The 69,337-nt window shown below is 55.0% G+C and overlaps 2 protein-coding genes across 10 annotated transcripts; one reads left to right on the top strand and one right to left on the bottom strand.

The window, feature by feature from the left end:
- Positions 1–39,092: 39,092 nt before the first annotated feature.
- Positions 39,093–57,757, top strand: Samd11 (sterile alpha motif domain containing 11). Of its 9 annotated transcripts, none has more exons than XM_076861486.2 (14): positions 39,093–39,163; positions 41,206–41,297; positions 44,865–45,046; positions 45,605–45,655; positions 49,116–49,240; positions 52,201–52,299; positions 52,535–52,669; positions 54,391–54,553; positions 55,462–55,577; positions 55,749–55,827; positions 55,902–56,410; positions 56,603–56,727; positions 56,960–57,070; positions 57,160–57,757. In XM_076861486.2, exons 2-14 carry the CDS (start codon positions 41,226–41,228, stop codon positions 57,403–57,405), a joined length of 2,013 nt encoding a protein of 670 aa, XP_076717601.1. In that variant the 5' UTR covers positions 39,093–39,163; positions 41,206–41,225; the 3' UTR covers positions 57,406–57,757. The 9 variants fall into 9 exon arrangements, with proteins under 9 accessions (XP_076717601.1, XP_076717598.1, XP_076717596.1 ...); XM_076861483.2 differs by lacking the exon at positions 39,093–39,163 and adding an exon at positions 39,228–39,936; XM_076861481.2 differs by lacking the exon at positions 39,093–39,163 and adding an exon at positions 39,228–40,119 and having other exon boundaries at positions 54,478–54,553.
- On the bottom strand, positions 57,540–68,120 carry Noc2l (NOC2 like nucleolar associated transcriptional repressor). Its single transcript, XM_077109798.1, has 16 exons — positions 68,011–68,120; positions 67,086–67,203; positions 66,918–67,008; positions 65,491–65,569; positions 65,247–65,357; positions 64,622–64,735; positions 63,753–63,941; positions 63,441–63,580; positions 62,712–62,823; positions 61,062–61,175; positions 60,638–60,739; positions 59,448–59,591; positions 59,215–59,328; positions 58,533–58,668; positions 58,178–58,270; positions 57,540–57,922 (listed from the first exon to the last, which is right to left on the bottom strand). Exons 1-16 carry the CDS (start codon positions 68,038–68,040, stop codon positions 57,816–57,818), a joined length of 1,794 nt encoding a protein of 597 aa, XP_076965913.1. The 5' UTR covers positions 68,041–68,120; the 3' UTR covers positions 57,540–57,815.
- Between the last annotated feature and the right edge of the window lie 1,217 nt (positions 68,121–69,337).

Genomic DNA, 69,337 nt, shown 5'->3' with positions numbered 1-69,337 from the left:
TCTTATGCTCTGTTTTTTAGTTACAGATATTTGAGATAAATGTATTTTACTATAAATTTTCTTTTAAGAGATAATACAACCATCAAGTAATCTCTAACTCTCAAATTATTGTACACACTTTATAAGATGATAAACAAATATAATTCTTTCTACAGAAATATCCAAGGGCTTTAACTATATTTTCATTGAGACATTTCTTTTATCAAGGTACAATAATTTGTTTAGATTCTATAGTTTTTCAGAAATTGTCCCAAAGTATAACCAGGAAGAATTCTAAAAGGAAAAGAAGATACTTCCACAGAGAGGAAACATACATTGGAGGTCCTAAGAAGAAGAAAGAAATTATCTTTGGGTGAAACAAGGTTTTTATAGTCTAGATTTTTAAAATATTTTTTTTAGCTGTTGATAGACCTTTATTTTATTTATTTGTATGTGGTGCTGAGAATTGAACCCAGTGCCTCACACATGCCAGGCAACTACGCTACCACTGAGCCACTGCCCCAGCCCCTATATTCTAGATTTTAATGATAAAAGTATTTTCCTAAATAGGAAAATCTTTACATCATTATCTAGACAGATGATATAGAAGGCTAAAACAATTGAAAATGAGATTTATATATACTAGGCTGACTACAAAAACTTTAACTGATTAATTTTAGAATATTTCAGGCTATTTCTCTGATTTTACTATGCTGATATGAGCTAAGATTTTGTCCATATTTTGACATGATAAAGACCTATTAAATGTTAAGTTTATTTCCTTTAAGGAAGGTCTTTACCTAATGATTCTTACTGTTTAAGACAAGGATTAATTTTAGTGAATAAATTCACGTCCTTGATGAAACACTAAATGTATTAAATTGCTGACTTAGATCCCAATTTTGACAATTCTACTTGGAGACTAAATTTGATTGATTCAAAGACATTGCTGATTCTTGCATATTACTTTTGTTTGTTGGATCGTTATAAGATTTGGGAGGACAAATTAAGTCTCCAAATTAAGTCATGTGTTAGTTTTAAACAATGAAAGTTGCAAACCTTGTTGGAAATTCATTGGTATTATATAAGTTCTCTGACTGGACCTATTATCCATAAAAAATATTGTAAGGTTTATATATCACTCCCTACACTGGGAAGTAACCTTAATCATATTTTCTAAAAGACAATATGGGATTATGGCTCAGGGGTAGGGTGTTTCCTTAGCATGGGCGGGACCTGGTTTTGATTCTCAGCACCACATTAAAAAATAAATAAATAAATAAAGGCATTGTGTTGTGTCCCTCTACAAAAACAAAGATCCTCTCTCTCTCTCTCTCTCTCTCTCTCTCTCAGAGACACCTATTCAAAAGATAATATTCTAAAATATAAAAATATTTTGAGACTTTCAGAAAGAGATTGAGGGTTCTTTTTAAATTATTAGAATGGATCAACTAGTCTATATACTAAGAAAATACAATAATCAATAAAAGATATATAATTTTCATATCTAGCCTCAATTACTACCAACAGAGAAGATCTTAGAAAACTGTTTGCTAGAAACTAAGATCAAAAGGAACCTCTCAACCTAAATATAGACCAAACAAATTCAAGGAGATTTTTGAGAGATCCAAATTCATATATTAATATTTCAAAATTTATGCCAAATGTTTAACCTTACCTAGAAAAAATATTATGCAATTATTTAGCTAAACTTTAAAATAGATGACTTTTATCAAAGTCTGTAACCAACTAAAGATAATAAATATTTTCTTATTATTTAAATACTTGTGCTATTATCTATAATGTAAACCAATTATACTATGGCTTACACCAAGCCTTTCTCAATTTTATTAAATAAAGAAAAGGGGGAAACAGAACCCCCATAGGCACACACTAGATCTTATAAATATTGCAAAAAGTTTTTTTAATTTTAATATTGACAGTTTTACTATTACTGAACATGATTCAGTAAAGTAACCGGATTTCAAAAGACAGAGTTTACTTGTCATTGTAATAATGACTGAGAAACCTGGGACAGGAAGGTAAATTTCCAGCTGCAGAGTTTACCACCATGCAGCTTCACAAGCTTGTCAGGTAAGTAAAAATTATAAAGAGACTTCGATGGACCCATTTCTCATGTTCATTTTTAATGTACATTGCAGTGTGGATTGGAAAGTCCACTCTTATAATTAGATTAATTGTACTGACTGTAATGGTCAGTTATACCAATATGTTGATCCTATGGTAAACAGGCTGTCTGGGAGTATCTTTTGAGAAAAAGACAGCATATAAAAAATTTAAACCAGCCAATCATGCTGGTCCTTAAAGATTAAGACTATATTTACTTACATAGACAATTGTCAAAATAGAAAGATTGTTGAAATAAAGTTTTCCTATGCAGATAAATTATTTACATAAAATATCCACCAATGTATTATTGCCCTAATCATTCTACAATAGAAGTTGGCACCTTTCCTAAGTGAATAGATTGTGCATGTCTTGCCAGTGCAACACCAAGATATCCAGAAATAGTGAATATATTTTAGGCTAGTCTCCTAGAATGGACAAAAACAATTGCATGAAGTTGCCATGACTCCTAGAAACCTTAACTCTCCGCAAGATGGCACTCAAAGGATGCTTTGATGTTTGACTTCTACCTTCAGAATATTTACATTACTGACAGACCTGATAGACTCTTTAAATGTGAGAGTTAAGAGAAAAGATGATAAACATCCTATAGCCGGTATGAATACAACTTATCTTATTGTATCACTATTATTGCCAGCTAATAATTCAGAGCTATAATATGCTGAAGTTAATATTCAGGCTTTTTTTAATATATTTTAGTTGTAGATGGACACATAATATCTTTATTTATTTTTATGTGGTGCTGAGGATCGAGTCCAGTGCTTCATCCATGCAAGGCAAGCGCACTACCACTGAGCCATAGCCCTAGCCCTAATGTTCAGGCTTTGAAACAGGTACATGTCAATTAACCAGACCTAGGCAAGCTCTTGATCTCATGACCCTTGAAGTGACTACTTTAAATATTATTCCTTGCTTTTACAATTAGAGCTTTTGTGGCTATGTTTTAAAACTTACAACATATGGATTTTCTTAATAGTTTGATGTAAATTACTTCCAAGATCCTTCATAATCAGATAAGTGCTGATGGAAGAATTAGAACTAAGTTAAAATGCTCTAGAAGCTACTGTATTGATGATGTGAATGAGCTCTCTGCCCAATAGTTTGTGGAAAGGCTTAAATGTCATGCCAATTAAATACATCTATATTACTATGGCCAAATGCACTGCTTCCCAATAAAATTGGGAAAAGATTAAGAATCTTCTGATGAGTGTTTGGCAGAATAAATAATAATAACCTGGATCTTCCAAGTTGATTGTGTTATTGAAATAATATGTTTTCTACTAATTCTTTTTGTTTTTCAATAGTAGATCATTATAACCTCAGACCAAGAATCCAGTGACTAGAAGATATAATTCCCCAATTGCCTTTAAATATTAAGAAAGGGGGAATATGTGGGGAACCACTCCAAATGCACACAACTTTAAGTCCTGATGCACCACAGGGATCAGAAAGATCACTGAAGTCTGGCGTGATAATGCCATGACTTGTGTGACTCTCTTTTCCCTCACTTGGATAATAAAGTATGGCCCTGGGAGTGGTCCTAGGAGTAGGCAGTACCCAGAGAGGTTGAGCTACACTCACCTGTTTCCTTGTAATCCTACTCCTTGCCTCAACTGAATGGCTTCTCCCCAATAAAAGGGTTCAGCACGTTCTCTCTCTCTCTCTCTCTCTCTCTCTCTCTCTCTCTCTCTCTCTCTCTCTCTTTCCATGGACCCCTAAGGTCAGACAAGCTGTTGCAGGACCAAAGAAAAAAAGTATTTCTCTGTCTCTGTGTGATTATTTTGTGCATCCCAGTTCATCTGAAGTGACCCTGAGTGTTTAGTCGCGGAACTCTACAAAATCCTAAAGTCACTGTTAAAAGGAAGAACACTGAGGCCGGGGCTGGGGCTCAGTGGTAGAGCAATTGCCTAGCAGGTGTGAGGCACTGGGTTCAATTCTCAGCACCACATAAAAATAAATTAAAGGTTTTTTTAATAACTATTTTTTAATATTTATTTTTTAGTTGGACACAATATCTTCATTCATTTATTTTTATGTGGTGTTGAGGATTGAACCCAGGGCCTCGCAATGTGCTAAGCGAGCGCTCTACCACTGAGCCACAATCCCAGCCCATAAAAGGTATTTTAAAAAAGAAGAAGAAGGCTGATTCACAGTCTAGGTGTACCAGAATGGGGCACAGGATCAGGCAGCATTTATAAACAGAAAACAGAGTGAGGTACAAAAACACCTCTAATGGTTACAAAATCAGCTTTATGGGTTGCAACTGGTCAGACCTCAATGCTGTGATTGGTTGGGGCATGGCTACTAGTTACAAGAGCATTCTCCTAGCTAGATTTTCAGTCTGTCTAAATAATAAACTAGATTGCAGCTTACAAATGGAGCCTTACATACAAATGGCATCTGGTTTGGAGCTCTGTGTTCATCCCCTGCCCTGGAACTGAGGCAGAAATGTTTGGAAACATGCTTCTGCCCTCCAGAACTCCCCTCCACCTGGGAAGGTAAACCCCACACATATAAACCAGTGCCCCTGTTTTCAATGTGACTTTGTTTTGGGAAACAAACCAGTCAAGAAATAGCAAGCAGCACTCAGAGAGGAGAACTCCAGACTTTATTTTATGCCATCAGGCCCAGAGGAAAATAAACTCCAAAATCTGAGCCCTGATCCAGTTTCTTACAACATCTATAAGTTATTTGGCATCATCTGAAACCCATCTTATCTTAGGGATTTTTCTTTTTTTCCTCTTTTAAAAAGAAAATTCTAGGGGCTGGGGATGTGGCTCAAGCGGTAGCGCGCTCGCCTGGCATGCGTGCGGCCCAGGTTCAATCCTCAGCACCACATACAAACAAAGATGTTGTGCCTGCCGAAAACCTAAAAAAATAAATATTAAAAAATTCTCTCTCTCTCTCTCTCTCTCTCTCTCTCTCTCTCTCTCTCTCTCTCTCTCTCTCTTAAAAAAAAAGAAAAAAGAAAATTCTAATCTACTGGCTGAAAGCCTTGTGCAGGGTCTCTAACATAAAGCATGCTCGCAGAAACAAATAAGATAAAAGGGCTCTTTTCATAGGCATCTGTTACATTTCAAGAGAGAGTAGTCAGAGTCCCAGGACAGTTATTCACAATCCAAAAGTAGGGACCCATGGTTTATTAGGCTTCCTGGAGAAAGGCTGAGAGAGGGGAGGGGAACTGACACCTTCCCCAGGCATTGGTGTCTCACCATGACATTTTTTGTAATTTTATTTCACAACCAGGGCTGGTTTTGCCATCACAGCTTGTGGGGCTGCACAGATCTCAGGCTGACAGTGCCCACTGTGCTGGGTCAGGCTGGATGAGCAGGAGTGTGGTATGAAAGAGGAGGTGAGTAAGTGAGGATGGAAGTCAAGGGGGCTCTGCAGATGCCACCCAAGGCAATCTCTGTGCCCAAGAGGGACTTCCAAGCTCTCTGTGCTGGGGCAGGATGTTCTGAAGTGAACCCTGTGCTGGGGGATCAGGGCTTGTGTCCTCTGGAAGACTAGTAAGACCCAGAGTGGCTGTGGAGGGCATGGGGAATGTCCATGAAGGACCAGCTGGGGCCATGTTGGTCTGACTTTCTCTGTCATAGCTTCCTTCCCACCTTCCAGGGCCAGGACCACCCACATGCTCTAAGAGGCTCACCTGGCATGGTGCAGCTGAGGCCAGGCTAGAGGCATATCTGGCCTATGTAGTCTGCAGGCAGTGCCATCCCTGCCTGTAAGGCCTATGGCTTGAGTATACCTAGCCACCAGGAGTGTTTTACACCAGACTTACCCCAGATGTGTGGTGGATCCAGGGAAGCTGGAAGAGGTCTGTACACCTCTCCTCTTCCCATTTGCACTTTGCCTTCCTGCTTGGTCTCTGCAGGCTCCACAGTAAGAGTGTGGCCAAGCCAGTGGTGGCTATCTTGACTTGAATATGGATTTTCACCCCCTTCTTGTTTATTCTGGTCACTGATGGCTATTTCCTTCACTGTCCTCTCCCTAGCCAGCAGGGACAGATGCAGGCCATCTGAATAAGACTGGTTCTGAAGATGACTACCTGCCCAGAAGCACAGCTCCCTCCACCCCGCTGGCCATGGAGGCAGCAGGTAGAGATGCCCAGCATGTCATAACCCCAGGAGTGCAGGGAGCCCTCACTTTGGCCCACGTAGCTGCCCACCTGCAGCCCTTCCTTCACACAAAGGCCTGGTCAGAGGAAGCAAGATCCAGCCGCCCACTTTTGACCAAAGCCTCAAGCCAGGCCAGAAAAGTAAGTCCACTCTATCCCTGTCTCATCTCTGGACAATATACAGGCTCTGTTTGCTTTATGAGGTATCAGATGAATCCAGGACTTTGGGGTAAGACATTGAATAAATCACTGAAGCTCATTCTTGTTTCTTATCTGTGAAATGGGGAAAGCGCCTGCCCCTAGGTTTGTGGAAGGACAGCCCCCCAAGGAAAGAACTGGTGCCCTGCAAAGGTTCACTGCAGTCAGATCTGGCCCCCGCATGGGCCAAGAGGAAGGGCTCCGAGGCCCAGATCTGCACTAGCTGGTTCTACAGGAAGAGGACCAGTGACAATGCTCCAGGGGAGGAACAGGAGCAAGAGCACCAGCAGAACGAGCCTTGGCTCTGGCCAACAGCAACTCAGTCCCAGTATGAGGAACTCCAGCCACCTGTGGAGCCACTTACCTCCACAGTGGGCTGCTCAGCCTGCCCAGGAGCAGTGGGGAGTGGCACCAGTGACCAGCTCCACATCAGATGCAGTCTCTTGATTTATTTTATAAAATCATAAGCCTGGGAAGAAAAACCTGTGATTGGACCATTTTGGACCCTGGACATGTGGTTGCCTTAGATAAAGTGGGAAAAACACACATTTGGGAACCTGAAGATCAATGTGAGGCTATGCCTCAGTTTCCCCATGTGAAGCTAGAGTGGCCATAAAGGCCTCCATGAACATACTGTGTGTCTGCCCTTGTGTGCTGTTGCTGTTAGTGGTCACTGAGTTTCCTGGTAGGCCATGGGACAGCACTGAGCTGGACAGAGAGTGCAGAGAAAGTTTTCTGGTGGGCCATGGGACAGCACTGAGCTGGGCAGAGAGTGCAGAGGAGGTCTCCTGGGGGCCATGGGACAGCACTGGGCTGGGCAGAGAGTGCAGAGAAGGTTTTCTGGTGGGCCATGGGACAGCACTGAGCTGGGCAGAGAGTGCAGAGGAGGTCTCCTGGGGGCCATGGGACAGCACTGGGCTGGGCAGAGAGTGCAGAGAAAGTTTTCTGGTGGGCCATGGGACAGCACTGGGCTGGGCAGAGAGTGCAGAGGAGGTCTCCTGGGGGCCATGGGACAGCACTGGGCTGGGCAGGGAGTGCACAGAAGGTCACCTGGGATCATGGGTCACCACTGGGCTGGTCAGGGAGTGCAGAGGAGGTCTCCTGGGGGCCATGGGACAGCACTGGGCTGGGCAGGGAGTACAGAGGAGGTCTCCTGGGGGCCATGGGACAGCACTGGGCTGGGCAGGGAGTGCACAGAAGGTCACCTGGGATCATGGGTCACCACTGGGCTGGTCAGGGAGTGCAGAGGAGGTCTCCTGGGGGCCATGGGACAGCACTGGGCTGGGCAGGGAGTACAGAGGAGGTCTCCTGGGGGCCATGGGACAGCACTGGGCTGGGCAGGGAGTGCAGAGGAGGTCTCCTGGGAGCCATGGGAAAGCACTGGGCTGGGCAGAGAGTACAGAGGAGGTCTCCTGAGGGCCATGGGACAGCACTGGGCTGGGCAGGGAGTGCACAGAAGGTCACCTGGGGTCATGGGTCATCACTGGGCTGGGTAGAGAGTGCAGAGAAGGTCTCCTGGGGGCCATGGGACAGCACTGGGCTGGGCAGGGAGTACAGAGGAGGTCTCCTGGGGGCCATGGGACAGCAATGTGCTGGGCAGGGAGTGCAGAGGAGGTCTCCTGGGGGCCATGGGACAGCACTGGGCTGGGCAGGGAGTGCACAGAAGGTCACCTGGGATCATGGGTCACCACTGGGCTGGTCAGGGAGTGCAGAGGAGGTCTCCTGGGGGCCATGGGACAGCACTGGACTGGGCAGGGAGTACAGAGGAGGTCTCCTGGGGGCCATGGGACAGCACTGGGCTGGGCAGGGAGTGCAGAGGAGGTCTCCTGGGAGCCATGGGAAAGCACTGGGCTGGGCAGAGAGTACAGAGGAGGTCTCCTGAGGGCCATGGGACAGCACTGGGCTGGGCAGGGAGTGCACAGAAGGTCACCTGGGGTCATGGGTCATCACTGGGCTGGGTAGAGAGTGCAGAGAAGGTCTCCTGGGGGCCATGGGACAGCACTGGGCTGGGCAGGGAGTACAGAGGAGGTCTCCTGGGGGCCATGGGACAGCACTGGGCTGGGCAGGGAGTGCAGAGGAGGTCTCCTGGGGGCCATGGGAAAGCACTGGGCTGGGCAGGGAGTGCACAGAAGGTCACCTGGGGTCATGGGTCACCACTGGGCTGGGCAGGGAGTGCAGAGGAGGTCTCCTGGGGGCCATGGGACAGCACTGGGCTGGTCAGGGAGTGCAGAGGAGGCCTCCTGGGGGCCATGGGACAGCACTGGGCTGGGCAGGGACTACAAGGAGGTCTCCTGGGGGCCATGGGACAGCACTGGGCTGGGCAGGGAGTACAAGGAGGTCTCCTGGGGGCCATGGGACAGCACTGGGCTGGGCAGGGACTACAAGGAGGTCTCCAAATGAGCCATGGGACAGCACTGGGCTGGGCAGAGAGTGCAGAGGAGGTCTCCTGGGGGCCATGGGACAGCACTGGGCTGGGCAGGGAGTGCAGAGGAGGTCTCCAAATGAGCCATGGGACAGCACTGGGCTGGGCAGAGAGTGCAGAGGAGGTCTCCTGGGGGCCATGGGACAGCACTGGGCTGGGCAGGGAGTACAGAAGAGGTCTCCTGGGGGCCATGGGACAGCACTGGGCTGGGCAGAGAGTGCAGAGAAGGTCTCCTGGGGGCCATGGGACAGCACTGGGCTGGGCAGGGAGTACAAGGAGGTCTCCTGGGGGCCATGGGACAGCACTGGGCTGGGCAGGGAGTACAGAGGAGATCTCCTGATGGGCCATGGGACAGCACTGGGCTGGGCAGGGAGTGCGGAGGAGGTCTCCTGAGGGCCATGGGACAGCACTGGGCTGGGCAGAGAGTGCAGAGGAGGTCTCCTGGGGGCCATGGGAAAGCACTGGGCTGGGCAGAGAGTGCACAGAAGGTCACCTGGGGTCATGGGTCACCACTGGGCTGGGCAGGGAGTGCAGAGGAGGTCTTCAGATGGTCCATGGGACAGCACTGGGCTGGGCAGGGAGTGCCGAGGAGGTCTCCTGGTGGGCCATGGGAAAACAGTGGCCTGGAAGTCAGTGCATCATTGGTCTCCTGATGGGCCATGGGATAGCACTGGGTATTGAGTGTAGCTGAGGTCTCCTGGTGGGCTGTGGGACAGGGTGAGGCCAAACAGCATATGCAGGGACACCTCCAGAGGGCTGGTAGCAGCTGAGCATGGTGCAGGGTGGAGCAGAGGGGAGGAGTGGCAGGCACAGCATGACACGTGTGGCACTGGGACCAGAGAGAGCCAGGCAGAGCTGTGGCCAGGGACTTGGGCTCTGCCCCAGAATAGGGACCAGTGCTTCTGAGTTCATCTCACTCTGCTGAGACCAGCATTCCAGGTGCTGCGCTGGACTTGGTCCACCTCCCTTGCTTGCACATTCATCTGAGTTCAGTCATCTTCCAAGGCTCTTCCTCCCAACCTTGAGGGAATCTTGAGTTTTCACACTGAATTTCTGAACAGCAGGCTGCAGAGGGGTCCAGATACTACTGCCCTCCATCCCCCACAGCCATCCCTGGCCCCAAGGTGCCATGAATATCCACCTGTTCTCAGCAGGTCAGGAAGAGAGGAAGCTGGTCTCAGATTCTGAACAAGCTCAAGTGGGTCATGTGTTTGTGGTGTCATGTGGCTTTGGCCAGGAGTGTGCAGGACAATAAAGACCATTGGAAATGCCACACAGAGAGGGCCACCCATCTTGTCTGAAGGGGCTGGGAGAGGAGTCCACACTCACTGGGCCCTGTTGTGGGCGAGGCTGAGTAGTGACAGTGCCACGTGGGGCTCACACTCTCACCTCAGAGTCCTCTCCCAGATGATCCCAGGAACAGGAAGGCAGTGTGCCAAGCTGCTCTGATGTCACTCTCTCTCTCTCTCTCTCTTTTCTTTTTTTTTTTTTTTTAGTTGTAGATGGACACAATATCTTTGTTTATTTATTTCTATGCAGTGCTGAGGATCGAACCCAGTGCCTCACATATGCAAGGCAGGTGCTGTACCACTGAGCCACAGCCCAGCCCCTGATGTCTGGGAGCAGGAATAAGTTCTCTACTTCAAAATCTGTTTCTGTGATCTGTTAATTGGAAATGCCCCAGTGTCTGCTGGCCCATCTCTCTCAGACACAGTAGAAGGCAGTCCTCCAACATCCCGAGGGACAGGGACATTGGGGCCAAAGCCCAGCTCCATCCACAGCAGGACAGGTAGCCCCTTGTGTCATGCTGGAATCCCCTTGTCCCTGCTTCCCACTGCTCTGCTATCCCAGAGGGGATGGCCAAGCTTGCTGGAGGGGCCTCTGTGGTCAGGGCTGCTCCAGGACCACTCGGAGTTCCTCTCCAGCTCAGAAATGGGGTGAGCAGGGGAGGAAGGAGGTGCAGGCTCCACAGCCACAGGGAGCAGCCCTCCCAGCCAGCCCCTGGCCTGTGCCATGTCCAGCCCAGTGGAGGTCACTGTCCACCCTCCGCCTCTCCAGCTTCTCACAGGGAAGGAAAGAAGGTGAGGTTGGCAGCAGGTGTTTGTAGGCAACTCAGGACTCTGAAAGTCTCCACCTGGCTCTCAGCTGTTGGCAGACTCCAGAAGCTTGGTGTGTGCCGGCCAGTTCCAGCCTTGCATCACTGAGGCCAGGTACCCAGTGTCCAGCATCACATCCACCCAGCTGCTTCAAGTTAACCAGGATATAGGCGGAAAGTCTGAGGGGCTGATTCCAGTTGTGGGTTCAGAGTTCACCTCTGCAGCTGAGGACCTGAATCTCCCTCTCTCTCCGTCCTGATTTTCAGGAAAGAGCTGTTGGGGCTGGGCCTGTCTCCACAGCCTTTCTCCACTCTGCTAATGGCGCAGCTCTGCCTGGGTCCGGGGTTCCCCACATGGCTTCCTGGAGGAAAGTCAAGGTTTCTCCTGAGGCCACCTGGTGCCCCCAGGTGGGAGTAGCTCTGGGGAAAGATCACTTTAGAAGTGATAGCATAGGCAATAAAAACAAAACCTGACAAATTGAATCAGATCAAATTAAACAGCTTCTGCCCAACCAAGGAAATAATCAACAGAGTAAAGAGACAACTTCCAGAAGGAGGGAAAATGTTTGCAAGCTATTCATCTAACAACTGAATAGCCAAAAAAAATCTAAAACATGGACCAAAGACCTAAGTAGACATTTCTTAAAAGAAGATACTTGAGTTGTACCACTGCAGGGACCCAGCAAGAGGCAGCCACAGCCACCCACCTCACCAAGGACACCTACCCATAGGACCTGGCCCAAGACCTGCACCCCGCCCAGGCCCCAGTCTCTGTGGCACACACAGGCTGGCAATATTCAAGGCTCAGAAGCTTCTGGGCCCTAAAAGAATAAAAGGAAGAAAACACAAAAGAAATTCTGGGAACAGAAACAGAAGGCTGGGAGCAAGGCCAGCTCCTTTGGGGAGAAGTCTCCAGTGACTCCTGGGTCCAAGAAGCCAACAGCGACCAAAGAGGAGGAGGCTTATGGTGGGATAGAGGGGCAGACTCTCTCTTTGCAAGGGAGATCCTGCAATAGTGCTACGGGAAAAGATCCAGCAGGCCAGGGACCAGGGTAGCCTTAAGAAGCTGCCCACTGCCGTTCTGGATAAAAGGCAACAGAGAAAGGAACAGAACCAAAAAGGGCCTGGTGGAACGGAGAAGGCAACAAAGACAGAGGAGGCAGCCAGGCTTCCCTGGAGATGGCCAGCAAGGGCCACGGGAGCTGGTGTTCATCTGCATTAAGGTGGAGCTGTGTGAGGAGGTGCCGGCCAGCAAGGCCCAGTAGAGGAAAGAGAAGAGCAGAAGAGGAAAGGAGGGCTGGGGCTGGGGCTCAGAGGTAGAGTGCTCGCCTGTCATGCGTGAGGCACTGGGTTCAATCCTCAGCACCACATAAATATAAAATGAAGGTATTGTATCCACCTAAACTAAAAATAAATATTAAAAAATGAAGAAGAGGAAAGGAACCCTCACACCAGTGATTCTCAAGAACTGTCTGCAGCATCTCGTCCACCATGCGGCCAGCGCAATGGTTTCATTAGTGAGGTTCTTGGCATAAAAGTTAGCTAGCAGAGATCGAAATAAACACACAGACTCAGTTACCTTTTTCTATGACCAGGTCCGAGACGGCTCCCCTCTCTGGTTCCCACCTCTAACCGCCCGGCAGGGCAGCAAGGATTACTCAGGGCTAGCAGGAGAGAGAGAGAGAGCGAGCATGCCAGGGAATAGCCTTTTATTGGGGAACAAGAAATTCAGGGGATAATTCCATCCAATGAAGGTTGAAGGGGGGCCGCACTCCAAAGTCAGGGTCAGTGATTGGGCCTCCGGGGTCAGTGGTCAGTCACACCCCGACACGGACAGGTTCTCTCAACAGGAGAGGGCCGGGAAAGCTCCAACACAGCCAGAGCACCTCAGACCCTAACCGGGAGTCACCCAGTCACGTGTGAGAATGGCTCCCGACAATCTCGAGTGTCAGCAGGCACAGCAAGGCCCACTGGAGAGCTACAGAGGGAGCAGACTGCAGGGCAGGTCCAGATCTGGATAAGATGAAGTGGACCACCTTGCTGGGCAAGGTGGTGAAGGTCCACAACAATGACACCTGGGCAGGCCCCAAAGCCAAGGAGAAGCTCAGGAGCAGACACGGGAGCAGCACCAGTGGAGAAGTGCTCAGTCGTGGGGGGAAGCAGCAGCCGCAGGATGAGCAGGGCCAAAACCTGCATAAGAACAAGGTGGCTGAGGCCCAGGGGTGTCTGCAGAAGGCACAGGGGAAGGCCTGGGGTGGGGCCCAGGATCTGGAGTAGCCAGCCTCACTTGAGCATCTGCCACTGCACCTGAGTCCCTGGCCCAGCTCCCCCACAGGACACCCCTGCACCCTGGCTGCTCTCTCTGAGAGGCTCAAGGACACACTAACTCCCAGTGATGTGGGATGCTGGCCACATCCCCAAGTGAGGAGGACACAACCCTCGCCTCCCAGAGGTGTCCAAGAGAATGTTGTTTCAGTGTGGTCCTAGAATAGGGCCACAGCCTCAGACCCTGGGGAAGGGTGAACCAGTTGGGCATCCCATATCCTTTTGCAGGGTGGGAAAGCTTCCCTGAAGTCTGCAGGGTAGGGGTAGGAAGACAGGGGTAGAGGGAGTAGAGTTGAAGGAGAGGCACTCCTTCAACTCAGCATATCCCAGAGGCCACAGGCAGGAAGAAAAGTGCCACAGTCTGGCTGGGCACAAAATCACGAGCCACTCAAGCAGGAACAAACGTTAGTTTTTGAAACTGCCGCCAATGCCCTGTACGCGCCCGGGAACATCGCCGGATCCCCAAGAGGAAGTTCCTCCTCCGGAATTTCCTCCTACCGCACTTCCCCAACCAATGGGAACTCTCCAGGAGTCCCGTAGCAGGCCGAGGTGGACAGCAGGAGTCCAATATCCATATGAATGCAAATCTTAACATAATCATATCATCTCAATGGCTAGCTGGCATCACCTTTCAACCAAAAATTCCATGCATCATATTACTTGGCTGTGGCTCTTAGCAGAAAAGGGCCTTGGTCAAAGCCTCATCAGGAAGGGATGCAGTCCAAAGGGATTGACTGGCTCCCTATAACTGGGGAGAAGCCAAAACACCCAGGACTGGCTCTTCTGGGATAAAACACAATGCCTCCTGGCGCTGCCTGGCTCCTACCTGTTTTAGCCTCTCTCTCTCTCTCTCTCTCTCTCTCTCTCTCTCTCTCTCTCTCTCTCCCCCTATTCATGAGAAGTCCCTGGACAAGGTCCTCAGAGCTCAAGCCCCAAAGAGAGAGGTCCCCACAGGGTGACCCAGTTGCAGGACCACCTCTGGGCAGTCGCTGGCTCCAGGGCTGTGGTGCAGTGATGGGTGGGCGAGCAGAGGGCTCCCTCCAGGGGATGGGGTTGAGGGAGGACTGCTATTACCAGATGAAAGGGGAGGGACATGGTGACAGGGACCACGGTGTCAAGAGCTGCCCTTCCAGTTTGGACAAGAAGGAGTCAAGTGGGGCTGGGTTTTTCCTTCAGGGTCTTGGAGAGGAAATCGCACCACCTTGACAGCTCTTCAGAAAGAGCTGCTCTTCTTCACAACATTACTGTTCAATAAACGGGCGGAGCGCTATGCACACAGTGAAGAGGCCCCGGATGAACAGGTCCGTCGTAGGTTTCCCTGTGCTCAAGCACTCTAGTGTGGGGGAGTTGAAATGCTTTATGGGGTTAAGAGAACGTCTGGGCTAGAAGGAGTGCAGCAACAGCCTCCATCGCCTTTGTATCTGCCACTGCACTCAGGCCTGCTCCTCTGGAGTGGCACACCAGGCTACTGGCACTGCCTGGCTCCTTCCTGTTTTAATCCCTCTCTCCTGTTCTGGTAGTTTCCACCAGTGACTAAGCCAGCCGGGGTGCAGGGCCTCAGCAGTTCTGCCCCAAGCAGGGCTCCTGTCTGGTCTCTGCCACTGGTTCCTGCTGGCTGGTTCAGGCTTCTTCAGCTCTGTGTACTGGTATGATGCTCTCTATGCTGTCCTGCTCCCTGCCCTCTCTTTCACAGGAGATACCCCCAATCTTGTATTCTGAAGAAGAGGAGGAAAAGGGAGAGGAGGAGGAGGAGGAGGAAGAAGAGAAGACATCACTAATTATCAAGGAAATGCAAAGTAAACCACACACTTTCAAAAAGACAGAAGGAAGGACAGTAGAATGAAATAGACATTATTATTGCTGTGTGTATATCTATGTGACTGCATGACCAATGTGATTCTGCAACCTGTACACTCAGAATAATGAGAAATTATAGCCCATCTGATTCAAATGTATGATATGTCAAGGTCATTGTACTGTCATATATAACTAATTAAAACAAACAAACAAACAAAAAAAGACAGAAGCTGACAAGTTTTGGCAAAGATACGGAGTAAAGGACATTCTTGCACCCTCCTGGTGAGAATGTCCATTAGCACAACCCTTGTAGAAAACAGCATGGAGGTTCCTGAAAAAAATTAAAACTAGAACGACCATGTGATCCAGCAGTTCCACTCCTAGGCAGAAATGAACCCAGCCACCACAGTGACATCTGCAGCCTCACATTCCTGCAGCCAAGGTGTAGAATCAGCTGAAGTGTCTGCCAACCAATGAAGGGTCACGGATAATGTGCCAGAGGTGCAATGGGATGCTGTCCAGCCCTTAGAAAGAAGGGCGAGCAGGCCTGGTGGACAGTGTGCTAAGCAAGTAGGCCAGGCATGAAAATGGCCAGCTCAGAACCATGGTCGCCAGAGGCTGAGAAGGCCCACTGAGCTCATTGGTAGGGGAAGAAAGCTCAAGATATCTGTTAGTTTGAGACTATAGTAGTGATACATTGTAGCTAGAAAAATCCCAGAGAAAGGATGTTGAGTGTTCTCACCAGGAGACACAACTCTGTGAGGGCAAGCACTATTGATATAAATACAAACCTACAGGGCTGAGGTTGCAGCTCAGTGGTAGAATGCTTGCATAGCACATTTGAGGCACTGGATTTGATTCTCCACACCACATAAAATAAATAAATAAAATAAAGGTATTGTGTCCATCTACAACTAAAAATATTTTTTAAATACAAATGTAAATATATCATGTATGCATAAATACATGCAATTTTAAAATATATACAATTTTACAGCCATTTTAGAAAACTAAACTAAAAGAAATAAAGACAGAAAGCCGGTTGCCTGTGGGTGTAGAAATCACCTACAGGGCTGCAGCCCAGCCTTGTCCTCATCCTTGACTTCTCAAAGCTCCTGCCTAAGGGCAGAGGGGCTGCTGCTGCTCCAGCCCCTTCTGGGATGCAGGGAGGGCAGGGATGAGGCTTGACATCTAGTCTGCACAGTTCTCCCTCACCCCACAGCACCACCTGGCTCGACACTCAATGTCTCCTCTGGGTGCCTGGGTCAAAGTGGGTGGCAAAGGAGCCATGCTCACCTCAAAGCCAGGAAGCAGGGAGAGAGGGGGAGGCTGCAGGGAAGATGCACCCTTTCAGGGCAGCCCCCAGGGACGAGTCCCCTCCAGCCACACCCAGTTTCCACCCAGTCAGTCCATCTGAGAGGGATGGGTTAGGTCACAGCTCTAACAATCCAATCATTTATTTCACCTCTGACCATTCCTGCATTAACACAGGAGCACTGGGGGGACACCTCACATTCAAACCCTGACAGGGGCTAGTGTGTCTGGGCCACCAATGGATCCCCAGCACCTAGTGATGGACGGAGGCAAGGATGGATAAAAAGAGGAAGGGAATAAAATACAGGAGTCACAGACCTTCCCCAATAGTGGCCATGAGTACACCTACGGTGGCACAGGAGGTGCCACCTCACAAGGGCCCCCAGGCAGCAGGCAGGTCCTGCTGGTGAGCCCAGGAAGGCAGTGTGGCTGATGCTGACTGGCAAGTGGCCTCTGCTCACTGACCCATCCACCTGGTTGAAGGCAGGCTGAGCTCTCAGCACTCCCTCGGGTGCCTGCCTAGCAGAGAACTCTGTAATGGCAGGTGGTCATGGGGCTGGCAGAGGCCAAGAGGGGCAGCCATAGCACATGAGCCACAGGAGAGAAGAGAGGGGTCAGAGTCCTGCGGCCCACCAGCCTCTAGAAGTCCCAAGGAGGCAGGAAGCAGGAGGGGACAAGAAGACCTGGCTCCTGTGGAAGTGGGCAGTTCTGCAGCACATGGGATTGACTGGGTGACAACAAAGGATCCTCCTGCCTCAGCCTCCTGAGTGCTGGGACTATAGGCTGCACCCAGCTAATGAAAAGTCTAACATAAAAAATGATTTCCGGGGCTGGGGATGTGGCTCAAGTGGTAGCACGCTCGCCTGGCATGCGTGCGGCCCGGGTTCGATCCTCAGCACCACATATAGACAAAGATGTTGTGTCCGCCAAAAACTAAAAAATAAATATAAAAAAAAAAAAAAAAAATGATTTCCGGGACTGGGGATGTGGCTCAAGAGTAGCGCGCTCGCCTGGCATGTGTGTGGCCCGGGTTTGATCCTCAGCACCACATACAAACAAAGATGTTGTGTCTGCCGAAAACTAAAAAAAAATTAATAAATATTTTTTTAAAAAATGATTTCCTAGCTGGGCACGGTGGCCACACCTGTAATCCCAGCGACTCAGGTGGCTGAAGCAGGAGGTTAACATTTTGAGGCCAGCCTGGGCAACTTAACAAGACCCTGTCTCAAATAAAAATCAAAAGAGCTGAGGACACAGCTCAGCAGTAGAGTGCCCTTGGGTTCAATTCCCGGACCCCATCCCATACACACACACACACACACACACACACACACACACACACGTTTCCCAGAAAAGAGGAATGGAGAGAAACTCTAGATGTGCAGACATGACTCCTTTAGAGAGTGGTATGCATGGAAAAGGTGAACCACAAAGGAATTTAGAAGGAAAGAGGAGAGGGACGTGATTGTCCCAAGAACGCAACTCCAGGAAGAGAGAAGAAAGGGCAGCGTCCAGCTCTGCAGCAACCCCTCCAGTGCTTGGGCTGCTCAGACCTGACCTCGCTGCCCTCTTCCTGCTGCTGTCCCCAGGACAAGAGTCAGGAGGAGGCATGGGAGGGGGCTCCCCCCTGAATTCCTCCCGCCAGCTTGTCTTCTGTGAGGCCCGCCAAGCAAGGTTTTTGTGTACAAACTTGTGTTTTAAAAATAGGCTCATGTGTTACTGTTCTAAGTAGCAGGTATGATTCTGAAGGCCCTTTCTGCAGGGAGGGCCCTGTGGTGTTCCCCAGGCAACTGACACGGGACCTCCTTTGCCACACCTGGAAGCCAAGTCACCACTGAAGGGAGACAGTGCTGGCCTCCAGTCCCATGACCCTCCCTTCCCCATGACACCAGAACACCAGGTCCCCACCTCTCCTGGATATCATGGGGGAGGGGCCAGGTCTCTTCTCTGAAGGATATGCCTCAAGGCCTTGAGAACCCTCAGTTCCCGGCCTGTGGAGCTGCTGGAGGGATCTGGGAAGAGCTCCCCTGGAAGCCCCTGGTCCCTCTGGGGTGTGGGATGGAGAGAGTCTAGTCAAAGAAGTGTCTGCAGAGCCATGGGGGTCGGGGAGTACTGGGCAGACAAGTCTGTGAGGGAGCAACTGTCCACTGCATAGAGGGAGCTGTCTTGGAGCCAGTGGGGCAGTCAGGTGAGTGGGAGGGGGCTAGGCAGGCAAATCTGTTTACTTGGACATGTCAGGGTATGGTGTATCTCAGGGGGTGCTGGCCCCTGGCCAGAGGAAAGTGTCCACAGGTATCTCCTCTGCAGTCCAGTCTTTGTGCTCATCCCTGGTTGGAAAAGGGCCACATGTCACTGGGGGGAGGAGCACAGCTTTGGAGGTTAGTCTAAAATGGCTTCCATCTATTGTCATGGGGCAGAGGGCTGAGTTCAAGCACTCAGGCTATAACAGTAGGAGCAGGCAGACCCAGGTGCCTCTTTACCCAGCGTCCTGAGCTGCTGCTGAGAAAAGCCTGGGCCCTGGCAGCCAGCAGAGCAGGTGGGCACTGTCTGGACCACGCTCCCTATAAGGAGAAACTGGGGTTGGCTTCAGATGAAAGAGGGGTAGGTTTGTGGGGTCAAATAATGATAATAGTGATCCCTCCCACCTGAGTCCCAGAAGCCCATCTGAAGGGAACCCCTATGGGATGAGGAAGGGTTGAAGGAAATGCCAGCCCACAGCCACAGGCTACAGTCTCGTGCCAACCTAGCAAGGCACCCAGGACAGCAGCTCAAGCAGCAGACACACATCCCTCACAGCCCTGGGGGCTGGAGTCTGAGATGGAGGTGCTGCAGGCTGGCTGTCCCTGAGGCCACTCTACAGGGCTTGCAGGTGCCCTCTGTCCCCTATGTCCTCTGTGAGTCTATCCTACTCTCCTCAGGAGGCCTACTGGACTAGGGCCTCACTTAACCTTAATTGCCTCTTTGAAGATCCTGCTCTACATAGCCATATCCTGGAGGACTGGGGATTAGGACTCTAACAAATGAATCTGAGGGAACACAACACATGATACACCAAGCAGAGATTTGAGGGGACAGGTGGGTGCTATGTTTCCCCAAATCCACAGGCTGAAGCCTAACCCCATGGGGCAGCATTTGGAAGTGGGCCCCCTGAGGAGGTGATTAAATGGCCCTTCCGGAAACTGACCCAGCTCACATAGTAGACTTGGACCTCCAGACCCCAGAACCTGGGGGAATCATTCCTGCTCTAAGCCATCTGTGGCATTTTGTCACGGCAACCTTAGCAAACTAAGACAGTGGTACCCAGAGAAAGCAAGAAGCTGCATGGAACCTTGGGCTGTGGTGCTCTCCACCCTGGGCTACGGAGCAGGAAACAGGCGACCTGTACGGAGAAGCAGTGGGAACAAGTTTGGACAGGCTGAGCCTGGTTGTCTCTGGGCTCCAGCTGTGACTAGTGATGGAATGGCCATCACAGCAGCTTGATGGTCACCTCCAGTGCTCAGTCCACAAAGTCCCTATTGCCCCTGCAGCAGGCCAGTCCCTGTACATGAAGGCCTGGCTCTGCCCAGAACTCGTCAGAACCCCTTGACTATTGGCACACTGGACTCTCGTTAATGAAACAAGAGGCTGTGGTCTCGGGAGAGAGAGGAGGAGGTGAGAGACAGAACAGATGTGGGGTGTGGACGCTCTAGCCATTACTTCTGCCCCTCAGCAGGGGAAGCCTGAAGCCCAGCAGCATCCTGTGAGGTCCCAACTTTCCTCCTAAATTGAGCCACTCTGGAAAGGGAACAGCAGTGGGTGGCCAGCACCCACTCTGGTACTCAGGAGTTGCCTTCTGGAAATGTCTAGAGGCTCTGGCTCAGGTCTGATGCTTTCGGCTGGGCACCTGAGAGGTCTGGCCATGGGCAGAGATGGCAGCCCTGTGGCGCTGCAGCGGTATTGATGTGAATGTGGGCAGGGCAATGCCGGAGCCAGGGTGGGCGGGGCCTCATTCTAATAGGCGTGGTCTCATCACGAACTGGTGAGGCTTTGTCTTGAGTGGGCGTGGTCTCACCCTAGTGGGTGGGGCCTTCCTGGGTGGGTGGGGCTCGTTTGGGGTAGAAGGGCCTCTGGTGAGACTGCCTCTGGGGTCCTTTGGTTCTGGAAACTCCCGGTGAGTTTCCTTTTCTCCCTTTGTCACAGGCGGGCTGTCCCACGCACTTCCCGGTCAGCTGTGTGCAGTACCAGGAAGCCCGAGGCCTGGCCTTCTTCCCTCATCCCAGGGGCGGCATGTTCCCCTGCAGCTCTCTCCTCCGCTTCCCTCAGACCCGGCTTCCTTGGCTTCTCCCCCACATGCGCCTGGAGCATGTGTCCATGGCTCCCATCCTGCGCCTCCCACTCTCGGGAGCCCCCAGTGCCGGTGTTCCAGACCAGCTGTCTTCCCAGAGGCATCCTCGATGCCCATAAACCCCTCCCCTGGCGTCCCCCATGGAAATGGCGGCAGGGGTGCAGATGCTGGACTCCCCGGCGGCCCACAGGGCCTGCCCTGGGGCTCTGGCCCTGCCCACGTCCCTCGTCCCCACATCCTCTGGCTCTGGCAAACTGTGTCCACGAGCCGAGGGCTCTTCTGAGTCCCTGAGTCTTTCGTGGTGGGTCATTGAGTCCCGCGGTGGTCCGGGGCACCCCCAGCCACACTCAGCTGCTCACACTGCGACCCCTCAGGCTGACTGTACCCACCTGTTGACCTCAATGTTCTCGTTCTCCGCTCCTGCCCTGCTGACCTCCCCACTGTCTCGGGCACCACTCAGTCTTCACATTCACTGTTCCTCTGCAGGCAGCCATGTCCAGAGCGTTGCCACCCACCACCTAGGTTTCCATTCAAATGTTCTCTGTTTGTTTTACTTAGTTATACATGACAGTACAATGATCTTGACATATCATAAATTTGAAGCAGATGGGATATAATTTCTCATTTTTCTGAGTATACAGGTTGCAGAATCACATTGGTCATGCAGTCATATATAGTCACACAGTAATAATAATGTCTGTTTCATTCTATATCCTTCTTATCTCCCCAACCCCTTCCGCTCACTTCCCAGGCTCTGCAAACATCTCCTTGGTATTTCCTTCCCTGAACTATGATCTGAATCTTCCTGTAGGTGGTGGTTTTTGTTCATGGTCTGTTTCCCTCTGGAGCACATGTTCCCCGGCCCAGGAAGGTGCCTGTGTTGTGAAGTGTCAGGAGTTCATGGGCAGCCACCGTCTCACACGCTGCCTCTCATGCCTACACACACCAAGCAGCCTTATGCTCCCAACCACGTCTTTGCACTGCTCTCATCATCAGGAGCATCCATGCTCCTGGGTGAGTCACCTGGTACCATGCAACCAAGTAGCCCTGTAGGGAAGTTCTTGACTTATTCTTTTCCCTCTCAAGTTTTGATGATTTTAAGCTATGAAGGAAACGGAGCAACAGACAGATTAATGGGGAAGTGATGTGGTAATTTAGGCACTATATGCCTAAATACAGGAGGCACACACTTCCTCCAAGAGGCCCAGGGAGGGGCAGGATGGTGGATGGGGGCTTTGGGTTCCTAGGGCCCAGGCAGTGGTGCTGGCTGCAGAAGCTTGGGGGAGGTGCAGAGGGAGCCAGGGTTGTCCTGTTGTCTGGTAACTTCCACAGCACAGCCACATGTGACCACCTCTGACTGGGCAGGTGTCAGAGCCCCATCTTCTTTCTGCAGAAGAAACTTTTCCAGGCAGAAAGGGAATGAGTGTCAAACAGGAAGTCCTACCTGCATCTGCCATTTTTCCTAGTATGGATGGATGTAAATCTCAGTTACAAAAGAGCATCTTTTCAGCAGCTTCTCGGTATTTCACCTTGAAATATGCCAAAGACATGCTTCAGGGTGGCATGTTTCTGGCCCCATGCCCCAAACATAAAACAATAAGCATTGATTATCTTACACCTGCTTTGGATCAGAATCTGAGGTGTGGTTTGGCCAGCTACCCAGGCCCCAGGTCTCTGTGGCCAGGGCTGCAGTCTCATTTGAAGGCTAGGCTGGGAACTCCACTTCCAAGCTCCCTCTTGTGGCTGTGGACAGACCTGGGCCCCTGTGGACAGACCAGTCTCTTCTGGGGCTGCCTCAGCACATGGTAAGTGGCTTCCCTGAGGATGAAAGTAAAGCCAGAATGTTTTTACAATGTCAAAGACAAGGTTGGACACTGAGCTGGGGGCTAAGCTGAACAGAGTCAGAGGTCAGGCCTAAGGAGAGGGTCCTCTGCTTCTTTCCCTCAGCCTGCAATGACAGAACTGGCCACCAGAGGGCACACTGACCCTTCTGTACAGCTTGCAGCAGCTAGACCCAGGATCTGGGAAGTGAGGGCTCCCTTAGGGAGATAGATGGGCTTCCTGCTAGACCACTGCAGCCTGTATTCCTCTCGCTTCCATGTCACCAGACAGAACCCAGCCATGGAAATGAGAAAACCTGGATCAACAAAGCAGGCGGAGGCTCAGAGAGCAGGGGATACAGCCAAGCAGGGTGTGGCCTCCAGTCTCAGGGTCTGGTGGTAGGAAACAAGCCCTCCCACCTTTGGAGCCCTCTCTGCCTGTGCCTAGACTGGAGTCCCAAGGAGAAGTGATCACAGTGGCAGAGGGGAGGGCCTGGCAGTTGGAACCAGCACAGCCTCTAGCAGAACACATCTTCTCTGGACACAGGTATCTGTGGTCCTCCAGAGTCAGGGGCTGAGCATCTGAGCGTGGGGTCCCTTCCCACACACCATCAATGAGGTTCACCTGACACCCTCCCATCAGCATCTAGTACAGGAAATGTCCCCACATTGTGTCCTTCCTTCTGCTCACTCCCAGGAGAAATCCAAGAAAGAGCCTGAGGCTTAGGTGCTGGCCCCCAGTGCCACCTGCACGAGAGTGTCCCCCACCATCATGGCCTCCCTAGATGCACAAACTCTTACACAAGGTGACCAAGCCCATGACCCTGTCCAAAGCTGACACCTGCCCGGCTTCCCACACAGCCCCCAGGGGGCAAAAATCCTCCTCCCAGCCCTGTTGCACCTGCCTGAATTCCTGTAGCACTGCCCAAGTGTGTGCAGGAATTCCCAGAGTATGTGTAGAAAGTAAGGGTGAGGAAACAGTAAGCTTCACAGAAAAGACAAATGCCTTAACAATAGCAAGGCTCCCAAAGTGTGGGCTTTTTTTCTGGACCCTAATTCTAGACTTATGTTCTGGGAAGGATCTGTCCATAGCTGTTTGGTCAGGACACCTGCCCTGGGTCCCTCCCCACACTCTGGGAGACCCTGCACTGACTCTGTGACCCCAGGGTGCAGGTTTGCAGATCTGACCCTGTGCACACATCTAGGGACTGACCCAGCTTTGCAGGGACTATGGGGATAGAGGAAGAAGGGCTGTTTCTCATGCTGGTCCAGCAGTGAGCAGCTCCTGTCAACAGCAAGCACCTGGCCTCCTCAGCGTATTGTGTGATCCCCACAGGCCTGTTGTCCCCATCTCACCCCATTCCTGGCAGGACACTTTCATTTCCCACCCCGCTGGTAAACTCCACCTTCTGAAGCCCCTGAATGATGGGGAAAATAAACACAAAACCAGCGCGCCAGGTACCACTCCAAATCTGCTAGAATGCTGAATTTTAAAAAGAAAAATAACAGGTGTTGATGAGGATGTGGAGAAGTTGGAACCCTTTTGTATGACTGGTGAGGTTATGAAATGTGGAAGGGCAACTTCTCACAAAAGTTAAGCACAGAATCACACAGGACACACAATTCCAGTCTCCGGCACCTGCCAAAAAGGACTGCAACTAGTGCTCAACAACACTTAATGTTGACAACCTCATTGCCCACCATGGCCATACAGTTGGAGCACCCCAGGGCCGTCAGTGGGTGAATGATACAACTGTGGTCCATCCACAGGGTGAATGCTATTCAGCCCCAAAGGAAATAAAGCTTGACACATGCTTCAACATGGATGAACTCTGAAAACAGTATGATCAGCAAAAACAGACACAGGAGGGGACCTAGTGCAGGACTCCATCTAGAAAAGAGTCCAGAACAGGCAAATCCATAGAAACGGGAAGTAGAGTTGTGGTTACCCAGCTCGAGGGAAGGAAGAACAGGGGTGACTGCTTGGTGCTACGAAATGTGTCAAGAGTTAGGCGAAATTTCAAGTTGTACAACACTGTGAATGCAAAAAGCACCACTGAATTTTTCACTTTGAGCTTAAATTTATGTTTTGTGAATTTTTTAATATTTTTTTAGTTGTAGTTGAACACAATACCTTTATCTTGTTTATTTATTTTTTGTGGTGCTGAGGATTGAACCCAGGGCCCTACATATGCTAAGCGGGCACTCTAAGGCTGAGCCACAACCCCAGCCCCTGTAATGTGAATACTATCTCAATAAAATAAAAAAATACGCCATGCAGGCCATATGTGCCCCACACACAGCCATCTAGCTGTGCCTGAGTGCTAGTACCCAGCTGTCCCTAGAACTCGAGCCCCACCATCCTCAGCCAGATCAGTACTCTCTGGGCTGAGGCTAAGAGCCCTACTCTCCCTCCACCTGCAGCCCCCTTCTGCTGCAGGTCCACGACTCCTCTCTACCTAATCTGCCCTCACCAGCTGCAGAGGAGCTCCACCTCCTGACACTATTCCCTGCAGAGATCCCGGTGGCTCACCTCTGCCCACACTGTGGCTTCAGTCACTTAGCAGCAACCTCTGCACCTTTGCACCTCACCGAGCCATTGGCAGAAGCCCTGACTCCCTCCCAGCCTTCCTCCTCCTTCACCAACCTTGAACAGACCCCCACCCATCAGGCATTCCTGCCCTTGGCCTGATGCCGGGGGTCCACCTCCCATCTAAGTCTGACCTTGCTTTGGGGGAAACTCTCCTGGATCTTCAGCCCCCACCTCAGCCCCTTGGCCCTTAAACATGTTCAGTCTCTCATCAGTCAGGCCAAGGGTCAATTCACCCTGACCCTGACTTTCCTCACTCTGCCTCTCTCTGGCCTCCTGGTCAGTTGTATAGGAAGAGAAGTTTGCAAGTATCTCACGCTGCGTGGCCAGTGGGCTCCACCGCCTTCAGGACAGATCTAGCACTATCCTCTGGGTCAAGGCCTCCTCACTTGCCAACCCACTCTTGCCAGTTTTAAGGATGTACCGCAGCAGTGCAGCATAACCCATGGAATCATCCTCACCCACCCGTAGGCTTTGATAGTGGCATAAGATGCAGACCTTGGCTGGGTGCATAGTGTCCTTCATGGTCAGTCTCTTGGACCCCAGCCCCTCCACATGTGCTCACTCTACTGTCCTCCTACTGCAAGAGGTGGCTGTATGCAGCCAGAGGTCCTCCTGGCATGGGACCTGGCTCTCAGAAACCAGTCTCCCATCCTCTTTTCTTTCCTCCTCAGAAAAATGGAGAGAGTTCCTGTAGTTCAGTAAATCCAGCTGTCTCCACCTAGGATGATACTGGGTACTGAATCCAAGGTCACAAGTGAGGGGACACTTGGGGAGATGCTGAGAAATTTAGCCAGCCACTACCCACCTAAAATGCACAGGAGCCAGGAAGATGGTTTGGGACTGCCCTGCAGGTGCTACAGGACTCTGGGTCCCCAGGTATCCCTGCCCAACCTGTGGGCCACAGCTGTGCTAAGACCTCCCAAGCCTCAGACAAAGAAACCCAGAGAAAATGGACTGCAGCAGTTCTGACCAGGTGAGACTCAACCTCTCCTTGACTGGAGGGGCTGAAGGCCCACGTCCCGTTGCACACACTTACTACCCAGACCTCAGCCAAGTCATGGGGAACTGAATACGTGTAGTAGAGAGGCTGAGACTGTGGAAACCCTAGAAGCCTTAATTTGGAGCACCTCTCTCTCTCCCGTGTTTCCAGTAGTGTGCCCAAGCTTTTCTGTCATTCTCTGGCTGACCAATGATTTCTGTTCCTTAATGTCTTATTTTCTTTTGTTTTCCCTGGTGCTGGTTATTGAACCCAGGCCTCATGGTAGAGCATGCTGGGCAGTGCTCTACCACTAAACTACACCTTAACCCCTTAAAGTTCTAGTTTTTGTTGTTTGTTTGTTTGTTTGTGCTGGGGATTTAATACCGGGTCACTTTACCACTGATCAACATCCTTAGTCTTCTCTCTCTCTCTCTCTCTCTCTCTCTCTCTCTCTCTGTATTTTGTTTTTTGTTTTTGTTTTCTTTTGTTTTTGAGATAGGGTCTTGCTAAGTAACCAAGGGTGGCCTCAAATTCATTATCCTAATAACTCTGGACCAAGTCTCTGGGATCATAGGCATGTGCCACAGCAGCCGACCTTCACGTTATTTTTAAGGCTCCTATCTATGATTCGAATGCCAATCTTGTGTGAGAACTCAAGCTGGCTTTGCAGTGGGCTACAGGGGTTGGTACAATGTCTACCCCTTAGCCCCTCCAGAGTCAAGGAGAGGTTGAGTCTCACCTGACTGGAACTGCTGCAGTCCATTTTCTCTGGGTTTCATGACTGTGGACTCTTCCTCCTGGAGATCCAAAGACACTCCCACTCCCAGGGATTCATCATCGCAGACCCTCCTCACAGACTCTGAGAATCCAGAGGCCCACCTCCCTACAAGTCCATTTCAATTTCTGCACCATCTGCTTGGGAGGGAGAAGAGGAAGGGGCAGGGGACAGGAGAGAGGGGAGGGAATGCCTTTAGCCCTGGTGCAGGAGGCAGGGTCCAGCTCTACCACCCTGCCAGGGCTGAGCCAAGTCCTGGCCTCTCAGAGCCTGTTTCCTGGGCAGGCCATCTTGACAAGCTTCATGATTTGCAGGAGGAGCTGGGTAGGGAGCCCAGCATACTAACAATTTTAGCAGAAATCATCATTATCCAGTGTGTCCTCACTGTATCCCTGTGGTACAAGAGGAAGACACAGGCCTGGCTGCAGACCCTGGGGAAAGGGGACAGGTGGGAGGGGCAGTGTCCTCAGTGACCTGGGCCAGCGTCTTCCTCCAGCCTGAAGCTCCAGTAGGCGCTGCTCCTGGGCTGCCCACGGGGGCCAACTTAGGCACAGCGGATGTCAGCTAGTCCCTGAGACAGAAGAGTTAGACCAGTGAGACATAAGGGTTAAGCCAGGCCTGGGCACGAGGGTTAGTCCAGAGAGACTAAGGGTTAAGCTCACGGGGGCAGGCTGGGGGCAGACCAGGGGCAGTGGCAGGCGGCTGCCCAGACTTCCCGGACGCGCCTGGCGCCGCAGCCGCCAGCCTCCGGGGACGCAGCCGGCCGGCTGGGGACAGCTCCGCCAGCCAGCGCCCCCTCCCGTCGCCGCCCCCGCTTCTCTCTGGGCCCTCAACCATGGTGACTGACAGGGACTGTCACACAGCGAGGGGGGGGGGCGCTAACCTGCCTGCCAGAGGGAGGCTGCTGGCTGACAGGGGAGGGAAGTCCTGGGTCCGCTCAGCCCTCCCAGACCCCAGAACCTGCCCACCATAAGCAGTAGGGGTGAGCTTGCTCCCTGGCACCTGTGCCTTCCAGCTTCCACCAGCCACACGCATCCCACCCAGGCTGGGGACCTTGGAGTGGGTGGGCAGGCCAGAACCACAAATCCCACCAGCAGCAATGCAGGGTCCCTCACCAAACACCTGGAAGAGACCAATGGCAAGTGTTAGTTTGTTTATTTTTCTTAGTTGTAGATGAACACAATACCTTTTATTTTACTTATTTTTATGTGGTGCTGAGAATCGAACCTACTGTCTCATACATGCTAAGCAAGTGCTCTACCACTGAGCCCCAGCTCCAGCCCCAGCCAGCAAATGTTACTTTGAAGTGTAGGTGTGCAGTAGCTGGTGAGATGGGCATTGTTAAAAACACGTGGATTAGCAGGGTTGAGGACAGAGGATCTCAAGTTCAAGGCCAGCCTGGGCAACTTAGCAAGATCCTGTCTCAAAATTAAAAAATGACAAGGGCTGGGGGTGTGGCTCAGTGAGTTCAGTTCACAGTACTGCAAATTTAAAAAAAAAAAAAAGGAAACAAAACAGAAACACATGGATTCAAAGAGAAGCTGATTGCTGTGGCAATTTTCAGAGGAAAGCATCCCCACTTTTTCAGTTTGGATGCTGGAGTTACACATCTGCCCCTCCATACTCCCACCTGTAGGGCCCTCAGCCTCAGCCCTAGTCAGGACGTGGGGGATGGCCGTGTCCTTGTCCTGCCCTATCTGGACAGGGAGACCTGGTCTGCCTTCCCTGCCTCCTCACTCCCACCTGGCCTGGCCAACCACCCTGATGGGGCTCTTTCCTCCCCAGCTGCAGCCTCCACTTGTGGAGAGGCAGGATCCTCCTTCCAGCCTCCCTCTGGAGGGGAAGACAGCAAGGCGACCACCTGCCCTGCTCCCTCATCTATCACCCTGAACTGTGCTTCACAATGAAATTACTCATCCTCGGTCAGTGATAAATGAAATCAGTCTAGAGGCAACCACACGGAGTGGGGGTGGGGGCTCCCCATTGAGGGGCTCCAGACCTGGGTGAGGGAAACCCAGCCAGCTGTCTTTGTGTTGATGCACAGCCTGGCCAAGGCCGAGTCAGTGGACTGTGCATGCCTGGTATGCTCCCGGGGGTAAGGGATTCTGTGTGTGAGCTGGGGCTTGGAGGAAGCCATCTGAGGTAGAGGGTGTGGTGTGGTAGCCAGGGAGGTGGCTAGACAGGCCACAGGGGACGAGGAGTAGAGGGACCAGAAAAATGGGGAAGGGCAGACCCCAGCAGGAGCAGCCCTCTGAGAGCCCAGCCTGGGGCTGTGGGAAGCCTGGAGCCTCTGGACCTTCAGATATCAGGCAGACCTCAGCCCTGCCCACAGCCCAGCCAGAAGGACAGTGCCCTTGGTTGGCTGTTCTCTTCTGGTTTTAGTTAAAGAACCATCAGCCAAGAATGCCTGAGTGCCCTCCACTGGGGTCCCGTCCAGTTAGAGGAAGACAGGATTTCTGTGGGAGTCAGAATACCATGGTTTGGGTGAGTTCAGAAGCTCAAGGAACAGGATGCTTTCTGACTGGAGGATCCAGGAAGCTTCCTGGCGGAAATGGCATTCAAAACTGGCACCAAGAATGCACAGGGTTAGAAAGAGGGACCCCGGGCTGCTCTGTGTCTCAGGCCCTGATGAGTGGTCTTCAGTGCCAGGTGCAGGGTGGGGGCTTCCTGTTCTGCCACAGCAGGTGGAAGAAAGGCTATGCCCTAGAGGCAGAAAGTAGCCGGACTTGGCTGCTGCAGGGGCTGCAGCCCCCCGGCCCTGGCCCACAGAGCCCCTTCAGTCTCTCCCTGGGCAATGTTCAGGAAGTCCCAGACCTAACCAGAGCACCATAGCAAAATTGGATTGGCAGGGCCATAGCTCGGTAGCAGAGCGCTTGCCTAGCGTGTGTGAGCACTGGGTTTGATCCTTTGTACCACACAAAAATAAACAAATAAAATAAAGGCATTCTATCCATCTGTACTACCAAAAAAAAAAAAAAAAAAAAAAAAAAGTGGGTTGGCAGCTGTTGGGGCTGAGGATGTGTTAGGTTGCAGAGGGCATGGGGTCAGCCATGTTGTGCAGCCCAGGCACTGTGAGAGGGTTAGCTCAGAGATGAGGTGTAGCAGGTATGAGGCCCTGGGTTTGATTCTCAGCACCACATAAAGATAAATAAACAAAATAAACATGGAGGGAGGGAGGGGAAGAGAGAGAGAGAGAGAGAGAGAGGACACCCTCACAGGTGTGCAAAGAAGCAGAAAACACAGCCCAGCAGGGGAAGAGGAAACCAGTCAATTGAAGGTGACCCAGAAATGACAGAGATGACCTGGGAGGAGACCAGTACATGGGAACATTCACTACAACTCTGTCCAGATGTTAAGAAAACAGAAAGCAGATGGAACGTGGTAAGACTTTTTGAAGCAATGCTGCCTGAAGGATGGGACAGCCCAGCACGCAGGCCTGCAGGGGCCACCCCACTCCACGATGATACCTGCACCCCACGGACATCAATGCATACTGACTTTGTCTCCTTTATCCTCATCCCCATTTCACAGACTGAGGTTGGAAGAACTGACAGTCTCTCCAAGGCCACACAGCCAGGAAGTGGTGGGCAAACAGCCCTGGGCAATGCCTACCCTCTAGGTCCCACACCCTCACAGAGATGAAGCAGGGCTGCAGCCCAGGAGGCTCCTGGCGGAGCTTGGCAGGCAAGAGGCCGAGGTGAGTGCCAGGTCCCCATTCCTCCCTCACCCTAGCTTTGCCTTAGCCTGGCACTCCCCAGCTTGGCTGGGAGCCTTGCAGGAGGGTGCATGCTTCTGTGACATGTAACCACCTTGTCACCATCTGGGCTGGGCCTTGAAGTTCAGCCCCCAGCCCACACACCTCAGCTGTACTTGGAGGAGCAGACAAAAAGCCCAGGAGACCAGGCACAAAGCCCCCAGAAGGCTCCCCGCTACCCCACCCAGACCCTAGCCAGCACCATCCGTTTCCTCAGGGTTTCCTCAAGCCCTGGCTGTCCTGCAGGTGATGGAGCTCTGACCTGTCTCAGGCACTGTGGCTCCCAGATGGGACTTCCTCTCCTCTCTGGTCAGGGGCTAGGCAGTCTGTGGACCCCACCCTCACTGGGCCAGTGCTTTGCTGGCGTGTGAGGTCTGGCTTCACTTACAGAGAGGATCTGAGGCTCAGAGCACAGCACTGCAGCTCCCATGCCTGTTGCAGCCTCCTGCTCCAAGGGTCACACTCCCAGAGGGGCTGGGTGGGGTAGTGCTGAGCCCCACCGGGAGTCTCTAAGAGAAGCAGCAGCTCAGGGCCAGCAGAGGAGGCGGGGGACCTCCGCCAGCTCCCACCAGGTCCTGGCAGCATGAGCGATGGCGGTCCGAGCGATAAGAAACTAATAATTCATGTTTCCAGCTCCCGAAGCCGGCGCCAAGGGAAGGCTGAGCCGCAGCCACCCCCACACTGGAGCAGCCGCAACCCTTTATTGCACAAATTATTAACGACCAGAGAATGAATGGCTGTAATCAGATCAGGGCTGCCAGCACTTTTCATTTCATTTATTTGTATAAATCCTAAAGTCAGGGTCTGCCCTGGGGCACAGAAAGCCAGCCTCCTGCTGGCCAGGTGCCCACCCCAGACAGAGCCAACCCTCCTCATACCCCACCCCTGACTCCAGGGGGTGATGAGGACAGAGGGCTCCAGAGGGCTTGGGTGGGGGCCATGGGTTCATGGTCACCCATGGCAACTCCATTTGGCGGTGGGTCCCTGGGCCAGAGCCAGAGCTCTGCTGTGACTGTTCTGAGCCAGGGGCTCGCCCACAGCTGAGGGCCAGGCCTGAGACCAGGCACAAGATCTGCATCCTCAGCACAGATGGTCCAGGCTGGCCCTCTCCAAGACTCCTGCCACAGCCGTGGCCCCGCCCCGAGGGAGTCCCTCTCTCTCCCCCTTACACCCACCGGTGTGCCTCTCAGGCAGGGCTCTCCTTTTCGGTCCTTTCCCTCTTGGGCCAGGCTGGAGTTGGGGACAAAGACTGTGAGGTTTCCTTACAGCACCTGGGAGTGAGCCTGCCAGCTCCTCTCAGGAGCCCACTTTCAATCTCATTGACCTCTCGTTATACTACGGCACATAAATTCAGATTTGGAGATCTTATGTTCCATCATAAATTGGGCTGGCAGACTTCCGATCAACAAGATAAAGCTGTCTCCTGTGAGGTGGGTGTTTTATTACTCTCGGCCTCAGTGCTGCAGGTGGGGGCTGGGGTGGGAGTAGGGACTGTGCACTGTTCAGAAGGCTAGATGGTGCCCAGGGCCCTGAGTCCCTCCTGCCATCACAGGCTAGGTTCTAGGGAACTGGGCAGCCCCTGGACCTGGCCTGCAAATGCCCACACACCCCTGGAGTGAGCAGCCATAGATGAGCCCTGTCTGGCTTCCCAAGGCCCTGCGTTGACCGTTCATGCAGACGAGTGAAGTATGGCTGCAGATGTGTGCACCGTTCCTTCCCGGTGGCTGTCATCAGGTCATGAGCCTCTGCATATGGGCTCTGCACAGGGCCTCAACACATCCCCACCTGGGGCCACACCTGGGTCCTGGCCATCCAGCAGCAGAGCCCTGGTCCCGTGGAACAGCATTCAGGGCTGCCCCAGCTGCCCTCACACAGTGCAAGAGATGAGGTGGTCCCAGGGAGCCTGGCTAGTCAGGAATAGGAACTTACACGTCCAGACGGCCTCACAGGACCTCCACGCACAAAGCCACCAGTGCACCTCAAAGGATGTCATTGTCAACCGATCTCGTCCCCCCAAGGACTGGGGCTGGGTGGCAATGGGAGCCCGGAGTCAGACTCGGTCTATACATCAGGAAGCCAGGACAGCCATCTCGTCCCCCCAAGCTTCCTACCTCCAACACTCCCTGACATGACAGAGACACCAGTGTCGATGAAGGGGCTGCCGGCCCTCCAGGTGGGGCCTCACGTGTCCCTGCCCTCTTCTTGTTTTAATATTTATTTTTCAGTTTTCGGTGGACACAACATCTTTATTTTATTTTTATGTGGCGCTGAGGATCAAACCCAGCGCCCCGCGCATGCCAGGCGAATGCGTTACCGCTTGAGCCACATCCCCAGTCCCCATGCCCTCTTCTTGATGCAGCTGGTTCAGAGGTGTGACCTACTGAGCACAGGGTGACAGTGTTATAGCATGAAGACACACTGAAGGGAGAGCCCCAGACAACTGGGCAGCCTTGGGCGGTGTGAGGGAGCATGCTCCACGTCAGGCACTCTGCATTGAACACCACGCGTGGTCCCTGGGTCACACACCTGTGTGTGCACCACTGCTCCCTGTCACTCACCTGAGTGTATGCTGCTGTTCTGTGTTCTGTTCCTGAACACTTACCACTGCTCCACCCCAAATGCCGTGTGCATGCTGACACAGGCCACACCGGGGCAAGGACATGAGACATTGGGGGGCATCTGGTACACCGGCCTGCCCCTGGGCTGCCATCAGTGTCAGGCTCTCAGCAGGTGGCCATTAGCTTTCTCTTGCATCCTTCTACCCAGGAGAAGGGCAATGCTGTTACCAGGCAACTCTGACTAGTTTTCTCTATTTTGAGCTTCCATATCTGCTTCTCCTAGGCCTGAATCCTGCCCTGTGGGGCCCCAGACAGCAAAAATTCCCCATGAACCCTCGCTGGTGTACAGAGAAGGCACTTCACAGGAGAAACATGGATAAGCATCAGGAGCTCTCAGGCAGCCAGCACTTGGGATGCAGGATCTCAGACCCCTCTAGGGTGTGACCACTGCCTGTCCCTGGCTGTGTCCGTGGGCACTCTGCCTCAACCTTGTGTCAGTGGCAGGGTCCTCAGAACAGCACCACACCCCATTTATGCCCCCTTAGATCTAACCTTACCTTCCAGCTTGGGCAGTGCTTGCTGAAGACCAAGGATGTCTACCCAGGCTGCTTCAGCAGAAGACTTTCAGGTATCTCTCTCTGATGAAGAGGGTACCTGTGGCAGTACCCTCTTTTTTCAGTAATGAGGATTGAACCCAGAGGTACTTTACCAATGAGCTACATCCCCAACCCTTTTAATTTTTTTATTTAGAGAGAGGGTCTTGTAAGTTGCTTACATTGCCGGCTATGTTGCTAAGGCTGGCCTGGAACTTGTGATCCTCCTGCCTCAGCCTCCCAGATCTGTAGTCCAACTCTTAATAAGCTTCTGGGGACAGGAAGGTATGTAGATATTCCAGGGCAGGTGGTAGCAGAGCGGAGCAGTCAGGCAATGGTGCTGCCCAGGGACAGGGTAGCCATGTCAAGTTAGGAATGGCTCAGAGAGCCCAGAGCCCAGCCTGGTCTGCACCAGATCAGGGTATGAGCTGGATCCACACCCATGGCCACATTGGGATGCCCCATGGACAGTCCTTAAGACACTGGTACCTGCCATGTGCCAGGGTGTGTCAGGAAAGCCACTACCCCAGCACTGAGAATCCACCCTGCAGCCTGAACAGCTGAGGGGGCTCTCAGGTGAGTCAGAGCAGCAGCTGACCACCTGACCCCTTCTAGCCCTTTCCTTTTCCCTCCAGCACCCTCCGTGATGATTCAGCACATCCCACCCAGGGTTTTCTTTGTGCAGGAACTGCCCAGATGTCCTCTTGTTTCCACCTGGCAGTCTGGCAGAGACCCCACTGAACCCACTCCTCTCCCCACTTGGGGATGACCTCTGCCCCAAAGCTCTGCAGACAGCATCGCCTAGTGCCTCTATCAGGGCTTCCTGGTGGGCTCTGGCCCAAGGGCTCCCAGGGGCTGTGAATTGTACACAGAGTGAACTCTAACCAGCACTGCTGGGCTGGACCAATGAAGGCCCAGATTCCCAGAGTAAGGAACAGGGGTCCCTGAGGCCTTCACACCGTATTTGTGCTGAGTGTCCGCTAAAGTGAATGGCAGGAGGACAGGGCAGGCACACATTAGCACACGATCACCCCTCACGCAGCACTGACACACATGAGCACATGGGGCCCCTCACTCCACCCCTGCTGACACACCCTTGGGACGTGGAGTGGGTGAGACTGCACTTCAGGCCTGTGTGCCACTTAGCTCTGGTGGCTCTGAGGGTGCACAACATTTCTACAATAATTTGAGCCATGAGGGAGAGAACTGCACCCTGCCCCCGCATCCACTCTGCAGGACAGCAGCTGCTCCCATGCACCCCTGTGTATGCTCTAGTATCCAGACTGGGCCCAAGTGCGGCCATACTGTCTGCAGGGAGGAGAAGAATATAAACCACCCTCACATCTGTCTCAGTGAGACAGATGAGATAGATTTGGGGGCCTCAGGGGGCACTAGAGAACTCATTTCTTTCCCTTTGCTTGGCTCAGAGTTGATGGAGCCCCTCAGTTTCTGCGCTCCAGGTCCATTTACAGAGGAAAGTGTCTAGGGTGTGCAGGGGTTTGGTGCTCCCACCTCCCATAGCTGCTCTGCTGACTGTTTTACTCCAAGCTAAAGAAGGCTTTAGAAGGTGGGTTTTGAGCCCACCTCTCATTTTCAGATGGGAAAGTAAGGTCCCAAGAAGGGCAGAGAAGACTGGGTCATGCAGCTGCTGCCAGGAGGGTCTGAGGCTCTGCACACCTGCTTCAGCCTCCCCAACAGATTCTACATTCGGGTGGGACCACAGCACCAGGAAGACTGCCCTAAGATGGGGGCTGCTTCTGCCCCCATGTGGTCAGAAACAGGCATCTCTGTCCCTTCTCCAGAAGGGCCGAGCGTACAGACCCACTGGTGACAGAGGATTAGGCCGATGCTGCCAGACCAGTAGGAGAGGGCTCTGTGATGCCTTGAGGGTGAAGTCTGGAGTGCTGAGCACATGTGCATCACTGTGCCTGTGTCTGGTCCCTGCATGTGTTGACACCCTTGAACATGACATGTGACTGTCACTGCACAGGTAACGTCACTCCAGCAGTGCGGGGCGCTGTGGGTGCCTGCTAGAATTCCTGCATGTGTGCATCTGGACACCAACTGCATGGCCACAGGAGTGGGGTGAGGCTGAGCTCAGGCCCTATCTCTTTGTTCCTTTAAGTGGCAGAGACTAAGGTAGTGGACAGCCCCAAAACACCTTCCTGCATGCTGAGAGACATGGCATGGCTTCTTTTCAGCTCACAGCTAGCTGCCCAGGTGTCCCAGCAGGGCAGCTCTCCCTGGATCTGAAAGAGCCACATTCCTGAAGTTTCTAGCTACTTTGCAGGAATGTCTGAGGGAGCCTCATCTGGCTAACCTCTAACCCCTGACCTTCCAGGTTAACTCTTTCTAGACCCATAGTGCAACCAACTGGGTGTCACCTGTGCCTGACACCCTGCCTTGGCAGGTGAACATGTGGACCTGGGTCCATCTGTGCCTGTGTTTCAAGTCCCAGTCTTGGGATATCTGTGATCTGTATCTCTTAGCCCACATCCTGTTCTGTGTTGGTGCTTGTGGGAAGCATTTGAGGATCTGTGTGCTCCATGAACCTGTCCGATGCATACAGGCTCAGCAGCTACTGTGCTGGCACACAGAAAGTCATGAGTGTGACACACCTGTGGTTGCTCTTTGTATGTTTTTGAGCATGCATGCATTTGTGGGTGGCTGGGCAGCTGTGTACACAGGTGTGCTTCCTCATAGCTCATTGTCAGCCACACCTGTGGCCCATAAGCTCAGTCCCTGCATGTCCCCCTGTTCTTGGTGGGTCTGGGTGTGCTCCCATGCAGCACCCTCCTCATTGAAGAAGCTGGTGAGCTCAGGCAGAGAAGCCGGGAGGCAGGCCAGGACTCTGCCCACCCGCACTTCCACTTCCTCCGACTCTACACCTGTGCTCTCACTCTTCCTCTGCATCTCTCTTCCCACAACCCCTTCTCTGGGTCGTCTCTTCCTGGGGTCACACCACATCTGGCGCTCAATAAATGGTTGATTGACTGATGAAGGAATGGATAAAAAGGGGCTTTAAGAGGCAGGCACTCCAGGATGGGTCAAGTCTGGCGCAGTGGGGTTGGGGGCAGAAGTGCTGACGGCCGCCCCCGCACTCCCCCAGGACGTCTCGGGTCACAGTCTGCACCGCTGCCCGCGGGTTATTTATGACCCTCCTCCCCCTGCCGGCGGCGGCAGAGGCGGCTCCGGCCTCAGCCCAGCGGCGGAGGGCCCAGCGCGGGGGAACCTGGAGCAGCGACGGTGTGGCGCCTAGTGGAGGGCGGGCGGGGCCTCGCGGGTTTGGAGGTGGGGCTTTGGCTTTTGCCGCCGTCGTTCCCGCCGGTCCGGACTGCCTGACTGGGACGATTCTAGAGCCAAAACTCAGTCCTTTGCTCCTGCCTGAGAAGCACAGAGGAAGGTGAGGTCCAGTGCCCCAGACCAGGACACAGATGTCCCTGAGTGTGAGGTCAAGGGTGAGGATCCCATCCTGGGGCAAGACACTCTGCTTCCCAGGACCAGCCTGGGATCGGTCCCCTCTGTGAAGCTGGTGAGGGGTTGGTCCCCCAGCTTTGACGATCTCGGGTTTGTTTCAGGAAGAAATCCTGGGGAAGACTGGCATGGGGTTTGGATTGGTCCCCAGACCAGATAGAAACCCAAAGAGAGGTCCTCCTATCTTTCTAACACGTGCTGAGCAAGAGGAGCCTGCTGGGGGGGACAGAAGGGAGCCCTGCCACCACCACCAGGACCAGTGTGAGCCTGTGCTTCCTCCAACCATGGAGTGAGGGCCAGGAGGCTGAAGCCAGGACGGGGGGAGGTGGACATGAGAAGCCCCAGTCCTTGGCAGCAGGGTCAGGGCTGCCGTGCCAGGCAGTGGACACACAGGGCCAGCCCCCTCCAGATGTGGCACACCCACCCACCATCATGATCCTCTCAGGAGGCAGATTGTGCCTTAGAGAAAGGCACACCACGGGGTGGTGTCCAGGCTGCAGGAGGGGTGAGGGGCCCGAGGGTGATAAAGAAAGGAGGGGTAAGCCAGGTTCCCCGGCCCCTCAGACCCTAGCAGATGATACACCAGTAGTAGCCTCAGTTGGAAGGCAGGAGAGGTTTGGGGCTCAGGCATGCCACATTCCTGGTCTAAGCACAGCACATCCCACCCAGACCTCACTCCCAGGTCAGCGTGGGCCCAGCTGGTGCCTTGGCTGTGGGTGAGTTGGTAACAGAAGCACAGAGGTCACCAGTGGTCCACTCCAAGCCCAGCTGGGCTGGTGTCTGCTCCAGAAGGGGATGGTGAGCTGTCCCTCATTCCCACCCAGGCCTCCCTCCCCTTTTAGAAGGCACTGTGCAGACAGGCCTGTGGTCCACCTGAGGCTCCCAGGGATGCCCTGCTGGAGTGTCTCAGGGGGTCAGGGACAGGGCTGGGATTCTGTGTTGGGATGTGAGACCACTTTCTGGTGCATCTAACATGACACACCAAAGACAAGTCACTCTAACCAGCTCCAAGCTCCAGGGCAGTTCTCAGTTTCTTTTCCTAAAAAGAAACTCCAAGTTCATGCAGAATGGGGGCGGGGGGGACTAACCAGAAGGCCGATCACCAGACTGACCTGCCCCCAGAACGCCTAAGTGGGCATGGACTATCAGAAGCCTCTTTCTCAGACCCCCTCCTAGTGGGGACAGAATGTAGTGGTGTGCACACTCATTCTGCCAGCTGTCCACCTTCCTCATCCCCACTCTGATTCAGTCACCTACTCCTGCCCCATGGCTGATACTGTCCTGAAAGCAGACATCCTAGATTTAAAACAGCTGTGTGTCATCAGGAGCTTCCTTGGCTTCTCTGATTCAGGTTCCCAATCTATAAAATGGGGATGATTAAAAAAAAAAAAAAAAAAAAAAAACCTCAAGAGTGAACAAGTGCACTACAGGAAATTTCTATCCTTATGCACAGAACTCAAACTCTCCACAAATCCACAACCTCACACTCTGTACACGAAGAGAAGCACCCTGCAAACACTCCTACTCAGAGCCACAGGCTCACACACTGGAGGGGCCAGGGAAGCTGGATCATCCACCCTGGGAAAAGCCACCAACCAAGCTGCCCCACAGGGGGTCCCAAACTCAAGCCTGAGACCCAACAGTGACCTGGTGCCCCATCTGGCCCGCGTGCATTCCCCAGGGTCTCCCTCCCTTCTTTGCTCTGACCCGAGGTGGGGGGTGCAGCCCTGTCCCGCCTCACAAACTCAGTCGACCGTCACGCACCCCCCGCTGGAGCCCGCGCCCGCCCGCCGCGCCGGGGCTGTTTAAATGGGCCAAGTTGTGGCGGCGGCAGCGGCGGCGGCGGCGGCGGGAGTCTCCCAAGTCCCCGCCGGGCGGGCGCGCGCCAGTGGACGCGGGTGCGCGGCTGGGCAGCAGGGCGGGGCGGGGCGGGAGCTTGGGACCCCCGGGCAGGGCGGGGAGCGGGCCTGGCGACTCCGCGACTCCTCACTGCCGGGCACAGCGGGCAGCAGGACTGCCCCAGGGCGCGGGCTCCAGTGGACTCCCGACGCCCCACTGAGCGCCAGCGCGGGGCACCTGCGGCGCAGGGCGAGTCGGTCTGTGATCAATAGCAGCTCCGGCAACACCATGTCTGGGTCCGCCGAGACCCCTCCAGCAGGCCGGGTAGCAGGCGGGGGCGGCCCGGCGGGCGGCGCGGCGGCGGCTTCGGGTGCCAGGGCGCAGTAGCGGGCGGGGTGGAAGCGCGGCCAGGCGCCTTCAGGGCCGGCGGAGACGCAACTCCAGCCAGGGCCAAAATAAGTTGCGCCGGCGACCGAGAGCCGGCTGCTGGGCCACCCGCGCGCCATGCCGGCGGTCAAAAAGGAGCTCCCGGGCCGCGAGGACCTGGCCCTGGCCCTGGCCACCTTCCACCCGACCCTGGCCGCGCTGCCTCTGCCTCCGCTGCCGGGCTACTTGGCCCCGCTGCCCGCCGCGGCAGCTCTGCCCCCGGCCGCCTCGCTGCCGGCCTCTGCTGCAGGCTATGAAGCACTGTTGGCTGCACCACTCCGGCCCCCGCGCGCCTACCTTAGCCTGCACGAGGCCACGCCGCACCTCCACCTGCCCCGAGACCCGCTAGCCCTCGAGCTCCTCTCGGCCGCCGCGGCCGCGGACTTCCAGCCGCTGCTGGACAACGGTGAGCCGTGCATCGAGGTGGAGTGCGGCGCCAACCGTGCTCTGCTCTACGTACGGAAACTCTGCCAGGGCAGCAAAGGCCCGTCCATCCGCCACCGCGGCGAGTGGCTCACGCCCAACGAGTTCCAGTTCGTCAGCGGCCGCGAGACGGCCAAGGACTGGAAGCGCAGCATCCGCCACAAAGGTGCGGCCGCCGTGGGGGCGCAAGCCGCCGTCCCTCTCCTTCGCTACTCGGGACCCGCGGGTCCGAGCCCTTCGCTCTGCCACTGGGGAGACTTGGTTTTGGCCCAGAGAGGGCGCTGCAGCTCCAGAGCTGCTGCAGGGACCCACACACCCCGCCTGCCCCCGCACGGTTGCTTCAGTGGACACCGCAGAGCGCCCTCGGCCTCCACTGTCCTCCCAGTTCGGGCCACAGAGTGCTGGGGTCCCGAGCTACGCAGGAGCGGGCGCTCCCTCAGCTCGGCAGGTCTTTGTGAAGCCCCTGGGCCTTCAGGCCCAGAGGAAGTTTACAGGAAGTCGGGAGACGGGTTGGGAGGGACGCCTTCCCTCCCCAGGCTCGGAGCCACTGGTTCCCGCTCGAGCGGAGAGGTGCACGTGCGGCCGGGGTGCGAGTGCACACTGGCTGGGGCTGCGCGGGTAGGTGGGGCCGCGGGAGTGGGGCGGGGCGTGGGCGCGCGGAGCTGGAACAGTGTCAGCGAGACCTGGAGCAGCCTGTTTGGATGGTGACTCCAAAGGTGCGACAATACACCTTTGGGGGCCAGATCGGGGGCACCTGATAAGCGCGGCGACCGTCTGGCGCGGTGAGGGTCTTGGGAAGTTTGGGACCCGGTAGCGTTTGGTTTTTTAGGAGTTCAGGCTCCGCAGTGGCTGCCCTTTCCTGCATTGGGGACTGACGCAGGCCTGGGTCACGACCGCGCCGCCCCTCACCAGTTCCCTAGCTCGACCTTACACTGCCCGGCCACTGTTCGGGCGGGACCCGCTAAGAGAGGGTGGGGCAGGAGGAGGGGCGCCAGGGCTGAGAGGAAGCCGCCCTCCACCAGGGGAAGGCCTCGCCCAGGATTTGAGTTTCAGAGCCCAGCAGATCCCCTTCTCGTCCGCGAGGGTGGGGCGGGCAGCAGGCTCCGAAGTTGGACGACAGTGGGTTTGGAAGGTTGGTGTGCATTTCATACACCTTCCGGGAGTGGGGACTGGCTTTGCCGGTGACTGCGCCCCAGAGGCTCCATCTATGCCCTGACTGCCCCTCACCAGCTGTGCTCGGCTCTCCTCACAGGAAAAAGTCTGAAGACGCTTATGTCCAAAGGAATTCTGCAGGTGCATCCTCCAATCTGCGACTGCCCGGGCTGTCGAATCTCCTCGCCTGTGGTGAGACCTGGGGATAAGCTGGGTTGGGACGTCTGGACTCCCCTGCCAGCCTGGTGATCTCTGAGATCGGAGTCCTAACTTCGGCCCTCTGGGCAGGCTGGAGGGAATCCTCCCAGGGCCGATGGGGTGGGTGGGGTTGCTTTGTGCTGTTCCAGACAGTTCCTGGGAATGAGTGGGAATCCGGGGTCACAGGATCCTCTCCTGTTTGGATGAAGGGCGGGTCCTGCCTGTTCTTGAGCAGCCTCCCTCATGGGTGTCTTGGAGCTACTTCTCCAGCCTTCCAGGTTCCAGGGTCTTCCCACTGTTATTGTCATTCATTGGACCTGGGGACTTCCCTGTCCCAGGGCTGGAGATCACCAAGCCGTCTGGCTCAGCAGAGAGAGGTGCTGGGTGCTGGGGCAGGACTCTTTTGAGGTGTAACAGTGTTGGCTGGCCAGGTTGCACATCTGGGTTATCCCAAGGCTTGAGCCTGAGTGGTGTGTGTCTTGGTGCTCCTAATGCTGAAGTGCTGCCCTGCAAGGGTCTGGACCTCGGAGGGTCCACGACATGGAGCCTGGGTGGGCAGGGTCTTCGCCTGTAGGTGTCCAGAGAGCAAGAGCCCCACCCAGGGTAGACAATCTATGGCCTCCCCACTGGCCTGGGGAGCAGGTATGACACTCCAGGCAGTGAGGAGTAGAGGGTTGATCTGAAAAGGAAATTGCCTCTAGAGAGGAGGCTCCCCCGAGGGGTACCTCCAGGGACATGGGGGGTGGAGGCTGCTGTTCCTAGATCCACCCAGCAGTCCCCTCTTCTAGGAAGGAGCAGGAGGGGTGGAGGTACCAGTGGTCCTGAGAGGGCCCAGGCTGCCATCTTGGGTTTATTCCCTTTGACCTGGTGGTGGGGTATCCTGGCTTCCTCGTGGGCTCTGCAGGGTGCACGCTGAGCAGGCTGGGAAATCTTGGACACATGGATGCTGGCTGGGGAAGGAGAGCCACAGGCCCAGCCCACACATGGTCTGCCGGTCACAGCCTCAAGCCACCCGCCATACACACTTGAGTCTACAGGAGCACAGGGCACCTGTACAAGAGCTCCCCAAGCAGGTGTGCAGAAACACCTTTTGCTTGCTGTCACATACCTACTGGGCAAAAGATTGAAGTCCCTCTCCATCGTGGCACCCCTTCAGGCAGCTGGAACTGGACGGGATCCTCTGGGTGCCCACCTCAGACTAGTCTGGGTTCTGTTTTCTGTTTGGATGGGAGTGCCCCACAGTTTCCAACCTGCCACCCCTGAGGCCTGCCACAAGAGAGGGGAAGAGGGTGGCCTGAGCTCAACATCTGCCATCACCTCAAGTGGCAATCTGAAGCTCAGAGAGGGATGGAGCTGCTGCCCTTCTGAAGCTCCCTGGTACCTGCCCTGAATGAAGGGCACTTCAGACCTGGGCCTGCCTGCCTCTCTGTGCCTGGTCGCTTCCTTGGAGGTATCTCCATGGATCCCCTTTCTAGCCCCAACCTGTTGGTGCACAGAGGCTGTCTCCACCTACCCTTGTGGCCAGTTTCAAAGATGTGTGCACTTCACGGTCACAGATACTCCAGGGGTAGAATATGGTGTGCATGTGACTGTGCTTGCTGTAACCCACTCTCACCATTTCAGAAGGGGTCAAATATTGGTTAGGAGCCAGGTTCTCAAATTTGTTGAGCAGTGGGGAGCTAAGTCTCCGATGTAGGGGTGGGGCATGTGTTCCCCATCCTTGGGCAGGGTTAGAGTGGCCATCTGGGTTCTCAGCATGCTCCCCCATAGAGTTCCCCCCAAGAGCCACCCCAGACCTATCCTTCCAGGGTGCTTTCAGGGCATACCAGGGACTAGAAGTTCCTGTGCCCAGCTCTGTGCCTCATGGGGCTAAGACTGGCATATAGCCTGGGCTCCTTCCCAGCCAGCCAGTCCTGGCCCCCTTCCAAGTAGCAGTCTTATAGACTCTGTGTCCCCCTCTTCTCTTCCCACAGATGAGAGGCAGAGAGATGTTGACTCCTAGTCTGGGTTCTACTTTCTGTTTGGATGGGAGTATTTCTGCCACAAAAGAGGGGGAGCAGGTGGCTTTGAGAAAATACTCCTTTTCTTTTCCAGAGAGTATTTCACCTAAGGCTGAAAGGTGACTGAGGAGAAGGGCAGAGCTCATCTCCAGATGCCTGGCACTGGGCTTTGGCAGGCTGGACAAGGCAGAGCCATGGGCCAAGGGGTGTTGGAAATGATACCAAACCTATGGATTGACAGACGCCCAGGCATAGGTGGGCACTCACCACTGCCGGCTCCCTGTGCTCTGCTGTCACTGGACCCTGTCATCCTGTGGGCTGGCCCTGAAAACCCATTGGCCCCATGCCACTGTGCCCTTATATTGCTGGGTCTGTTTCACTCACTATGTTACAGAGGGAAACAGAGGGTATCCTGGGCAGACCCCAGCAGATGTGTGAGGGCAGGTGTGGGGGATACTGTGGCTCCCAGAGCTGGGGGAGGGAGCACTGAGCTGGGCAGAGCCAGGCATCCAGAGATGAGGTGGTGCTGAGTCTGAGAGAAGCGTCCTTGCAAGGACAGGACTCCAGGCAGCAGCCCACCTCAGGGTCCTGGATGACCTGGGGCAGGGACCCTCCTTGACCCCTTCCTCACTAAGCTCATGGGTGTGGTGAGGATCAACTCTTTCTGGCAATGGGAGGACTGAACAGGAGAGGAAAGTAGATACTCTGAAAGCCCATGCAGCCTCTGAGCCAGCAGCCTCTTAACCAAGTAAGAAAAAACCTCTGTACCCTGGAAAATGATCAATGACTTTTTTTCTCTTCCCTGGGGCAGCAGGACCTGGAGCCAGGAAGTGTTGAGAAATGCCAGGACTGGGGCCACACACTCCTATCCACCGCTCTGTGCAGAAATGTGTGAGCTGGGTGCAGAGCTCCAAGCTTGAGCATACACAGCGCCACACACTTACACATGGTGCAGGGGGCGCTGAGGAGAGAAATGAGCCATCAGGGCTGGGGAACAAAGGGTCGGGGCTGTTAGTGCTCTCAGGCGGCCGGTGGCTCCCAGACCTGCATTTTGCAAGGGACCAACAGTCTCAGACAGACTTCCCCTGAGCTAGGCTCTTCACGGTGCTAACAAAATAGCAAAGAGGGGCTGGGGCTGCCGCTCAGTGGCAGTGTTTTGTGAGGTCCTAGTTTCACCAGCACTGCAAAAGAAAAAGAAAAGTGACTTTGCTCGTTGATATTGCTGTCAGTTTTCAGGACTGACAGAGGAGATGGGATGTCAGCCAGACACGTTTAGAGGGACCTGCTCCCTGACTGCACACCCACCAGGACCAGCCCCATGATCCCTGCCCCAGGCTGTATGCACAATCCCAGAAGACTCTGGGGACCCAGGGAAGGAGCTGCGGGTCATAGCTCAAGCATCCCCAGGGCTCCCTGCCACAGTGTGGGCACCCACACTCAGGCCGGGCCTGCAGAACAGCCCACACTCTCCTGTCCTCACAGGCTGTGCCTGCAGCAATGAGGCCCAGGCCCAGGAGGCTGATGTCTAGCCTAGCCTTAACGTTCTCCTCCTCCTGCCCAGAACCGGGGGCGGCTGGCAGACAAAAGGACAGTGGCCCTGCCCCCTGCACGCTCCCTGAAAAAGGAACGGAACCCCAGCTTTTCTGCCAGTGATGGTGACAGTGACGGAGGTGGCCCAGCCTGTGGACAGCAGCCAGGCTTGAAGCAGGAGGATGATCCGCATGTCCGGATCATGAAGAGAAGGTACTTATTCCAGAGCTGGGCCAGGAGGCTCAGGCTCCTGTGGAAGTGGGCGCCAAGACCAGGGGTCTTCTGGAAGGCTGCTGTGGGGCGGGGTACAGGCAGAAGCTGTCCTCTCTCCTGAACTGGCTCCCTGGCACCTGTTCTGCCTCAGCCATGCCATGGTCACTTCTGGGTAGAGGTTGGCAAGCAGAGAGACCCAAGGTCCGGTACCCACCTGGGCTGACACCCACAACCTCCCAGAGGCTTGTTTCCTGATATGGGCCTCGTCCTGCCAGCACCTAGGGCTTGGGTGTCTGTGAGTCAGATGGTGGGGCTGTGGTGCCTGGTGTTGCACGGGGCTGGTCAGCATGCTCCTACTCCTCATCTCTGGGAGGCCAGAGCATCTCAAGCCCTTGGGTTTGTTCAGTGGAAGCTGCCACCAGGTTGAACTGGGCATGAGGTGCCACCCTCATTACTGCCCTGGCTTCTGGCTGGTGGGATGTTAAGAGTCAGGCCCACACCCCGCTGCTGTCTCTATGCCAGTAATGGAGCCACTAACCCTCTTTTCTCTCCCCGTAGAGTCCACACCCACTGGGATGTGAACATCTCCTTCCGAGAGACATCTTGCAGGTAGGAGCCTGGCTTGGGCAGGGGCAGCTGTTGCCATTTCTCCTTGGTCCCACCCACCCTGCCTCCCTCCTCTGCCCATGGTCTTTTATCTTGTCCTCTGTCCCAGTCAGTGTGAGCCAGTGGGGGCCATGCGGTTGCCAGGCTGGTTTTGATGTGGGTCCTTACCTGGCCTGGAAGGTAGGTGGCATGGTGCCCAACTGAGATCAGGAGGCCCATCTCAGCCAAGTGCAGACTTGTGCCAGGCCTCAACAGCATGGGCAGGGTTCTAGGCAGCCTGGAGACAAAGCATGCTGTGACCCTCACCACTGGACTGTCCATTGGAGCCCAACAGCTCTAAGATGAGGCTGTAATTTTCACCTCTCACCCTCCCAGAGACCCACCAGGAGGTGAGAATGGTGATGTGTGAGCAGGTTCTTGAAGGAGGCATAGGAGTTCACTGGGAAAAGGTGGTCTGCAAAGCTGTGGAGGGATGAAGGATGGGATGGAAGGGAGGAGAATGGGAAGTTGGCAGGTCTGGCTCAATGGGATGCTAAAAGGTCTGCACCTTAGCCGCTGGACCAGTTGGGCTTTGTTCTCCAAGCTGAGCAAGCCACAGAAAGTTCCTGAGCAGGGAGTGACCAGGTCTGTGTTTTGAAAGATCCTTCTGGGGACCCTGGCAGGTTGTGGTTTCCTCACATGGATTTGGGTTATGGAAACAGGCTGGGGGCTGTGAACCCAAGACATAGAGGATAAAAAAGAAGCCCCTGAGAGGAGGTCAGGTGTCAGGGACCCAGTTCCTGCTCCCAAGGGGCAGGGGCTGGTTTCTGGTTCTTGGGGCCAAGTTTTTCCCCGGGGCTTCAGGGGGAGCACCACAGGAAGGGCCTGATGGGGAGCAGTGGGCACCAAGGGCAGGGAAAGCCTCTGTGACTCCAGCTGTGGGTGCCTGGCCTCCCCAGCCCAGCTGCAGGACGGCAGCTTGTCCTGGATCTCTGCCAGAGGTGTCTTTATTTATGTCTTCAAGAACGTCTGGATCCTGGAGCCGAATTACAATAAAAACATCTTTAAACTTATTTCCACCTCATTTTGGAGTTGCCAGCTCAACTGATCATTTTTATGAACCGTCATGAACATTGATGACATTTTATGAGCCTTTTACTCTGGACGCTACAGGATAAATTTGCCAGCAAGGCCTGCAGGGAAACCCAATGGCTGTGCCTCCCCTCCAGACCTGCACCTCCTTGGGGTACACCTGGCCTTGGGGTGCGGGGAGGCCCCAGGAGTCCCATGCTGAGCTCTCACCAGTACTGGCTGCTGCAGCCTGGGCCTTGCATTAGTGGAGACCCTGGTCCCACAGAGGATCCAGAGGGGCAAGGATGACTTTCTGGATTTCATTAAAGGGAAGGTTACAGTCTGGAGAAGAGCACACCCCAGAGGACTAACAGCCCATCATATCCCGTCTGCTAGCAGCCCCCAGTGTCTGGACAAGGAGGGCTGTGGACCGCCAGCTGCCTCACACTGGGTCACCAACTGTCTTTGTCCCATCCCAACTGTCTGTCCGTCCCCATTCGTCTGTCACTGGTCTGCCTCTTGCATCTGTCTGTCCTCTTCGTCCTTCTGACCAATCCTGCTGGGGATGCCTGCTGCTGGCTGCAGGTAGAGGCCCAGGGCCCCTCTGCCCTGTGATGCCCCTGCAGCATTGCTTGCCAGAGGGCCTGCTAGGTCCCTGACCTTCCAGGGCCCCCAGCTGGTGAAGGCTACATGAGAGAGTTGGGGTGGGGAGGCCCTCAGGGGGAGTCGGTCTCGCCCTCTCGTGGCCTCCTCACAACCCTCCCTGCAGTCTTCCTGACCCTGCCTCAGTCTCCCCACGTGCCACAGCAGCCTGCTGAGGCCTTGCCTGTGTGTAGTGGCCCCAAACTGTGAAGACAGGTGCTCTCAACTCTCCAGCCTGTGTGTGAGTCTCTTGGCATTTTTTTTTTTTTAATGAACCCAGCATAATTTGTTCAGTGAGTAACTGAGTGACCAGAACAGGTGTTCAGGACTGGCCCATCTTGGGACTTGAGGAATGAACCCCCAAGGCAGGGACTTGGGTGTGGAATGCAAGGGCAGGTCCTGTCTAGCCAAGGGTTGCCCCCATGGGCCTGCACCTCGAGAGCCCGGGTAACCCCCAAGTGAGACAGAGCCGATAGCCGTCACTGAGGCTGGTCCCAGATGCAGGTGCTGCTGGGGGTCCAGGCCAGGGCTCACAGGAAATCGCTGTGCTCACCTCTCCAGTCCCTGGAAGCAGGAAGTGTCCGGTGCACTGTGGGGAGAAGCTCCATGGCAGCTGCAGCCCTGTACCCGGCCAGCCCAGGCCCTTTCCCCATGCTGAGGACAGCAGTTCTGTCCAACACCCCACATCAGTGAGGATGATGGGGGATGAGCCTCGGGAGATTAATCCCATAAAGTACTTACTCCCCACCTGCCTCCCGCCTTCACGGGGGTGGGGGAGAACCTACATCTGGGTCTCTTAGGGGCTCTGGGGCGGCCCCGGGGTATCTGGTGCTGAAACTGATCTGCTTAGGGCCTGGCCTGGATTAGCCTGGCTCCTGCCAGCCCGGGCTGGGGGCTATTTAATAAGGTTCAGGGTCGGTTCCTAGGTCACTGTGAGGAGGCTCTGCTAGTGTCAGTGCTGCTGAAGAGGCTGCTCCACCACAGGTGGGCCGGGAGGGCATCGCTGGGCACTGGGCTTCCCTGCCCCTGCTCTGGCTGGCCTTGACTTCCTGTCCCCTCCTTCTCTGTTGATGATGGGGTTGCTCACCTAACCCCAGGGGTGCCCCACTTTCTCCTCCCTCTTCTCTCTGGGGCTGTGGGTGAGGGCTCAGCAGGAGGGAGAAGGGACAAAGAATCACATGCAGGGTGATTCCAAGGCCAGGCCTGGGTGCACCCTGGGGATCACAGGTGTCCTGAGCCGGCCAGTGCATCTCCTGGTGTCACAGGTACCCTGCCAGGGCAGAGTCTTTTTACCTACAGGACTTTGGTCTGAAACTCAGTTTCCTTATTTGGAGAAATGAGGGCCCCGAGAGGGTGTTGCAAGTTTTAACCAAAGTGGCACGTGCCAGGTGCTTGCTTCAGAGCTGGCAGCACATGGGTGGCAGTGTGCCCTCTATGTGCCTGTCCTGTGAGACAGCAGGCCGTCCTGTCCTCCCTCGGAGGCAGGGAGCCGAGCACAGCTGCCTCTCTGGAGAGAGGAAGGTGGGAGGGGCTGCTCTGGCTCTGCACAGACCAGCCGGGTGCTGTAGTGGGGTCTAGGTGCCATGTCTCTGCTTTCTCTTGGCCTGCCTGGTGAGTGTGCTTAGGTGTGGCATCCCAGGCCCACAGAGGTATGCACACACATCACCACGCTCAGTGTACGCTGTCCTCAGCCCCAAGCACCCTGTACTCATGCTCATCGGGTCGCACTGCCAAGGCTCATGGCTCCATCCTCTGTCTTGCTCTGCTGCAGCCAGGACAGTGACCTTCCCACACTCATATCCAGTGTGCACCGAAGCCGCCACCTCGTTATGCCCGAGCACCAGAGCCGCTGTGAATTCCAGAGAGGCAGTGTGGAGGTTGGCTTGGGACCCACAGGTGAGGAGGCCCATGCGTCCTGAGGGCGATGATGGGGCTGCCAGGGCCACAGCAGCTCTGCCTAGGGACAGCCACCCTCCCTGTGTCTGTTCAGCAGCTCTGGAAGTCTTGGCGGGCAGCCAGGGAGGCCAGCGGAGGAGGCGGGAGGTGTGAGGCCGGCTGTCCCCTGGGGCTCCATGTGATGGTAATTGTGTTAATCCCAGCCAGTCAGGCAGACTGGCGGCAGAGGGCGGCTCCAGTGTGGCTGCTGCTGGGGTGGGCTTGGAGTTTCCAGGCCAGCCACCCCCTCCTCACAAGACAGGCACAGGCCAAGACCTTCCAGAGCTCAGAAACAATGCCCACCTCCCACCAAACCCACAGGGCACTCTGGCCTTGTCCTGCTTCTCAGGGTTCCTGGGAGGGAAAGGGCCCATGCCTGCAGCCTGGACCTCTTCAGGTTGGCCAAGAGGGCGCTGGCCAGGAGCTTCCAGGGCCACCAAGGAGATCAGGTTCCTGGAGGCAACAGGGACTCAGAGGGAGAGCGCAGCTTGGGGACCAAGGCAGTCTCCCAAGGAGCAGGTCATGAGGGGTGGCAAGATGCCACCGCTGCGAGTGGGCACAACTCGACCTCAGGGGCCTTGTCACATGGACCCTGGACAGGGCTGTTTCTGACAATGGCTACTGCTCTGGGAAAGCAGGGTGGGCATCACCCACCACCCTGGATACTCCCAACAGAGACCCATGAGCCAGAAGGCCCTTGTGGAGGGGGGTGGGGGTTGCTTCTGGAGCTGCTTTGGAGGTGGCTGAGCAAGAGGCTGATAAAATCTAATTGCCCCATCGATCGGGCGGAGCCGAGGGAGCCCCTCAGTGATTGAGACGTTCTGAGGCAGCAGGCCCTCCCCTGCCTATGTACAGCCTCCTCAGGTCCACAGACCTGCAGGTGCCCTGTGTGTCTCCTGCAGGGCTTACTCACCCCGCCAGGTAGCCCTCCACACTCTGCAGTGAGGGCAGGTCACATGCTGTGCACAGCTGCCCGGATGCTGTGTGTGTGTGGATGCTGTGTGCGCGCGCGCGCACCTGCCAAGTCTGCAGCTCCCCGTGGGCTTCCTCTGGGCCCTGCAGGGGTCGTTACCTGTCACCACTCTTCTTCCTTCCTGTGGCTCAAGGGGGTGTCCCTGGAGCCACAGCTTCCTGGGCCCTGGACAGGAAGGATCCCAGAGGACTGAGGAGCTCAGCGCAGGTCTTGTGACTTTGTGGTCCACCCCTGGTACGTGTGTCTGCCTCCTGTCACTGCCTACATCAGGTGTGACTCTGAGCTCACGCAGTCTCCTCAAGGCAGCTACAAGGCTGGGTCTCACTGCGGGGCACTCCAACCCCAGTATCAGCTCCCCCAAGCTGTGACTCTCAAGCTCCCCAGGAGCAGAGAAGCCCAGCAAGGAGGCGGGAGTTGCCACTGTTGAAACAGGGAACAGACTGCAGAGGTTACCCTTGCTGACCCCTGAGCATGTACAGGGAGCAGGAGATGGGCAGCAGTTGTGGAGAGAGGCTGCAAGACCCACTCCCTGCCTGGTGCGCTCAGGGTGCCCTCCTGCTTGCTGGACTCTGACATGCAGCTCATGATGCCCATGTGCACCTGAGTGCCCTCCATCTGTCCTACAGGGTCTGTCTGACCTGACCCCTCATGCAGGCAGTGGGGACTGTCCCCCGTCTTTGGGGCAGGGCCTGGGGCCAGCCAGCTAGACCAGTGGCCGTGAGGTGGCTGAGATCAATAAGTTATTAGCACCATTCTGTCAGCTGTAATGTGGAGATTGATCGGTGCTCTTGCTGCCGCTGCACTTCCCTAGCCTGATAAAAATGACAGATTAAAGGAATAAGGAAAAGGAATTAGGCTCCTGAGCTGACAGCAGGGCTTCCTGGGGGCACAGGTTTGGGACCCCCAAGTACCAAGGTGTCATGAAAGGCTTGAGTTACACAAGGAGCAGCCCCTCATCCCCGCCACCCTGGGTCTTGTGAGGGGGAAGAGATGCCCAAGGCCACAGGGTCTGACCTGGAGGCCAGGGTGATGACATGCTATCAGCAGGCCCCTGATGTCAGGGTCCGAAGGAGGAAGCAGAGCTTGGGGGTGCAGGGACAGGTTTGGAGATGGGCCTATAGATGTGTGTGGCTTTTATTTTTATTTAATTTTTATGGTACTGGGGATTGAACCCAGGGCTTCTTACATGTGAGGCAAGCACTCTACCAACTGAGCTATGTCCCCAGCCCTGTGTGTAGCTTTTGATGTGGAGATGTGATCTCTAGAGGGGATAGTATAGGGATAGGCAGACCAGGAGCAAGGCACATAGGGTCTGTGTAGGGCAGGTGAGCTGTCCAGGGGTGGCCTTTGGAGCACAGAGCCTGGCTGGGCAGGTATGTGCTTGCCAAGGCTAAGTGCAGCAAAGAGGAGGGTCTTGGCTGTTGGTGCAGAGAGGAGGGCCCCCCTGAGCACACCCCTTGTGTGGGGAGTGACACGTGCCTTCCTGACTGACTCTGCTCCCCAGCACCTGCATAGCCCGCCCCAGCCCTGCTCAGAAAGGGAAGGTAGTTCTGCTCTCCAGGAGAAGCTGAGGTGGGCTCATCAGCACACATGGGAATGGACTGGCTGGTCAGGGGCAGCAAGAGGCCCGTGGGGACACAGTCACAGTCACGTGTGGCACCCATCACTTCTATTCAAATGCAGCCTGGGGCCCAGGGTCAGGGCTGCCCTGTTTCCTTGCCTTGCTCCATACCTGTCATGATGTCCTCCGGCCAGCTGGGCTCACCAGGTGGAAGCCTGGGACCCAGGGCTGGCAAGGCCTTGCCCACCAGAACCAAGGATGCTCCTGAGTGGAGGGGACTGGGGCTCACTAGACTGAGCTGGGGCAGGGGTGGGTCTTCCCCACCTGGTCTTCCCTGCATCCTCCTCCGTCCCTGAGACTGGGTGTGGCTCACTCCACCCTCTGCAGGTGGCTTGCTAGGCAAGAGACTGGGCTGCTCCCCTGTCACCAGTGACTGCTCTTCAGCGAAGAAGGCCCGAAGCGAGTCTGAGTCTGAGTACCCTCCAGGTGGGAGCCCAACCCAGGGAGGAGGGACAGGTCACTGGAGGAGGAAGCCGTAACTGGGTGCTTGGAAGTGTTGTTAGACCTTCCAAAAGGGGAAGGTGTGCTCAGAGGAGGGACTTGGGTTTCGCAGCAGGGGTGGAAGGTCTTAGGCTTAGGGTGAGGTGTGCCTTCCCAATTGCCTCTCCGCCTTGGTAGTATTTCAAGGAAAATCCCTTCCCTCTGTGCTACCCCAACGCAGAGACTCTGCTGCTGCCAGAGCTGCGACCCAGCATGGCGCCTGAGGACCACTACCGCCGGCTGGTTTCCGCTCTCAGTGAGGCTGGCAGCTTCGAGGAACCACAGCGTCTCTACCACCTGGGCCTCCCCAGCCATGGTATGTGCCCTCCCCACCTGCCCCCCCACCTGTGTACACTCTCAGTTGCCTCTCCACCCCAGAAGAGGGTGTTGGCTGCTGACATCAAGACCAGGACTGGATCTGTCAGTGACCCCCAGCCCTTTGTGGGTAGGCGATGAGGCCGGGCTGCCCCAGGTCTTGTTCCAAGTCCCCACTTTCCATCACACTCTCAGGATGCCCTCCTGGCATGCACACAGCTTACTCAGGGGTGAGCCCCAGTGAGAGGGTGGGGTAGGGCTTGAGTCAGCCTACCTGCCCCCTATCCAGGAGACCCTGTGCTCTGTGCCCATTCTCCTGACTCCCACAGCAGTTGGTGCACAAATTTAAGTCAGTGGATGCTGACCTGTGGTCACATTGAAATAGTGCCAGATCCTTGTCCTGCATGGGGGGCAAGCATCCCAGAAAGACAGGACTAAGAGGCAGCTGTGTTTGGCCACCATGGCCTCCTGGATGCCAAGAGAGGCCCAGCTGGAGGCTGGGATGAGGCTCTTGCCCCTCTCCACTCACTGGGTCTGCTCTGTCCCTTGTGGTCATAGCCCAGGGAGCAGTCAGATACCGGTCCAGCTGCACTCTAACCTCACAGGCTAGGCTCCTGCTAGGTGAACTTGGCTTTTATGGTAGGAGGTGGATGGGGTGCGGTGAAGGGGCAGGATTTCCTCTCCTTGCACAAGGCACTGTCCCCCAGGGCGGCTTAGCCACCAAGAGTCTGAATAATTCACCAAATGTTAATAATTTAAAAATCTTCCCTTTTAATTGCTTTCCCTGCCCTGCCTGGGGCCGGCTCTGCTGGCCTATGTGGGGGAGGGATCGTGGTCGCGGCCCCAGGGAGCTGCTGTCAATCACTGTGCGCACCGCCCAGCCTAGGAGCCGGCTGCAAATAGCTGCCACCGCGGGCTGGAGGGCGGGGGTGCGGGCCCCGCTGGGATCGACGCGGGCGGCCGCGCCGGCTAGGCTCTGCGGGCTGGCACCCAGCCCAGGGCAGACCCACCTCCGCTTTTCGGGTAATTAATTTATAAACAGAGGCGGCGGCTCAGCGGCAAAGCTACCCAAAGGGGGGGTGGCGGGGACTCGGAGGCCGGGCCCTGGGCAGGAGCACAGTGCATCAAACCAGTGCACGTCCCAGCGTCCAGAGATTGTGGCCAGTGTGCCCGCAAGGACATGTATGCATGGGCCTGGTGTGGTCTTGCTGGATGCTGACCGTATGCAACCACTGCTGGATGACTGATGTGGACGGATGTTGGCCTATGCTGGTGTGGCCACGTGTACAGGTTCAGTTTCCTGCCTCCCATCTAGGAGGCGGTCACCTGGTGGAGTCTGGAGACCCACTCCTAGACTTGTCACAGTGACCTCCAGGAACTGGTCTATGCTCTCATGGATCTGTGCAGTCCCTCCCCTCAAGGCTCCAGCCTCAGGTTCCACAGCCTTGCATACCAGCACTGGGCTTTCCTCCCACCTCACGTTCCTTCCAGAGCCTCCTGCAAATTTGTCTCCCCTGCCCTGGGGCTGCTCCTCCTGCCCCAGTGACCGACATCAGGGCTGACACACAGCAGGGATGGTGTGGAAGTGGGCCCCTGGCTCCCTTTCTCCTGGGCTCCCGTGGGCCAGTGTCCTGTGCTCACTAGGATAAGGGGAGAAGTCCAGGGAAAGCTGGGCCTCAGGGTCGCTGCTGTTGCCCATCCCCTACCCCCCGCACCCCCCAGATCTCCTGAGGGTCCGGCAGGAGGTAACAGCTGCAGCTTTGAGGAGCCCCAGTGGCCTGGAAGTTCACCTGCCCTCATCCACAGCAGGTCAGCGCCGGAAGCAGGGCCTGGCTCAGCACCGGGAGAACACGGCTCCAGCTGTTGCCCCGTCCTTCTCAGAGAGGTACTGGGGCTTGGTATCTGACTTCTGCAAGCCCCATAGCCTGAACCTTCCACCCACTTACTCCTCCCCGATTGCAGCTGCACAGTCATGTGGGTATTGCCTGCTTTGGGTTTAGGGTCTGTTGGGCAAAAAGTTCCTGAGGCCGGCTGAGCTGGGCAGAGGCCCAGGAAACGGGGCAGTATGTACCTGGGTGCCAACAACCCTGGGCAGGAATGTGAAGGGTCACTCTTGTTTCTTTGTTGAGCAATTGGGAACCAGCAAAATCCAGGTGCCCCTGGGACAGTGAGGGGGGTGAGGTTGGGGGAGCAGAAGGCAGAGCGGCTGGAAGTCTGGAAACCCAGCCCAAAGTAAGTCGGGAGGGGTCGGCCAGAGGACTAGAACCGGGGGAGGAGGGAAGCCCGCTTCGCCAGTTCAGACACTAGCGGTCTGGGGAGACGGCCTCCTGGGCGGGCGGGGACAGGGGGCGACCTGTAGAGAGCAGGGAGGCGCTCAGGGATGGGGCCCCGCAGCGGGCCGTCTCCAGCCGGGCGCACCCCCCCCACCCCCCACCGCCGAGCGCGGCGTCTGCAGCTGTCGCCGCCTCCGGATTGCGGCTAATTACGCTTCGTGCCCCCGGCAGCGCGGGGCCGCTATGGGGAGGAGGAGGGGAGGATGGGCCCCGCGCGGTAATTACCGCTGCAGTCGCCACGGCCCGCCGGGTCAGCGCCTCCTCGGAGATTAATTGGCGCCGCCGGCGGGGGCGAGAGCGGGGGCAGCGCTCGACCCAGAGCCATAACGAGCGGCACATCGACCGCCCGCAGGGCTAGCAATTAGCGGCGATGGGGATGCGCTTGGAGGAGGTTACGGGAATCCGGGGCGCGGAGGGGGCCAGGCAAGCCACGCACGCCCCTCAGTCCTGCCTTTCGCAGGGAGCTGTCGCAGCCGCCCCCTTTGCTGTCGCCCCAGAATGCCCCCCACATCGCCCTGGGCTCCCATCTCAGGCCCCCTTTCTTGGGGGTGCCATCGGCTCTGTGCCAGACTCCAGGTAAGGAATAGGCAGGTGTGCACGTCTTTTATGTCCTATGGGCACGCTCCTTGAAACTAGTCCTGTAAGGACGCCCATTAATGTCGAGGACCGACCAAGGTGGTACAGAGGGCCAATTCATCAGGCCAGCACCATTTGACCACTTGGCCCCGGTCTGTCCCTTTTCCCCAGGGTACAGCTTCCTGCCCCCCGCCCAGGCGGAGATGCTCGCCCGGCAGCAGGAGCTCCTGCGTAAACAGAACTTGGCCCGGTAGGAGCGGCCAAAGCCGGGAGGGGAGGTGGGTGGCACTAGCGCTCAAGCTGATCCTACTACTCCTGGCCTAGGCTAGAGATGTCCGCGGAGCTGCTTCGCCAGAAAGAGCTGGAGAACACACACCGGCCACAGCTGCTGGCGCCTGAAGCAGCCCTGCGTGCCCCAGACAGCACAGAGGAGCTGCAGAGGCGCGGGGCCATGCTGGTGCTGAAACATAGCTCCGCGCCGCTTCTGGCCCTGCCTTCACAGGGTGTCTCTGGTCCGGAGCCTCCAACCTCGCCCCGGGAACCTGCTGGCAGAGCACCGCGCAAGGGGGGCCCTAGTTCTGCCTCAGTTCGGCCCAGCGAATCCAAGAAGACAACAGCATCTGGGCTCTGGGCTCAAGATCTCTCAGAAGAGCCCCCCAAGGACTCAGATGGAGAGGACCTGGAGATAGCACCGACAGGGGGCCGGGGCTCCACCCCAGGTCAAGCCCTAGGAGGGATCAGCACTGAGGGAAAGGGGCTTCTTTCAGGGTCCACCCTGCCCCCTCCACTGTCCCTGGGCTTCCCCTACTCGGTCAGCCCATACTTCCACACAGGTGGGTGTGGAGACCCAGGCCAGCCACCCTTGGAGGTCTTGCACGGGGAGGGGGTGCAGGGCCTCCACAGGCAGAAAAATCTTAAGTCATGGATTGCATGTCTCTAAGCAACTAAGGCAAGCAAAGGTCAGCAGACCGGTGGGGATATGGGATGGGATGGACAAAGCCCTAGTGACACCCACTCACACCTAGGCACCGTGGGGGAACTCTTCGCTGACGGGGAGGCGGCCACATCCCCTGAGGACGTCAGCAAGTGGACTGTGGATGATGTCTGCAGCTTCATTGGGGGCCTGTCTGGCTGTGGGGAGTATGCTCCGGTGAGGCAGAGCTGTCCTGGGCGCACAGCGGGCCTGTCACTTGCCCTCCTCTCCCTTCCCTACACCCCTCAGCCCCACCTGCTCCTGCCTCATGCTGGCCCCTGCCCAAAGCCAAAGGGGATTCCTTCATTTGACCACTTCCTGAAAGCTACACAACCTGCTTACTCTCCCTGGCTGCTCTCTGGGCCTTTGCTGGGCCGGACTGATAGGCCTGACCCTATCCCTGCTCTAGGTGTTCAGAGAACAAGGAATTGATGGGGAGACCTTGCCCCTGCTGACAGAGGAGCACCTGCTGACGACTATGGGGCTGAAGCTGGGGCCTGCCCTCAAGATCCGGGCTCAGGTAAGCATGGACAGTGGGCAGAGGGCATGAAGGCTCTTTGAAATCACCCAATGTCCTTGGCAGGCACCCATCCAGGCTTTTCTTTATAGGTGGCCAAGCGCCTGGGCCGAGTTTTCTACATGGCCAGCTTCCCTGTGGCTCTGCCGCTTCAGCCGCCAACCCTGCAGGCTCCTGAACAGGAGCTTACCTCCAGAGAGCAGCCCCTGTCCCCACCAACAGCCAACTCCCCCTATGGGGGGAGCCATCCACCCACTAGCCGAGCCTCACCCAAGCCAGAGAATGGAACAGCAGCAATACTCCCAGGGGCCCCAGATGCCACCCAGTCTCTGTGTTGAGTTGGCCAGCAGGCTGCCCACAGTCCCAGCACAGGATGCAGTGGTCCCTCCCCCACAGCTTTCTCCCTTTCAGTTTTGGATGCAAAAACACCAAGAATTTTTAAAAGGAAAAAATGTGACTTAAAAGGACTGAATGAGTTTTCAAAGACTTTCTGGGAGTGAATGTAGGTCCATAGACAAACCAAAGACAAAGGAGTAGAGGAGCCAGGGAGCCACCTCTCTGGAGCAGGCTGCTGTGACCTGCAGCAGGACCAGCCTCCTGCATAGGGCTAGCTCTTGCTGCCCAGGTCAGCACAGCTCTTGGTTCATCTGGTCTGTCGTGCTGTGACAATAAAGCCCTGTCCACTGTCTACTGCCCTCCTGCTGCACAGACACTGGCCTCAGGGCCTTTGGGGCACTGCAGGAGACCCTTAGTCCTCCTCGGAAAGCTGCAGATCCTCTAGCTCATCCTGGGGCCCCTGGGCCAGCTGCCACAGCTCACCAGGGTCCAGCCCCGCCTCTGCGTCTGGGCCTCCATCTGCAAGGAGAGAAAAGGCCACATAAATTCTGCTTATCGGGAGGAAGCCAGTCTTGGAGGTTAATCATCACTAATTAATCACAGCATTAATTAATTAATTTATTGGTGCATTATAAGCTGGCTGCTAGAGCCCATGAGAACAGAGCAGCTGGCTGAGCACCCCAGGGAGGAGTGGGCCGGGCTTGGGCTGCCCTCCCATGGCTCTGTTGCCAGATGGGATTAAGGACCAGATCCCTTGCCCCAAGAACCACTCACCTTCTGAGTTGCTGCTATCTTCCTCATCCTGGTAGTCGTTATCATCTTCTTCCACTTTGAGCCCCTGCCGAGTTCTCAGGGACCCAGGTGTTTCTGTGAACCGAGAAGAGTTCATGATGAGCCCCCCCACCCAGCGACCACCAGCAGAGGTCCACAGGAGGGTAAGCCACAAGCAAGAGGACCACCCTTCTCTCCACTTGCAGGTGGAAGACCAAACAGAGTAGTTAGGAGTAGGGATGCTTAGCAATCAGCACAGAAAACACTGAGGTGGGGACCCCTCTGGCTGTGAGGTCCCATGGCCATCCACACCCTCCCCATCTCCAGGAGCACATGCTACAGCAGGGGCAGCCCCCACCTCTCTCCCAAAAGTCTGTGGTCTCCTCATCCTCAGTACTGTCCAGGTCGAAGAGGTCTTTAAATTCCTTCCTGTCCTCATCCTTCCTGTCCTCTATCTTCCGCCGTTTGATCTCTGGGAAGTTCAGATCTTCTAGCTGGAATAATCAGAACCAGAGGAGTAGGTAGGCATGGGCAGGGGGTTCAGAGAGGCCAACACTATTTCCCTCATAAGCCTCCAGCAGCCCTCAGGAGCACCCTGCTTGGCCACTTGCTACTTGGTAACCTTTCTGCTCCCACATCCGTAGCATCCCTCCCAGGACAGCCAGCACCTTGGTGGCATGCTACTCCAAGAAGCAGTCTCTCAAGTCACCCCAACTCATAGCCACAGCCATGCCCAGAGTCAAAAGCTAAAGCCCTTCTACCTGCCTTCCTGGGGTCCACAGGCTGGCCTGTGTGACAAGTACGTGTAGCCACTCCATTCCCCCCAAGGCCCCTACCCTTGGGAGATGCCTGGTTGTGACAACTCCTGACACTACCCCATAGGATCACCACCTCCTCAAACAGCCATAGTCCTCCCATGCCCCACCCACACCACCACCAAAGTCATCCCCATCAAATCTCTGCTTGGTCCTAAAAGTCATGCCGATGTGCAAGATCTGAATCTAGCTGACCCACCCACTCCCTTGGCACCCCAGATGTACCCGCTCTTTGCCACTGATCTCCAGCTGTATCTCGCGGTCCCTCAGCTTCCGCCAGTGGCTATAGTACCTGGTGAGTGGGGTCCCCTCTTCTCGGGCCTGCTTCTCCCAAGCATCCTAGGGGTGGGGCAGTTCAGAGTCATGTCCCGCTATGGGCAAACCTCAAACCCAGCCATTCCCTGACGAGTGCCCTCAAGCAGCACCACCCCCGCTCCAGATACCAGTTCCCTACTGACCACTGCAAGCTGGTCAGAGACACCAAAAGAGACCCTCTGGCGGTGACTGCGGATGTGCTCTGCATTCTCCTGCACCTTTTCCAACAACTGGCGCATCTGCCGGCAGTAGTTGGCCACCTTGCACTCCCGGAGGAAGGACTTGAGCTGCAGAAGTGGGGGGGGGGGGGATCAACCCAGCAGGCAGACAGGCTACCCTGCACCCCAAAGGAAGTCCAGGGCCCATCAAAACCTCATGGCGACTCCAGGGAGGTCCAGAGCCCAAGTGCACACAAGTGGACAGTGGGCCACAGATGAAATCAGGCTGCTCTCCAGCCTGCCCATCTCTGTAAATAAAGCTCTTCTGGCAACAGCTGCACTCATTCCCTCACATGCAATGGGCTTTCTGTGGCTGCTTTTGTACTGTGGCCAAAGGCCAGTAGCCAGACTCAGAAACCATGCAACCATTAATCCAAGAACACTTATTGAAAATATCTGTTTACCCCTACTCTAGTCCCCTATCCCTGAGACCTTTGAATCCAGCAGCACAAGCTTCCTGACTGCCAGGCACTCCTATCTGGGACCCAGGCCACTGCCAAGTGCCAAAGGACAGCAAGTGACTGTGCATGTGCAGCCTTGCACGCACACACACACAACCTGTCTGGATGGGCCTCAGATGCAGCTCAGTTGTGAGCAGCAGCACTGACCCTCCCCCATGAGAGGTACAGGCCTGAGACAGGGAACAGCAGGCAGAGAGCCATACTCTCATGGGAGAAGCAGAGAGAAAACCCCACCCCAGCCCCAGGACCACACAGGAAATCAGTCAGGGACCAGCCCACCCCAGTGTAAAGACTTCTGCAGGCGGCTGGTCTGGTCCCTGGAAGGCTTAGACAGCCTTTCAATGGACCAACATGTTGCTAGGATCCATGGTGAGCCATCCAGACCTGTCCCAACCTCCTGAGTGACTGATAATCTCCTACACCCCAATGACCAGTACCACATATTGTGGTCCAAGGGGTCCAGCTGCAAGGTGGTGCCTGTGTGGAGACCATAAAGGATCAGGCTCTGCTACTAGCCCTGTGAAGCTGGGACAAAGACACCTCCTTTCCATCCCTGTGTACAAAGGGCACTGTGTCCATCAAAAGATAATCAAAGTCCATCATAAAGCAGGCCCCCAGGGGATTTGGGGAGGGAGCCAACCATTGGGTACACACCTGTAAGACAGCAGGCAGTGCCAATTCAGGGAAGGCAATACTGTGGGCCTGGCCCTGCAGGTACTCCAGCATGAGGTCATACAGCTGCTCCACTAGGCCATCCTGAGGCAGCAGGGAAGGACCAAGCTCATCAGGGGATGGGGCCCAGATGCTCAGAGTCCTCCAACTCAGGCTGATGAGTCTGCTCCAGGTCCAGGGTGGGGGCCACAAGGAAGTGTCCACAGCCTCCCAGCCACACTCAGGCTCATGGGGGATGAAACTATGAATCCACTGGTCTCCAACCCAGGGAACCAGGAAGGTCCACACCCAAACATCATAGGATGGCAGGACCCTCCCATTCACCTCAATGCCCTCTGAGGTCCTGCTGTGACCTCAATGCAGCACAGCCCTAGGCCCATCTACAGAGACTTAGAGGGCAACTCACCCGGTATGCTTTTTCCTGCAAGTTGACATTCGATAGTTTCAGGACTACAGAGAAGTTGATGGGCCTGGAGCTCATGCGGCCGGGTCGTTTGTTGAAGTCCACCTGCTGGAAAACCTACCCCAGCCCATCCCAGTGCTCAGATCTTAGCTCATAAGCCCCATCAAGATAAGGGGTGAACAGCCAGAAAGCAGCACACCCCAAAGCCTGCAGACCCCTCCAAACTCTGTTTACTTTCCAGAGATCTAGCCCCCTTTGCCTCTTCAGTGGATAGAGCAGGACCAGGAGCACTGGCCCTCCCTCAAAGTCAGGGAGGCCATAAAGACCAGTTTCAGAAGGCCAAGAAGGTGCCCTCTGTAAAGAGCCCTGCCACTTAACCTGCCCTTCCCAACATGCAGCACTGAGGCCTGGGCCTGGCACAGCTTCAACCAGTGTTACAAGGCCAAAGCCACAACAGAAGGACAGAGCACAAGAAGATGGGAGTCTTGGGAGGGACTGGCAGCTTACCACACCTCCATACACTACAGACTGTGCACCCAAGCCTTCAAAAAGGGGAGGGAGTGGGCACTGAGCCTGGCCTCTTGGCCTTGATATTCCTCCTCAATTCCTAAAAGACTCACACCCAAGCCAGGGGAGCCCAGGGTACATGCAGGAGCCTGGAGGGGGAAAGGGGCACAGAATGGAAGCCATGGAGAGAGACCTCATGCACTAGGCCAGGATGCTGTGCAGCTGAGCTGGGCTCCAGATAAAGACTGATCCCAGCAATAAACAATAAAGTAGTTCCTTCTGGGGGGAGGCCTGACTCCCAAACGGAACTGCTCTCAACATCCCTTCCTGCCCTCACATCAGGGGATAGTAGGCCCAGATGCCCTGCTCACTTCAGCCTCTGTGATCTGCCTTCTCAACCTACAGCTGGGCATGGGAGGCCCCACAAGGTGCAGCTACAATAAACCAAGGCAGGGGGGTCAGTGTGCGAGCACTGTCCAGGATGAAGGAGAAAAAGAAACCATGCCACAGCAGTGGAAGAGACTAGGGAGACACCTAGAGCCAGTTGGCAGGGTAGGAGGCCCTCAGTGGGGTGCCAAGGTAGAGAGGCCACAGCAGGGGCAGTTAGGAATCACACCTGGCTGTCACAGGGAAACAGATGTGGCTTCCACAACAGCTTCACAAAGCACAAACAGCAACCTGCCTCAGTGGAAGGGAATGGGAACAGGCATGGGTTCCCTTTCCTTGTGACCTGGAGACAGCAAGTCTTTGAACATCCTGTGGGCTAAGGCCTAATCTGACACTAACCTGCCTCCCTTAGAGCAGCACTGGTGCTCAAGTGCACATAGTGGTCTAGGCAGGGCCTTGGAAGCTCTGAAACCACAAACCTGGGTTTGAAGTCCAGCTCTCCTGCCCGCTGCAGTCCTGAGCAAATATCTCTGTGGCCAGAGTCTGTTCCCTGACTACAAACCCAGTGTCCTCAGGCTCAACCCTCAGAGCCTTAAGTGACTGACTGACACAACCAGCTTAGGAGGTAAAGTGCTGAGCAGAGTAATGTGCTCCTTGAACCCATGCAAAGCTCAGGGAAGTGATGTGGACCTCACAGCAGACTCAGGGGCAGGCAGGAGCACTGAAGTACCCTGACCCAAGACTGCAGAACCCACTCACCTCAAGGATAAAAGGCAGCACTGGGATGAAGGTGCCGGTGCTCTCTGACAGCAGTGTTAAGGCACGCACACAGTGCATGCGCAGGGGGTAGAAGCGGGCAGTAGGGACCAGCCTGGGAGGGACAAGGCAGGAAGGGACAGAGGCTGGTTAAGTCATCACTCAACACCAGTTTTGGCTACCCACTGCCTCTGAACCCCCAGGAGGGCCTTCCTGTCACTTCAGCCAGGTGAGGAGTCACAATGCCTACAGGAAGTAGCATCACATTCCCCCAAACAGAACAGGGTACCTACCACAAAACACTTTGAACTTGTACTGGTCTAAGCATCTGCTTCCTTGCTCAGCGATGGGATCAGAGGAACACCCATGCAGCTTTCATATTCACTACACTTTAACACGGGAGGGGGCTGTTCATTCCTGGCTCCCTTTCTTCCCCATTCCCTGCTTTCAGGGCTCCCTCCCCTGGACCTCCACTTTCCCTCCTAGTCTAATCGCCAAAGCTCAGGAGGATGCTTTTCAGGACAAAGATGCCCCCTCCTGGTCAGACTGGCACAAAGCACCTCACAAGAAACCAAAAAGGCCTTCACACTGTTGCTGGGCCTATTCAGCCCTCAGAGCACAAAGCACTCTGCAGCAAACTTGACTGCAAGCAGCCCTGCCCAATAGGGATTGCCAAGACCCAAAGACCCTGGACACAAGATTACTGGCCAAAAACTTGCCCGATGAACTCACTTGATGCAGCCAATGACCACCTGCGAGAGGGGATAGAGCAGAGGCTGGAGGGCTTCGCTGGAGCCAAGGGCACTCAAGACGCGGCACCACAAGTAGAGGCAGTGGACATACTGCCAGTTGTACACTGACTGGTACGTGTCCTGGTCAGAGCAGAGTTTGCCTGAGTGTCAGCACCCAGGACAGTAGCAAAGTGTGCCCCTTCCCCTGTGTGCCCACCCATCACATCCACCAAGGTGCTAGGCCTGGATTCAAGGAGGCCCCCAGGCCCTCTGCTGATCAGGCTCCCAAGTCTGGACGGATGGCTGTGTGCACCTTTTTGCCCATAGTCATGGCGCTGCGCAGGTGGATGGCGAGCTGGCGGATATAGAGGAAGGCATGCTGGTAGGAGATGCTGGGATCCAGGGCAAGCAGCTCAGTCAATGTCCGTTGCATGAAGCTGATGAGGGGCAGAGTGCCTGGAGAGGTGAACTTGCAGTTCCTCACATATGTGATATACATTTGCTGCCAGAGAGACTCCAGTCAGAGGCACCCGAAAACCCACTACCTGGCTCCAAGCCATCTGCCAACACCTAGACATTTCTCTTGGAGCTGCTGCCTCAAGCAGGAACTACAGCCAAGCCAATGGCTGCAGACCTCCTTGCACAGACCCCCAGCTCCTCAGGATTCTGATGCTACTCAGCCCCATGCATATGCCCAAGCGTATGCTTGCCAGACTTACACAGTCTAAGGTATGCAGAGAGACCCTGCAGGGAAGGTATGTGGTGAGGGGTGGGGAGTGAGTTAAGTCCTGCTGCATGCTGGGCCAGTATGAGGGTTTCAGAGGGTCCCTGCACACAGATGGGCCCCCCTAGGTCTGGAGTTGGACAGCAGGGTTTGAATGCTGGCTGTGACCTCAGACCTATTCTATTCTTCCTGTAGGAAGTTCTCAACCACTAACAAGATGTTCCCCCTTGGGGACGGTTATCTGAAGCAGAGTCGAGGTAGAGCCCAGAAGGCTGAGGGTTCCTGTGTCTGTCGGCACTCCTACATTCTTGGTGAGGAATGGGATCTAAGGACCTTAGTCTGCCCTGAGCCATGATGCCAGGGCCCAGCTAAGGGCACTGACCACAAAGGCAGCCTGTTAGACCCTCAGGCTGATTCCCAAGACAGAACCTAATGGACAGATTCAGGGCCCACACTACCTTCAGGACAGGGCTCAGGAAGATGTCCTTCTTGTGCCGGCAGACTCTAATGAGGACCAGGAAAGCCAGCACCCGCAAAGACTCCTCACCCGTGCTCCATAGAACCACCATTCTCTGAAAAGGGAAGATGTCACTGTCTGTCCCTTCCTTCTCACCCAGGAACCCTTAGAGCCAGCACATGCCTCCCCTCCCTAAGCCAAGCCAGAGGCTCCTGTGTTACTGCTGGGAGACAGCCCTTCCCAAAACACATCAGGAGAAGCTGGTAGCAAAATAGTAAGAGGCACCAAAACACAGAACACAGTATGTCATGCCCTGTAGAGGCAAGACCGTGACAACTTGCCTTTACCATTACGTGTGCATGAGAATAATGACTCCAGCTCTCAAAGCTTGTTAGGACACAGATGCCTGAGTGCAACCTTTTCTCACATCACTGAGTTATGCTGGCCTGCCTGGGTCAGGGGATGCCCTAGATGAGGTACCCAGGTGGAGGAGGGTTGGAAAGGAGCTGGCCAGAAGCCAGTGTAGGTGCAGGTGACACTTCTGCCCTGAACAGGAATGGGATGTATTTGTGGGGTGGCTGTGTGCACCACTAGCCACACCAACAGAGCGTGATGGGCCTGCTCACCTTGAGCAACATGCGACACTGCTTGGGGAAGGTTAGGTAGTAAGGCACAAGGCTGCTGATGTGCTGCAGGACAGCCGCTGACACGGTAGCTTCTGCCAGAGAGGTCACCAGCTAGGGAAGCAGAAGGGGGCTGTGAGGCACTATCTTACTGAGTCTGAGGCACAAAAAACACTGGACCACCCAATATGGCAAGGGCCCTGACTGTGATCTGGGCTTCCATGCTCCTTCCCCACAGGAACAGCACCTGCATGACTGCACTTAGGTATGCCTTGATGTCCACGCGGAGTCTCCCCCAGAGCGCACTGCTGGACGGCTGCAGCATCCTGCAGAAACCAAACACATCCCCATTCCTGCAGCTTAGACTCAAGGCTGCCTCAGTGAGTCTCAGACCATACCTTGCCCTGAGCAGACTTCCCACCTCTCTCCACAAAAAGCTGAGGGGCTTTGTGCAGCTGACAGACACAGTTGCCCACCCCCCAGTAAAGCAGCACCAGCCCTTCCCTCAGACCACCCACCCAGCCAAAGCAGAGCAACTGCCCTCTGAAATACTGAGTCCTATTCTTCCCAGAAGGGCCCAGCCACAGTTGCATCCCTCATACACCAGCCTCCTCTGGGTTCCCTTGGCCCTGTCACACCACAACCCGCAGCAGCACTCAGGACCTTTGGGCCTAACCAGGCACCACTCACTGGTGCAGACTGGTGGCTTTGGCCCCTACGCACTGGGAAGAAGACCCAACCATGCACATTCACGAACATTTTTCCCTAAAACTCTGGACCCTAAAATCTTCTGGACTGAACATCTGACAACAAAAGCCGGGTTCCTGTAAGTTTCTTGATGTTCACAGAAATCGGCTAAACACACCATGGACCAAGGGCAGGGCCCTGAGAGTTTTTCCATTCAGCTCCCTTTTGGCATCTCAGTCAGCATCAGCTGTGGATCCCCTATTGCTGCTCCCCAAGGTCCAGTTGCATGGACCACTTGTCTTGTTGCCTGCTCATCTCACTGCTTTGTCCTCCACCCTCCTCGCCTGACCCCTTCGGTCTACACTGCCTACACACACATGAACACTCTCATGCACTAGTGAAGGTATTCCTACAACCCCTCATGATGCTGACAGCCCAGTGGAGCCTTTCTGCTTTCTTTCAAAGGTGTCCTGACAGAAGTTGGATTTCCAAGCCCTGGGAAAATCTAAGATTAAAACCAAGCACACGCTGGGCACAGTGGTACACGCCTGTAATCCCAGCGTCTCAGTAGGTGAAGGCAGGAGGATCATAAGTTCAAAGCCAGCCTGAGCAATAGTAAGGCGTTAGGCAACTCAGTGAGACCCTGTCTCTAAATATAAAAATAAGGCTGGGGATGTGGCTCAGTGGTTAAGCACCCGAGTTCAACACCCAATACCAAAAAAAAAAAAAAAAAAAAAAAGAAAAAACCAAGCACACACACACACCATGCCCTCAAGAAATCCTCAGCATAGAATTTCTTTTCTGGAAGAAAAAGGCAAGGAGCAGGGCCACCCCCACTGGCAAGAATACATCCCCCCAAAGGCCTCTTTTGCTCTTCTTTCTCAGGAGCCCCCAAAGTCTGCCATGCCTCTGTCCTAGGTGGGCCAAGGCCCTGGGGACAGTGTCCTCTCTTGCAGAGCAGAGCTCTGATCACCCTATTTCTCTCACCTGCTGGAATCCTTTGGGGCCTTTCCAAACAGCAGCTTATGTAGGTATCCAAAGAGATCTCTGATGCAGAAGGTGACCAGAGCGTTGAACACTGTGAAGAAGGGACACAGATGTCACTCACAGGAGAGCACGTAAGCCAGCCTGACCCACCCTGTAGACCCTGCTCACCAGTGCTGTCTGTAACCTGAAACCTGCAGGCCTCAACACCTTCCTGGTCTCCTTGGGTGGTAGCAACAGCTGCTCTGAATGCCTGCACCACTTCATGGAACAGCTTGGGAGTGAGGTGCTGAAGAAGCAAGAGACCAATAACCCTGGGGGAGCAGGAGGTTGCACAAGACAGAGCAAGAGATAACTGACCCCAAGAACCTGCTCCTGAGAGAAAAGAGACCCTTCCCCACAACCTCAGAAATAGGGCAGAGGTAGGGGCGGGGCCACTAAGCTGTGTTCTGGCAACTAAAATGGAGACAAGTCTATAATCCTCCTGGAAAGGGAATAAGCCCAGCTCAGGAGCCCCAGGGGAAAAGGCTGAGAGTCCTGAGTTGGAGGAGCAAGCTTGCTGTCTCACCAGCCATGTGATGATGCTGCACCATGCTGTTGTACTTCCCACCTCCAGAACTGTGAGCCAAGTGAACACCTTTTCTTTCTTTTCCTTCCTTTCTTCCTCTCTCCCTCCCTCCTTCCCTTCCCTCCCCTTGCTCTTTCTTTTTTCCTAGTGCTGGGGGATTGAGCCCAGAGTCCATACATGCTAGGCAGGCACTCTATTACTGAGCTACATTCCTAGGACTAAGTATCTTTTCTTTACGAACTATCTGTTGGCATTCCACTATAAAGCAAAAGAAACTACACCAAGACACACCTAACAGATACACCCACAATGGCTTTACTTCAGGGAGCAGAGCCCCTGAGAGAAAAGCTGAACTATGACTGAAGAATCCCAACCAGGGCTTCCTAGCACTCTACACATGTGGACATTGTGTGCTGTTCAGAGAAGGGCTCTTCCCACCTGTACAGCCATGAGCACCTCAATGAGACAAGGGAGAGACTCTGGCCTGTGGTGGGGTCCAGCTGCACAGACCACACTCCTTCTTCTCACCTTTGCAGACTGCTTCCATTTCTCCACCATGGCCAGGGTCACAGGAACAGACTCATTTTTTTTCCGCTGAGGTCCTCCAGGGACTTTGTCCCCATCCTCTCCTCCGTCGTCTTCTTCGCTTGCTTCCTACACCAGATACAGAAGAGTCATGCTGGGGGAGGGTGTAGAAGCCACAGGTGCCCTGCTGGACAGGTCTGTGCTGTCCTCACCTCCAGTGCACCTGGCAAGGAGTGAAACTGCTCCTCTTCCTCCTCAGAGCTGTCTGAGTCACTAAAGTTTAGCAGGCTCTGGTCATTGTCTTGCAGGAACTTGTAGAATTCTGGATCTTTTTCCTTCAGCCGAGAGAGCTGGTCCTTGTGCTCAGAGGCACTGCCTTTATGCCTACTGAGAAGGCAGGAGTCAGTAAGCCAGTGGAAAACCAGCAGGGGGTTGGCTTCTTGTCCACATAGCCACTTGTGGGCCTCCTCAGAGAGGCCACAGGGTTATTCTGCTCCCTGCACAGCAGCCATCAACAACAAGCAGGAGGTTTCCCACAATGTTAAGTTTTCAGAAAACATAACTCGCTTCTGGACTCCTGTACCCAGAAGCCTCTCCCCGTTGCTTTAACCTCTAGCACACAGACACTCAACCTGGGCTCTCCCCAGACTTGCTGTGCTGGCACCATGCTCTACTGCAGTCCCCACAAAAGACCTGTCCCTAGAACTCATCAACAACATCTTCAAAACCACCAAAGTCTCCTTGCAAACCACCACAGCTCTCGCTCTGAGGAAACTTCCCATTTTACTGGGTGATCTAACCTGATTCCTCATCACCCACCCTCTGGGTGCATCTTCAACTACTTTCCCACTTCTCCTACCAGCCACCCCTTCCTCATGGGTTCCCACTTCAAGACCTTCTCCGTTCCTGCTGTACGGTCCACACAGCCTACCCCTTCGGGCTGTCACTCAAAACTCAGGCTGTCGCCCTCCCGAGTTTGGCCACTTGGCATCCGCTTTGTTATGTAGGTAGGACACTCGAGACTGACTCCAGGGCTCCTCAAGCGCTAGGTAAGCGCTCTTCTCCGGAGCCACATCCCCAGCCCTTTCTGCTTTGAGACAGGTGTTGATAAATTGCCCAGGCTGGCCTCAAACTTGGGCTCTCCTGCCTCAGCCTTCCCAGTGGCTGGTCTGCAGGCCCGGAGCCGGCCCGGCTCTCCGCTCAACCTCCCTGCGGCCCCTCGCGTGGTTCCTGACCGCCCCCGGCGCGCTGCAGAACGGTCCGCCCCACACGGAACTCTCCCGGGTCAGAAACGCAACTCTGCGTCACCCGCCAGCGCCCGCCCCACCCG

The sequence above is a fragment of the Callospermophilus lateralis genome, chromosome 7, assembly GCF_048772815.1.
Source record: "Callospermophilus lateralis isolate mCalLat2 chromosome 7, mCalLat2.hap1, whole genome shotgun sequence".
Taxonomy (NCBI): Eukaryota; Metazoa; Chordata; class Mammalia; order Rodentia; family Sciuridae; genus Callospermophilus; species Callospermophilus lateralis.
This window is presented reverse-complemented; position numbering and strand designations above follow the sequence as displayed.

Bases quoted from the DNA above. Each gene is read 5' to 3' on its own strand.
- Samd11 (XM_076861479.2), top strand. From the start codon at position 39,609: ATGCCGGCGGTCAAAAAGGAGCTCCCGGGCCGCGAGGACCTGGCCCTG. The intron at 45,656-49,115 runs GTAGGAGCCTGG...GCTCTGCTGCAG, and splicing joins TTCCGAGAGACATCTTGCAG to CCAGGACAGTGACCTTCCCA. The intron at 55,828-55,901 runs GTAGGAGCGGCC...CTCCTGGCCTAG, and splicing joins CGTAAACAGAACTTGGCCCG to GCTAGAGATGTCCGCGGAGC.
- Noc2l (XM_077109798.1), bottom strand. From the start codon at position 68,040: ATGGTGGAGAAATGGAAGCAGTCTGCAAAG. The intron at 67,009-67,085 runs GTGAGCAGGGTC...CCTTCTTCACAG, and splicing joins TCAGGTTACAGACAGCACTG to TGTTCAACGCTCTGGTCACC. The intron at 65,570-66,917 runs GTGAGAGAAATA...TGGTTTCTGCAG, and splicing joins GCCCCAAAGGATTCCAGCAG to GATGCTGCAGCCGTCCAGCA.